Source organism: Symphalangus syndactylus, chromosome 1 (assembly GCF_028878055.3).
Source record: "Symphalangus syndactylus isolate Jambi chromosome 1, NHGRI_mSymSyn1-v2.1_pri, whole genome shotgun sequence".
Lineage (NCBI taxonomy): Eukaryota > Metazoa > Chordata > Mammalia > Primates > Hylobatidae > Symphalangus > Symphalangus syndactylus.
Window position 1 is genome coordinate 119835716 of NC_072423.2, and position 72089 is coordinate 119907804.

The 72089-nt window shown below is 41.3% G+C and overlaps 1 long non-coding RNA gene across 1 annotated transcript; it reads left to right on the top strand.

Annotated features, from left to right (window-relative positions):
• Positions 1-18666: 18666 nt before the first annotated feature.
• Positions 18667-38279, top strand: LOC129491054 (uncharacterized). Its single transcript, XR_008660445.2, has 4 exons — positions 18667-18825; positions 20999-21126; positions 21814-21934; positions 38032-38279. It is a non-coding gene; the product is annotated as an uncharacterized lncRNA (long non-coding RNA).
• The last annotated feature ends 33810 nt before the right edge of the window (positions 38280-72089 follow it).

The following is a 72089-nucleotide window of genomic DNA, read 5'->3' on the forward strand; positions in this document are numbered from 1 at the left end:
TGGTGCTCTCCTTCCACGCTGCCTTCCATGTTTTTTTTTTTTATTTTTATTTATTTTTAGTTTTAGTTTTTGAGATGGAGTCTCACTCTGCCACCCAGGCTGGAGTGCAGTGGCGTGATCTCGGCTCACTGCAACCTCCACCTCCTGGGTTGAAGCAACTCTCGTGCCTCAGCCTCCCGAGCAGCTGGGACTACAGGCACGTGCCACCACGCCCAGCTGATTTTTGTATTTTTAGTAGAGATGGGGTTTCGCCATGTTGGCCAGGGAACTCCTGACCTCAGGTGATCCACCCACCTCGGCTTCCTAAAGTGCTGGGATTACAGGCGTAAGCCACCGCGCCTGGCCTCCATGTTGTTTTTCACTCATCTTTAAGCTCTCATGGGCCTCCTGGGTCAATGATGTTGTGAGCAAAATGGCTGCTGCAGACCAGCCCTCTTACCTCATCCTCCAGGAGAACTGAGAGCAACTCTGTTGCCAGCGCCTCTCACAACTCCTAAGACTCTCTCTTATTGGCTCACATTGGGTCATGTGCCCATCTCTGAACCAATCACTGCAATCAGAGAGATGGGCTATGGAGGCAGAGAAGGGAACAAGAGACAGCGGAACCAACTTGAGGGTAGGGGGCGGGAGGAGGGAGAGGATGGGAAAACTACCTATCAGGTTCTATGCTTATTATCTGGGTGGTAAAATAATGTGTACACCAAACCTCTGTGACACACAATTTACCTATATAACAAACCTGCACATGTACCCTTGAACCTAAAATAATAGTTAAAAAAAAAAAAGACTTGAAAGAGGGGTAAATTCTCTAAAGGAAAATGAGAACACCGTTGACAAGAGAAGGTGGGAATAAACTCTGGTCAGGAACCCACAAATGCCCCCTACCATTCTTTGCTTTTTGACAGCCACCATGCTGATTACTGAGGATGGCAAGTTGACTGAAAGTCAACCCCTACCTAAAGAAGCCAATAGCTACACATGAACAGAAAAACAAATACTGCACGTTCTCATTTATAAGTGGGAGCTAAACATTGAGTATACATGGACACAGAGAAGGGAACAGGAGACAACGGAACCAACTTGAGGGTAGGGGGTGGGAGGAGGGAGAGGATGGGAAAACTACTATCAGATTCTATGCTTATTACCTGGGTGGTAAAATAATTGTGTACACCAAACCTCTGTGACACACAATTTACCTATATAACAAACATGCACATGTACCCTTGAACCTAAAATAAAAGTTTTAAAAAAAGAAGCCAATAGCTTGGTGGGAGCACTCATTATTACTGTACAAGGTTCATATCAGTGCTACCACATTCTGGAGTAGAGAAAATACATCCTCTTTTTATTGAGGGATCTTCCAAGCATCTGAAGACAACTTGCCCACCTCTTTAAAATCTCCCCTAAGTTAAACATCCCTGGCGTATCCAGTTTTAAGCCCTCTGACTTGGCTGCAAGACTCAGACTATGACAGCCCCTTCCTGGGAATAATATGAACACAATTCACAGAATTGAACCTGATCTCCAGAAACAATGGGACTGCCTTAGGCTGGGATCCCCAGCAATAGAATCCGTGAGGAGGATTGATACTGAAAGGGTGAAAACTAAAAGCATTCCCCTCAAAAAGTGGCATAAGATAAGGATGGTCACTCTCACTACTCCTATTCAACATAATACTGGAAGCCCCTGCCAGAGCAATCAGGAAAGAGAAAGGAAGAAAAGGCTTCCAAGTAGGAAAAGAAGAAGTCAAACTATTTCTCTTCACTGGTGATATGATTCTTTACCTAGAAAACCCTAAAGACTCTGCCAAAAGGCTCCTGGAACTGATAAATGAATTTAGTAAAGTTTCAGGATGCAAAATCAATGTACAAAAACTAGTAACATTTCTATATACCAATAACATGCAAAGTGAGAGCCAAAGCCAGAACACAATCCTGTTTACAATAGCCACAAAAAAAGTTACCTAGGAATACATCTAATTAAGAAAGTGAAAGATCTCTACAAAGAAAACTATGAAACACTGCTGAAAGAAGTCATAGATGACACAAACAAATGGAAAAACATTCCATGTTCCTGGATTAGAAGAATTATTATTGCTAAAATGGCCATACTGCCCAAAGCAATCTACAGATTCAGTGCTATTCCTATCAAGATACTGACATCATTCATCACAGAACTAGAAAAAAAAATCCTAAAATTCATATGGAATAATAAAAAAAAAAAGAGACCAAAGAGCCAAAGCAAACCTAAGCAAAAAGAACAAAGCCAGAGGCATCACATTACCTGGCTTCAAACTATACTGTAAGGCCACGGTAACCAACACAGCATTGTACTGGTACAAAAACAGACACATAGACCAGTGGAACAGAATAGAGAACTCAAAAATAAAGCCACACACCTACAGTCAACTGATCTTCAACAAAGCCAACAAAAATAAGCAATGGGGAAAGAACTCCCTACTCAATAAATAGTGCTGTGATAGCTCTCTAGCCACATGCAAAAGAATAAAACTGGGCACCTACCTTTCACTATATACCAAAATTAACTCAAGATGAACTAAATATTTAAATGTAAGACCTCAAACTATAATAATCCTAGAGGAAAACCTAGGAAACACCATTTTTGACACCAGCCTTGGGAAAGTATTTATGACTAAGTCCTCAAAACAATTGCAACAAAAACAAAATTGGCGAATGAGACATAAATAAAGAGCTTCTGCATAGCAAAAGAAACTATCCACAGAGTAAACAGAAACCACAAAGTGGGAGAAAATATTCACAAACTATGCATCCAACAAAGGGCTAATATCCAGAATCTATAAGGAACTTAAAACAATTGACAACAAAAACAAATAACTCCATTAAAAAATGAGCAAAAGACATAGACACTTCACAAAAGAAGACATATAAATGGCTAACAAACATATGAAAAAATGCTCAACATTACTAATCATCAGAAAGATGCAAATCATAACCACAATGAAATATCATCTCACACCAGTCAGAATGGCTATTATTAAAAAGTCAAAAACAATGAATACTGGCGAGGGTGTGGAGAAAAGAGTATGCTTAAACACTGTTGGTGGGAATATAAATTAGTTCAGCCACTGTGCAAAGCAGTTTGAAGATTTCTCAAAGAACACAAATCAGAGCTACCATTCACTTCAGCAATCCCATTAGTGGGTATTTATCCAAAAGAAGATGAATTTTTCTATTAAGAAGCCACATGCATTTGCATGTTCATCACAGGACTGTTCACAATAGCAAAGACATGGAATCAACCCAGGTGCCCATCAATGGTGGATTGGATAAAGAAAATGTGGTACATACATACCATGGTATACTATGCAGCCATATAAAGGAACAAAATCATGTCTTTTGCAGCAGCATGGATGCAGCTGGAGGCCATTATTCTAAGTGAATTAATGCAGGAACAGAAAACCAAATACCACATGTTCTGACTTTTAAGTAGGAGCTAAACAATGGGTACTCGTGGACATACAGATAGGAAAAATAAACACTGAGGACTACTAGAGGGAGGAGGGAAGGAAGCAAGGGTTGAAAAACTATTGGGTAGAGGGAGGAGGGAAGGAGGCAACAGTTGAAAAACTATTGGGTACTATACTTAATACCTGGGTGATGAGATCAGTTGTACCCCAAACTTCAGCATCATGCAATATACCCAGGTAACAAACCTGCCTGCCCACGTACCCCCGAATCTAAAATAAAAGTTAAAATTATAAAAATAAATAAATAAATAAATATTGTAAAAAACAAACCAAAAAAACACAATGATATATTTAGGTTTATTTATTTTGTGTGTCAAAATAAATTCTTGTTTTACTCAGAAAAAATAAAGGATTTATCTGGGAGGTGATCTCAGGAGATACCAGTACGGTAGGTAGGGTAGAAAAACTGATTCAGAGTGGTTAATGAGCAGGTTATCACCATGGGCAACTGGGGCTCACCCCACCCAGGGAATTCTGGGAGACCATGAAGAGCATGCCACAGAGCAGCCCCAATCAAGGAGAATGAGGCTGGGTAGTTAGTTCCCAACTGCCATCTGTCTATTGGTCGAAGCTGCTCCAAGGGTGGTGTTGTGATTTGAGTATGGTTTGTCTGGTTCTGCCAAGTCTCATGTTAAAATTTGATCCCCAGCGTAGGAGGTGGAGACTGGTGGGAAGTGTTTGGGTCGTGGAAGTAGATCCCTCATGAATGACTTGGGGCCATTCTCTCATTCTCTCAGGAGTGAGAGCTGGTTGTTAAAGAGCCTCCTCCCTCCTCTCTCTTCCTCCCTCCCTCCTCCACCTCCTTCTCCTCCACCTCCTCCTCCTCCTCTCTCCTCCTCCTCCTCTCTCCTCCTCCTCCTCCTTTTTCTTCTTCTTTTCTTCTTCTTCCTCTCTCTCTCTCTCTCTCTCTTCCTCTCTCAGCATGTGATCTCCGCACATGATGGCTCCCCTTCGCCTTCAACTATGAGTGGAAACAGCCTGAAGCCCTCACCAGAAGTAGATGCCGGCACCATGCTTCTTGTACAGCCTGCGGAACCGTGAGCTGAATGAACTTTTTTTCTTTATAAATTACCCAGGCATAGGTATTCCTTTATAGCAACACAAATGGACTAAGCGGGTGTTAACTTCCTGGCACCCTGGCCTGCCCCAAGCACAGGCCAAACACAGCCCTGAGGCCAGTGAAGCCACAGTTAGACAGGTGGGGACGCTGTGGTCTGAAGGACAAAGACCCCAGTCAATCAATCAATAGTTTGTGCCAGGCACAGTGGCTCACACCTATAATCCCAGCACTTTGAAAGCCTGAGGCAAGAGGATCACTTGAGTCCTTCTTCATTAAGAAGTAGTTGGCCTTAAGGGGACCGGAGAGGGAACATGGAAAGTCATTAACAGCACTTGTGACAGGGACTACTACTCCCCTCGAGCTGAACACTCACTCCACTTCTACATGAACAATGTTAGCACCCAGACATCTTATAAGCTAAGACTGAATCTGTGGTTTCAGAAAATAAACAACCCAAGGCTGGATCCCACAGAGTGTTTGGTGCCCACCGGCACTTCCCACCACTCCATCCTGTACCTGTGCCCTCGGGTTTTGAATTAAATGTTGTGTCATGCATTTCTCCCTGGAAATTTTCACTGTTATCGTTTCAGCCCAAGACTCCAGCCTTTTGAAATCACCTGATCTCTTGACTGGATTATCCATTGCACTAACTCTGTCTCCCTGCTTCAATCATGACCAAGTCTTAAATGTTGCCTTTTGTCTTTTTGTTTTCTTCAACTTTTTGTGATACAAGTTATACCTATTCATAGTGAAAATTCATTAGAAAAATTAGACCAGTAAGATGAAGGGGAAAAAATTGCCTACTCTCCCATCACCCAGGGGTAGCTGCTGTTGTAGTTTGTTTTCTTATAAAATTTTATGAATGCATGAAAATATTTTTTTCTATAAAAATGGGATCATATGATATATTATTGTTTTGTAACTTGCTTTTTAATCCTTGAAAATGTATATTGTGTGTTCACAAATAATTTTACACTCCTCCCTTCAGAAGGCGAAATTTAATTCTCTTTCCCTCAAATATGGACTGGGCTTAGTGACTTAGTTCTCACATATAAAAAAGAAAAAAATAATAGTTTTATAGTGGAAAAATCTGGCAAACACCACCTTAACCAAGTGATCAGATTAAAATCACCACTGATAAGTCATGTTGATATCATGTGCTCCCTGTTGCGATGCAGTGAGAAGGGCACTTCGCCTCAGTGGCAATATTCTTCTCCAATACCCGTAACTCTATCTAATCTTGAAAAACATCAGACAAACCCCAGTTGAGGGACAGCCTCCAAAACATCTGGTAAGTCTTCTTCAAAAGTGACAAGATCATGTAAACAAGAAAAGACAGAAATGGCCACAGATTGGAGAATACTAAGGAGACATGACAACTAAATGCAATGTGATATCCCAGACTGGATCCTGGAACAGAAAAAGAGCCTTATGGAAGACTGGTAAAATTTGAATGAAGTTGATAGTTTAATAAATAAAATTATATGGTTACTAATATCTTAGCTTTGATAAATCATGGTTATGCAAGATGTTAATATTCAGGGAAGCTTGCATGAGAGGTATACCAGAACTCTCCGTGCCATCTTTGCAACTGTACTATAAATCTAAACGGATTTCAAAATAAAACCATTATTATTAATAAATACATGTGTGCTAAACATTTTTCCAGTTCAATCGAGATCCACAATAACATTTTTGATGGCTGCCTAGCATTTTATTATACAGAGATAAAAAATTTTACTTAATCAATATCTAATGTTCCCCCTCAACGTTTCTATTTTGACAAACTGGAATGATAATTCTCTTAAATTTCCTTTGTGCACTGCCTTTAGGATAAATTTCAAAAGGTAGAATTTCTGGGTGCAATCTCTTTTCTAGTGTCTGGGAATACCTGCACCATTACTACCTAAAAAGCTTATCTAAGGTGCAGTTGCCTAGCTCACACCCTGGATGTGCTGAACTCAGATATCTAGGAGTATAGGCCTAGGAATCTGCATTGTCACAAGCAGGGGCAAAGATTGTCATAGGTAGTATTGTTTGAGAAATATCGCTTTGGTCTTTGATAAACTAAAAAGGGTTGCATATGCCATGGTTGGCCCATGCCCTCCACAAGGCCTGCGTTGACACCCCATATGCCAACTGGACTTTTGTAGGTGGGGAATCTGTGGTCTGAAGGATGAGGAGCCCAGTTAATCAATCAATAGTTAGTTTGGGCCAGGCACTGTGGCTCACACCTATAATCCCCGCACTTTGAGAGGCTGAGGTGAGAGGATCGCTTGAGCCCAGGAATTGAAGACCAGCCTAGGCAACAAAGTGAGACCCTCATCTCCTCATCTCTACAAAAAAAAAAAAAAAAAAAAAAAATTATCCAAGTGTGGTGGTGCACGCCTGTAGTCCCAACTAATTGGGGTGCTAAGGTGGTAGGATCACTTGAGCCCGGGAGGTTGAGGCTGCAGTAAGCCGTGTTCAGGTCACTGCACTCCAGCCTGAGTGACAGAGCAAGACCCTGTCTCAAAAGAAAAGAAAAGAAAAAAGTTACTTTGGGGCTGTAGGCTCTGCAGAGTGTGCTGAGGGAAACATAGGCTGTGGCCATGGCAGTGGAGCTTTGCTCTTTTAAAATCCAAGAGCACAGCTAAGTGGGAGAAGGTAGGTAGCTGAACTGCCCATCACCTCAGACTTCCTTCCGCTCAACAAACCCAGGAGCTGCCGGTGGATATCACCTCCCTTGCTTGGGCTTGAAAAAAGGGGAGAGTGATGCTTCAATTTGTCAGAAAAGTGGTCTTTCCAGCTTTCTGGGTGACCAACTCATGCTGACTTGCCTGGGACTTTTCCCATTTTCACTGAGAGTCCTGCATCCCGGCCAACCCTTTAGTCCCAGACAAACCTGGGCGTTTAGTTACCCTAAGTGGCCCAGAGAGAACCCTGGGCCCCAAATCAGAAATCTGTCCCTACTCAATGATGAGGATAGAACAAATCCCAGAGCTCTGAGGTTTGAAGGGTTAACCAAGGGGAGAAATCCAAGATGCTCCTGAGCCCTCAATCTGCCTGTTTCCACAGCACATCACTGTCTGCTTCCAACACCCTCTACATGCCATGTCGTCTGTGTGGGCAGCTGTCTCACCCCTGTAGTCTCCTTCTAGGCATCAGCCAACATTTACTCAAATATTAAAATTCAGTTCCAGTATCACCTCCTCCAGGTATCCTTCCTGTCTCTCCACAGGCTGGGTTAGATGACAATGCCCCTGTGCTCCCTTTTTCAGGGAGCACTCAATCTCTCTCCAATAGAGAATCACAAACACCAAATTCCTATTCTCCCACTTAACAGCTATGTGACATTGAGCAAGTGACTTAACCTCTCTGAGCCTTAATAATAGTACCTACCTCCTAAAGGGAGCATGGGATTAGATTCAGTGAGATAATGTATGTGTATAGTTAACTCCGGTCAGAGGAGATCCAGGTGTTGTGAGGCCTGAGGCTTACACAACTCAGGACCTCTCTTTAACTCATAAAACCCATAAAATTACCAATACAAAATTAGGTAAGAAAATGAATACTTAGGATAAGAAATGGCAACGAATTATAAATTTTTAAAAGCTGACTGATATGGTTTGGCTGTCCCCACCCAAATCTCATCTTGAATTGTAGTTCCCATAATCCACACCTGTAATGGGAGGGACCCAGTAGGAGGTAATTGAATCATGGAGCGGTTACCCCCATGCTGCTATTCTCGTGATAGCGAGTGATTTCTCACAAGATCTGATGGTTTTGTAAGGGGCTTTTCCCCCTTTTGCTTTGCACTTCTCTGTCCTGCTGTCCCATGAAGACGGACATATTTGCTTCCCCTTCTGCCATGATTGTAATTTTCCTGAGGCCTCCCCAGCCATAATGACTGTGAGTCAATTAACCTTTTTTCCTTTATAAATTACACAGTCTCAGGTATGTCTTTATTAGCAGCATGAGAATGGACTAATACACATCCAAGAAATTATGGAATCAAAAAAAGCATGTCATTTTTATTAAATAACTGTCCCCTCTAAAAATATCTTTTCCCCTGAATTTTTTTGGCTGCTTCTCTTTGATTACTTCCTGACATGGAACCAAGTTTATGATGTTATTTCTCTCTAAAGCCAACAGTTGGATAATTCAGACTTTCCTCTACCATGGTTCATCAATTATTTTTCATTGTTAATAGCTCTTTAAAGTTTCTTGTAGCTTCACAACTCATCGCTGGTAAGGTCATGTACATTTTTAGGACTATGGTCAAATTTAGGAATCTTTTCTGTAGCCGACAGGTTTCAGGGTTTTGTGTTTTCTTATGCAGTGACCCATCTTTAAGTATGCTTTGGGTTGAAGATGCTTATTAACCAGTTTGCTATTCACATAATCATCATGGTGGCGCACTAGGAGGCCAATGCCGTAACATCTGACAAGAGAAAACGTTCATTATGTTGAGGCATTGAGTTAAACAGAATCCTTCACTTACAATTCCATGTGTCTAGTAACTGGAGGAAATTTCCTCAGAATATATTTCAAATCTTGTTTTACCTCCTTCCATCATGCAGTTCCATTGTGAGTGCTGCGGCTTGTGTTTCACATCGTGTGACAACCTGTGGCCCTGCACCTCCCAGACACAGTGCCAGGTGAGTCAGCTGTGTGGGTGGCAATCAAATTCTTGAAAGTCATTCTTACACTGGGACATCCAGCATAACTTAGCTAAGCCCCCAAGTGACAGTGGACCACATCCCTCCACATCCAATAGCATGAGTGACCAGTTCATCGCCACCTTGGACAGATCCCTGAACTGCCTGTGACTACTGCAACTGCATCCCACCCTAAGGGCAGTGTGACAGAGCAGGCATCAGAGTGGAGAGACATGGTGGTTTTCATGGGTTGTTATTAAAATATCTTGCTTTTGCAAATTTACAAACACATGGCACCCTGGGTTCCAGGGCCTTGGAAGAAGCCTGTGTAAGGGAAGGGACCTCAAACCTACATTTAGTTAGCTTCGCAAAGATCAGTCCTGCTTCCAGCAGCAGGTGACAGAATATCCAGCTCAAAGGGGCTCCCAAAACAAGAAATCTTACTGACACACATAACTGAAATCAGAAATGAGCAGTCTGAGGAATTCATCCCGTAGTTTCTCATTTTCACCAGAGACCCAGGCTCTCTCTGCATTTCTTCTCTGTCTTCTGCAGAGCCAGCTTCGTCTTGCACCTGGATCTCCTCCAGTGCTTGAGATGGCTGTCAGGAGCCACCTGTCTTTCTGCTTCCTTCAAGAACTACTACAGACCCTTCAACCACCCTCTACTTGAGTCTCATTGACTTAAAATGGGTCACTCACTGGTCTTAAACTGATCATAGGCCAGGCCATAGGGATTACTTCCAGCCCATCAAGTCCATGCCTGGAGCTGAGATCAAGGCTCCAATCCTCACTGCTACTCCTCCATGGGGATGGAGGAGCCAACCTGTTAGAGTCTCACAAAGGTCAGAGGTCCTCCACAGTCAGTAGCCTACAGGGAACACAGAGTCATTTTCAACACTGTTTCTGTGGAAAGATGCCTTCAGAGCTCCAAACAATCCATTCACCCTTTTGTTTATTAAATAAGCTTGTACAGACGCCTACTGGGGCCAGGCCCTGTGCTATAAACTGGGAAATCAAGATGGGACTCAGACATAGCCCTCATCCTTCAGTAAACGGTCTAGTTCAGGAGCAATGAGAGCGTATCACTGCAATAGAGAATGAGAAGCTCAGCCTAAGCACAAAAGAAGGTCCAGGAAAAACCCTGAAGAGAAACACCACTAGATCATCTTTGAGGGGAAAGGGTGAGGGAGAGGATGGGACAGGCAGAATGATCCAACTGTGCAAAGGTCTAGGGTATAGACAAGGGCGTGTGTGGCTCCAGATGGCTGGAGGCTGGGGAGAACTTGGTGTCTGCTGGCTAAGAACTGCCTCCCACCTTCTGGTTGGAAGTGAGCACATCATGCAGGTCTTTGTGCTGGGCTTTGGGCCTGGGCTTCATCCTAAAGGTGATGAGTGGCCAATGAAGATTATTCAGTCAGAGAGCAACACAGTTAAATTCAGATTTAAAAGCCTGCTTTTTAAAGTAGGTATGGAGGAGTGATGGGAGGAACACCATTTAGGAGCTGAGCAGAAATTATTTCAAATTCTGCTTAGTTGGCTGGAGTGGTATTCCCTCTGAAACAGACACCTCCCAATTCCCCAACACACACACATGCGCACATGTATACACACACATGCGCACATACACACACACACACACACACACACACACACAGAGCTTCTACCAACCACTTCTGAGAGAACCCTAAACACCACCAAAAGTAGCTTCTCTCCCGGTGTTGGCCATTGTCAGCCATCTCACAGCTCCTAGGGTGTATGTATATTAGTGTGTATGTGTGTGTATTGGGGGTTGGTAGGGGCTGATCAGGAACCAGCTTTTACCTCTCACTACTTGATGCTCAACTCTCTGCAAAGAGACCTGGAATCATGTATGAAACAGAAACTGAGCCCTTAGTATCCCTTTGAAACTCCCTCTGTCTCTTGAAAACCCTAAAATGGGGAAAGATAAGGATGGGACAAGGAGAGAGTACCAGCTTTGCACTCAGTCACTATATGATCTTGAGATAGATATTTTATGTTCCCAAGTTTCTGTTTCCTCATGTGTAAAATGGGAAAGAGTATTCTCAGTTTCACCTACTTCCTGGGAGACTAAAATGGAACTAAGAGAATAAATTGCTGGAATGGAAGAGCTAAATGTTTCCTTTTAGGAATATCTGTATGGAACAGGCATATAACAATATTAATAACATTTAATTTATTGTTATGTATGTGAATAAGCTTTACTGAGTACTGTCTTTGAGCCAGGCAACTTCATTACCCCTTTTAATTCTCAAATGACAGATAAGGAAGGGGGTGGCAGAGAGGGGTTAACCAATGTCCTCACAGTCACAGGCCTGGTTAGGGGCAAAGCCGAGATTCTAACTCAGTGCTGTCTGGCTCCAGTGGTGCTCTATTGTTACCACTCCAGACTGTCAGCTGAGAACAACTTAGAAGTTTTATGACTTGCACTCCAAACAAAATTTAAACCAGAATGGCATATACCATTTCCACACTCTTGGAAAAGACAAGAGGTCCCCATATATCAGGTACGTATTTGGAGAAAACCAAGACTTAACAGGATCTAACTTCGGAAGAGTAAGAGTAACTTCCAGGGGGCAGAGCAAGATGGCAGAATAGAAGGCTCCACCCATTGTCCTCCAAGCAAGAACACAATTTTAAAAACTATTTATACGCACACAAAAAAAACCTTGATAAGAGCCAAAAATCAGGTGAGCACTAAAAACAGTCTTTTTCCTGTCTCTGAAGGGTAAGTCCCAGGCCAGGCAGCATTCACCACTAACTGACCAAAGAACCCTTGGACCCTGAGGGAACATTGGTGGTAGCTTGGCAATACTCTCTGTGGGCCTGTGGTGGTGGTGGCCACAGGGTGAGGCTCCTTTGACTGTGGAAAGGGGAGGGAAGAGTGGGAAGGACTGTGTCTTGTAGTTTGAGTGACAGCTCAGCCATAGTACAATAAAACACCACGTAGACTTCTGTGGTTTTTGACTCTAGTTCCTGGCTCGAGCATGGTACCTCCATACCTGCCCAGGGACTAGACAGACTCACCACCATAAGGAAAAGACACAGGCTTGACTGGCTTTGCCATCTGCTGATTGTAGAGCCCTAAGGCCTTGAATGAACATAAGCGGTACTCAGGGAGTGGTTACAGCAAGCCTTGGGTGAGATCCAGCACTATGCTGGCTTCAGATCTGTCCAAACACAGTACTAGTGGTGGTGGCCACAGGGATTCTTGTGTCACTCTACACCCAGCTCCAGGTGGGTCAGAACAGAGAAAGACACTCCGTTTGTTTGGGAGAAAGTAAGGGAAGAGAACAAGAGTCTCTGCCTGGCGATCCAGAGAATTCTGGATCTTCTCCAAGACTACCAAGGCAGTAAATCTATGAGTCTGCAAGGACCACAACATTAGTGGGCTTTAGATAGACCCCTCACAACACCCAAGTCCTTTTGAATATATGGAATGCCTTCCTTTCCAAGAAGGATAAGTACAAACAAGTTCAGATTGTGAAGACTATAATAAATACCTAACTCCTCAATGCCCAGACACAGACAAACATCTACAAGTATCAAGACAATCCAGGAAAGCAGGACCTCACCTAAAGAACTAAATAAGGCATCAGGGACCAATCCTGGAGAAACAGAGATAAGTGACCTCTCAGAGAATGCAAAATAGCTATTTTGAGAAAACTCAAATTCAAGATAACACAGGAAAGGAATTCAGAATTCTATCAGGCAAATAACAAAGAGATTGAAATAATTACAAATAATTAAGCAGAAATTAAGCACACCCCACTTTCAGCATTGGACAGATCTTCCAGACAGAAACTCAACAAAGAAACGTCAGACTTAATCTGCACTGTAGATCAAATGGACTTAATAGATATTTACAGAACATTTCATCCAACAGCTGCAGAATACACATTCTTTTCCTCAGTACATCGATCATTCTCAAGTATAGACCATACATTCGGTTACAAAACAAGTCTTAAAACATTCAAAATGTGGTGGCTCATGCCTGTAATCCCAGCACTTTGGGAGGCCAAGGCAGGTGGATCACCTGAGGTCAGGAGTTTGAGACCAGCCTGGTCAACATGGCAAAACCCCATCTCTACTAAAAATACAAAAAATAGCTGGGTATGGTGGCACACCATTGCAATCCAGCCTCGGTGACAGAGTGAGACTCCATCTCAAAAAAAAATTTAAATAATATCAAGCATCTTCTCTGACCATAATGGAATAAAACTACAACTCAATAATGAGGAATTCTGGAAACTGTACAAACACATGGAAATTAAACAATATGCTCCTGAATGACCAGTGGGTCAGTGAAGAAATTAAGAAGCAAATTTAAAGATTTCTTGAAACAAATAATAATGGAAACACAACATATCAAAACCTATGGGATACAGCAAAAGCAGTACTAAGAGGCAACTTTATAGCTACAAGTGCTTATATAAAAAAAAAAAGAGGAAAAATGTCAAATAAACCACCTAACAATGCATGTTAAAGAACTAGAATAGCAAGAGCAAACAAACACAAAAATAGTAGAGGAAAAGAAATAATACAGATCAGAACAGAAATAAATGAAATTGAAAAGAAGAAAACAATACAAAACATCAATGAAACAAAAAAAATTTTTTTTTTTAAAGTTAAACAAAATTGACAAACCTTTAACCAGGCTAAGAAAAAAAGAGAGAAGACCCAAATAAGCAAAATCAGAGGTGAGAAAAAGACATTACAACTGACACTGCAGAAAGTCAAAGGATCATTAATGGCTACCATGAGCAACTATATGCCAATAAATTGGAAAATCTAGAAGAAATGGACAAATTACTAGATACATACAACCTACCAATATTGAACCATGAAGAAATTCAAAAGCTAAACAGACCAATAACAAATAATGAGATAGAAGTCATAATAAAAAGTCTCCAAGCAAAGAAAAGCCCTGAACTGATGTCTTCACTGCTGAATTCTACCAAACATTTAAAGAAGAACTAATACCAATCCTACTCAAACTATTCTGGAAAATATAGGAGGAGGAAATACTTCCAAACTCATTCTACAAGGCCAGTATGACCTTGATGCTAAAACCAGAGAAAGACACATAAAAACAACAACTACGGGCCAATATCTCTGATAAATATTGTTGCAGAAATCCTCGACAAAATACTAGCAAACCAAATTCGACAATACATTAAAAATATTATTCACTATGATCAAATGAGATTTATCCCTGGGATGCAAGGATAGTTCAACATATGCAAATCAATCAATGTGATACATCATATCAACAGAATGAAGGACAAAAACCCTATGATCATTTCAATGGATACTGTAAAAGCATTTGATAAAGTTCAACATCCCTTCATGATAAAAACCCCCCTGAAACTGGGTATAGAAGAAGCATACCTCAACATAGTAAAAGCCATATATGAAAGACCCGCAGCTAGTATCATATTGAATGGGGGAAAAACTGAAAGCCTTTCCTCTAAGATCTGGAACATGACAAGGATACCCACTCTCGCCACTATTATTCAACATAGTACTAAAATTTCTAGCTAGAGCAATCAGACAAGAGAAAGAAATAAAGGGAAAGGAAGAAGTTAAATTATCCTTGTTTGCAGATGATGTAATTTTATATTTGGAAAAACCCAAAGACTCCACCAAAAAACTATTAGAACAGATAAACAAATCAAGTAAGGTTGCAGAATACAAAATCAAAAACCAAAAATTAGTGGCATTTCTATATGCCAACCGTGAACAATCTGAAAAAGAAATCAAGAAAGTAATCCCACATACAATAGCTACAAATAAAATTAAATACCTAGCAATTAACCAAAGAAGTAAATATTACTATAAAACACTGATGAAATAAATTGAAGAGGACACCAAAAAAATGAAAAGATATTCCATGTTCATAGATTGGAAGAATCAATATTGTTAAAATGTCCATACTACCCAAAGCAATTGACAGATTCAGTGCAATCCTTATAAAAAACAAAAACCAAAACCAATGACATTCTTCACAGAAATAGAAAAAACAATCCAAACATTTCTATGGAATTACAAATGACCCAAAATAGCCAAAGCTGTTCTAAGCAAAAAAACAAAACTGGAGGAATCACATTACCTGACTTCAAAGTATATGACAGAGGTATAGTAACCAAAACAGCATGGTACAGATACATAGACCAATGGAACAGGATAGAGAACCCAGAATCTAATCCACACACCTACAGTGAACTCATTTCCAACAAAGATGCCAAGAATTTACAGTGGGGCAAAGACAGTCTCTTTAATAAATTGTGCTGGGAAAACCAGATATCCACATGCAGAAGAATGAATCTAGACGCCTGTCTCTTGCCATATACAAAAATCAAATCAAAATGGAATAAAGACTTAAATCTAAGACCTCAAACTATCACACTTCTGCAAGAAAACATTGGGGAGACTCTCCAGGACATTGATCTGGGCAAAAAATTTCTTGAGTGATACCCCACAAGCACAAGCAACCAAAGCAAAAATGGACAAATGGAATCACCTCAAGTTAGAAACCTGCCGAGCAAAGGGAACAATCAACAAAGCGAAGAGACGACCCACAAAATGGGAGAAAATATTTGCAAAATATCCATCTGACAAGGGGATAATAACCAGAATATATAAGGAGCTTAAACAACTCTAGTAAAAAATCTAACTTTTTAGATTTAATTGGATTTTTAATCCAATTTTTAAAATGGGCAAAGGATCTGAATAGACATTTCTTAAAGTAAGACATACAAATGCTAAACAGGCATATAAAAATGTGCTCAACATCATTGATCATCAAAGAAATGCAAATCCAAACTACAATGAGATATCAGTGACAGTGTGTCAGAACTTTTGGGATTAAGTTCTTATCTTCATTGTCATGAGAGGTATGTGTGAGCTGTCATTCTGGGGCCCTGGCAGTGGATCTTTTAGGAAAGCCAGGTTCCCATATCTCTAGCTTTCTGAACCAGCCTATAAACCTGGTCTTCAGCAATCTCTGTGTCACTCTCTGGGGAAATTGGAGGAAGGGGGCTCACTGCTTTCTAGTCAGGGCCTGTATTGGAGAGAAAAGAATCGAGTCAGCTCTGTAACTCTGGGTTTGAAAAGATACAAATCACAGTGGAAATTCTGGACAGGCATAGTCCTGTTGGAGCAGTATGTATGTGTTACTTCTTCCAGCACTCCTCCTTAGTTACCAGAAATGTGCTCTTATGCCCTAATGAGAACCCCAAGGGTTTATAATTTTCCCCTGGCCTAGCTGGAACTGACTCTGAAGACAGAAGAGGTTGAAAATGTGTCTTAAGCTTCAGGCAATTATAGCAACCTTGCAGAACCCCTGACACCAAGGGGATTTATATTGGATTTTCTCTGATATTAACATGATCGAGTACAGTTGAGCACAGGTCTAAGGGGCACCTGGTTCTCCAGGAAAGTATCTTCTGGTTTGGGACTTAAAGAAGACAATATGATGCTTGGGGTCCAGACTTTGCCAGAAAAATATAATCAGGACATGAAAGAGCCCAAGAATTAGAGCCTCATGCTCCTGTATTTAACACCTGTGCTGAAGGGAGGCTTTGGAGAGACAGAGATCACACACACAACTTCATTCACAGAATGTCCTGAAGGAGAGAGCAGACCTTTTCCACTCAAGCCAGTAGTATATCATGGGGGCAGAAAGAAAGGCTGGAGGCCCTCTGGGGGGTCTACAACAGCAGTGGATCTCAAAGTGTGGCCCTAGGATCAGCTGCATTGGCATTTCCTGGGAAGTCGTTAGAAATGCAAATTTCTGGTCTCCAACCCAGAGCTGCTGAACAAGAGACTCTAGGGCTGGAGCCCAGCAATCCGTGCTATTACTAAGTTCTGAAGGAGACTGTGATACCTACTTACATTTGAGAACCACTGTTCTACAACAAACAAGGGAAACTGGATCCAGCCTTCAGATGCACTTTTATTGACCAGTGTAGTGTTTTGAACATAACTAGTCCAACGTTTCAAAATGGGTGCTTTTTTTTTTTTTTCATGAAAATCCACATTTCTGGCTTTTCTTGGGGAAAAAAAATAGAAAAATCTAGACACAGGGGACTCACACACCTATTTGGAAATAATTGTCTGGAGCTGAGAAGAGGCTGCCATTCTGAGAAGGATCACAAGCCCTCCTGGGAGCAGCGGCCCCTCATTACCTATCTCACTGGCCAGCTTTGCTTCTTTCCACCTGGAGGCATCTGAGCCATTGGCCTGTGACCTATATAATGTCTGGCGTCATCTCAAGCTGAAGTTCATTCAACACACATTAGCTGAACGCTGAGACTTTCTGCTGCCCTCATAACCTTCTCTCCCTGACTCTTATAATTCTCTTCCCACTCCATCCTCAACTCCTTCTGCTTTTTGCTAAGATAGAGAAAAAGGAATAGACTTAGTGTTCCCAGACTTAGCACAATATCCAGAGCACAGCCATGGGAGTCAGTTAATATCAGCGAGAAAGAGGTTTATTTGTTTAACCTTCACTCCCCTTTGGTCTTACTCTTGAGAAAGTGTTCTCATTATTGCATTCAGAAAGGAAGGGACAGTGCCCTTCTGTTAGGCTTAGAAGGCTTTTATCTATGGTTTGGGGCTCACAGAGGTGGACAAGCTCATCTTTCAGCAGCAGGTGGCCCCTCAGACTGGGATTGCCTGGGACATTTGATACTCATCGACTATCTTCTCTGTGCCAGACACTGGGCTGGGCTCCCAGGAAATGTACAGGAGATGGGATCCTTTGTCTTTTTCTTTTGGAGAGGGTTGGCAGATCAGCAGATGAAGGCCAGCCTTGCACTATCAACCCCAAACATGTAGTCCTAAATGCTCCCTTGCTGGTGGCAGACACTCTACCCTTTATAAAGTAATTCCTTTGGCTCCTTGCTGTGTCTGTTTTCACAAAGGTAAATATTTCTACATGGGGTGCATTAGGTCAATTGGTGATCCAGCAAGGTGTAGGTTCTGGGGAAAGAATAAAAATAAAAACTGGAGTGTGAGGGGCGTGAGTGGAGTACATGTGTGGGAGGGAGGGTTGGCCCTGACCTGAGTGACCAAGGTACCCTCAACTGAAGACAAACTTCCTCATTTATGAATGTACATCTCTAAGGCAGCTTGCGAGCCATGCACTCACTGGGCCTGACTCTCCACGGGGATCCAGTGGTGACTGAGTAGGAATGGGGCAGAGCAGAAACAGTGCAGGATTTTTCTGATGGGTGTCTTGTGTCCTCTGACTACTTACTTGGGCCTGTTCACTCAAGGAAGCAGAGGAGAAAGAGGTGAGGTAGGGCCTGGGGCCTGGTGGAGCTGTGGGGATGGGGATTGTGACAGAAGGCTGACATAAGAGTGAGGTCAGGGAGGGGAAAGATGGAGAAGGGGTCTGGACGAGGGACCAGGGACAAGACAGAGCCACTGAATGATGAGCTCCACGATGGTGCTCCCTCCAGCTTGACTGGCCTCTCGTGGCTATGGGCAGCCATTGAATGGCACCTGCCATCAGCAGCCACATTCTTCAAAAGGGATGGGAGGTGGAGAGCAGGGAGGAGGCATAGGAATCAGGAAAAGTAGTCATTAAATGTAAGTTTCACCTCAACCCTGCAAAGCTTGAGATTATATTCCCATGTGGTTCAGGTATTGGTTGAGGTCAGTTTATCCTTTGCAACCAAGCAGAGATGGCTCTATCTCTGTTGCCAGCCTACTCCTCTCACCATGCTGTCTGTGATGCCCCGGTGCTGGGGTGCTTGTGGCCATTTCTCAACTCCCATTTTCACTTCCACTTACCTCCTAGGGCCACTTTCCTCCCGCTGCTCTGTGCTGACTCTCCTCCTTGTCCCATGCCCAACCTCCCTCCTATTTTGCCCTAAACCACTTTTTTGTGTGTGTGAGTAATGGACTTTTTCACATGTTTGGGAGCTGCAGATAGTTTTTATTACAAACAATGCAAAACAATACTAGCTATTCTTGATGTTAAAAGTTTTCTGTTTACCAGACCAGCGCCCATACCTCGTCTTCCCATCTCAGTTTCTCGTCTCTACCTGCCCGCCTGATTCTCTCCCAGGCCCAACATTGCTGATACTTTTTTCATGCAGAGCATGTTAGGGACCACCTCATTTCATGGTCTTCTTACAGACCATTCTCTGGGAGTCTCACCCTCCTTACCCAAAGTGGCCCATCACTTTGTAGTTTCCTGAATAAATGTGAGAGATGCTGTTGCCAGCCAAAATGCTACAACTATTTTACAGGTAAGGACCCTGAGGCTCTAACAAATTAAGCAACCTGGCTGGACACAGTTTCTGGGCTACTTGGGGGAGAATTCTGAAGGGGATCCCTGCCCACCAGGAGGCTGGAGATATGGATGGGCTGGCTGTGGTGTGGCGGGGTCTTGCCCTGCTGTTCTCCCCCTCAGGACATGAGGCTCATCTCCTCCCATTGCTTGCTCTTTCCAAGCAAGGTCATGCAGAGAGGCTCTGATGCACTCGGCTTCCTATTAATTTGCTCTTTGGGGAGAATAACCATGGGTGTTGGGTAGGGCCAAAGTGCTGTGCTGTCAGCAAGTTCCATCTCTGCAGCGATAGCCAGCCCAGCACACTTTTCTCAGTTTAACACACTGACGGGTACATTGCACCTCATAGCTCAGAATCAATAAAGTCAAGGCAATTTCCTTAACATGCCATCAATAAGAGATTATGGAAGGGGGAGGGTTTTCTTTAGAAGCTAATGCCTTACTAAAGTTCAAATGAGGCAATATATAGTAAAATAAATTCAATCTCTGTTTTCACTCCTTGCAATTTTAGTGGAGACTAAATGAAATGGAACTGTGTTGATCCTAACCCGTTCAATATATCTTCACTTCCTAAGAACCAAGGTCATTTTTACCTTCACGGGAAGGGAGACAAAATATAAAATACTCACCCATACTGAACAGAAATGCATTTGCAGGTTTTTGAAAGCCAGGTAGATGACTGATATATTATGTAATTCATTTCATGGCACAGCCGAATGTGTTTTATAGATAGTGTTTAACCTTGCCAATTCTGCTCAGAGATAATCCCCCTTCTGAGGATAAAAATCATATATTTAACATAAAGGGAAAGGTTGGGAGGAGAAACGCAGCATAATGTATCCTATACAACAGATAACCAGAAGTTGCTTACACAGAAAGAGGATCAGAGCAGGTTCATTGCTGCTTTGCCTTATTAGCTAATCATCATGTTATGCTAATCAGGAGTGAGGTGATAACCTCTTGAGTGGCACTGTGGCAGTGTGCTGCTGAATGACAAAATGCACCCAACGCTGTGTGGCAGGCTGGCATGTGGACAATACACATACCACAGCGGGACAGACCCTGGATTGAATTCCTGCTCTATGCAGTGTGCCATCTGTGGCCTGGGGTAATTTACTTAACCCCTCTTAGCCTCAGCTTCCTTGTTTGTGAAATGGGAGTAACAACACTCATTCCAGTAGACAACATTGGTTTTTTACCTATCATCCCTTTCCCTTCTTCCTCCTTTCCAACAGATTGACGATTTCATTCAGCTTTTCCCAACTTTTACTTCCAAAGAGAAATCTTGATTCATCTCTAGCAGTATATGAAAGTCCGTGGCATCTGTTAATGGTTCAGAGAAGGGCATGTGCTCCCAGTTGGTCCAATTAGACTGGAAGAGAGGTGTTTTTACTTTCTCCTGGGGGGATATGAGCAAGGAAACACATTGTCCCAGTGGCCACTGGTCACTGTCTTGCATCCACACAGGAAACTAGATGACGTGAAGGCTGAGAAATCAAGTGAGAGCAGCAAACACTGAGATGGAAAGGCCCTAAGTCCTTAATAACCTCGCTGACTGTGCTGGTCTTGGAAACAACTGTTTTCTGGACTCTCAGGTATAGATAAATATTATTTATCTTAAAATCAATCATAAATTTATTTTATTTTACTATTTTATTTTTATTTATTTTTTTTTTCGTCTTCTCAGAGCAAGAAAGGAATTATCAAGCCATTTCCAACTGGGGTTTTTTGTTACTAGTAGTCCAATATGTTCTAACTGATAAACTACCTCAAAGGACTGTTGCAAAGATTAAGGGGGAAAGGTCTGTATATAGGGCTGTCCAATTGACACATCTGTGATAATAAAAATGTTCTGTGTCTACACTGTACAATTCAGCAGCCACAAGCCACACATGACTGTTGAGCACTTAAAATGTGGCTAGAGTAACTGAAGAACTGAATTTTAAATTTATTTAATTTTCATTAATTAAAATTAGAAATTTAAATAGCTCCATGTGGTTACTGGCTACTGTGTGGTCCAGCACAGATCTGTAGAATCATCTGGTACAGTATCTGAAACCTAGTAGGAGTCAATGAATGTTGGCTTCTCTTTCTGTGTCCCCTGTAACCCCTGCACACCTCTCTGAAAACTTACTTGGTCACAAATGTCTCAACAGGTAGCAACGAGAGCAGGAGGCATTAATTTTGGAAGTGAGGGGAGCCAAGCATTTGAAAGAGAACTAGATTTGAGCGTCAGGCCTGTATATATGTTTCCAATAACAGCGTTTGAACTTTGTTCCTAGTCTAGTTATCCAGTGAAGCCAGGACTCTGTGTTGTTGGAGTCCCAAGGAAAAGCCACTTCTTGCCATTGTGTATTCTTTGCCAGTGTTATCCTTTGGGCTGCATAAGAAGCTGGTGTGCGGGTAAGTGCTGACTTAGGACTTAGCAGAACACTTCTAGACAATTTAACAAGCCAGTGAGTATGATAAAGGTCTCCTAAGAGCCTCAGCCTTCTGAGGGCTCATATCTATGAAGCAGCTGAGGCTTGGGTGGTATGTTCTGTGCTGTGACCATTTTAGCAACCATCATGGCAGATAATGGCACCTCATAGAATGGCCTTCAGAAGGAATTCAGGACTTGGGATCCTTCACTGGGTGACTGGGACCAATGTTTGTTTCCTGCAGGTCACGTTCATTGTCATTTGCTAATTCACTTCCTGTCCTCATCTTTATTCCTCTACCAACCCCATCTTCCCCTCTATGTCCAACTTGGTACCACTTGGCAGCTGTTTCATTGACAAAGGGAAATATCAGGGTCCTCATAACCCAGCCAGTGAAATATCAATGTTTAACATGGTTGGGGAAAAGAAAGAATTTACTACATCTCCCAATCCTATCAGGACTGAAAGTATGGTGTGCCCAGAGGCTGACTCAGTGCCACAGGCTCTGAAGGAACGTGTGGTGTTGTTGGCTCCCCAGTACCTAGGCATGTTGGATTCAGGGTTGTCTGCATTTGGGGGGTATTTATTCTTTTAAACAACATTTTCATTGAGATGTAACAAAATAAAGTGCACAAATCTTAAGTGTACATCTTGACGACTCTTTTTGACCATGATACATGCACCTTGTAACTCCCTCCCAGAATAAGAAATCCCAGCCCGTATCTTCCCTCAAAAGCAATCACTTTTCTTATTTCTGTCCCTATTGATTGGTTTTGCCTGTTCAAGAAATTTGCATTATTAAATCATGCAGTTTCTCTGCTCAAAATTTTGTCTGTGAGGTGAATCCAGATAGTTGCATGTAGCAAAGTGTGTTCTTTTCCATTCCCATGTTGTACTCTACCGTATTGAATATACCAAACTTTATTTATCCATTCCACTGTCTCTGGACATTTGGGCTGTTTCCAGTTTTTGGTTATTATGAATAAGCCACTACATACATGTTTGTACATGTGTTTGGCAGACATATGCATGTACTTTAATTGGGTTTATATCCATTAGTGGAATTACTGGGTTATAGGTTTTGTATGTTCAGCTTTAGTAGATACTGTCAATGTTTCCCAAAGTGATTGCACTGATTTACACCCCATAAACAATATATGTAAGTTACAGTTTCTCCACATCCTCACCCAAACTTAGTTATGTCAGTCCTTTTAGTTTTAGTTATTCTTGTGTGTTTGGCAATTCTGGTGGAAATATATTACCAGATTTTGAAGCTCAAAGACAGAGGTTGGAAAAATATGGCCTGCAGGACAAATCCAGCTCACTATTTTTGTACACACAGTTTTATTGGAACATAACCATGCTCATTGATTTATAAATTGTCTATGACTGCTTTTGCACTTAAACAGTCAAGCTGAATATTGCAACAGAGACCATATGGCCCACAGTCCTTAAAATAGCTGGCCATTTATAAAGTTTGCTGACCCCTGCTTAAAGTAAGTAGTTCATGAAAAAGGCGGTTTCAGTAATCATTGTAGACATCTTGTTGCTGTTTTCGTGGCTGTATGGGGCAGGAAATAAGGTCCAACTGCCCAGCTGTTATGCCTTGGTACTATGATGCTAGAATGTTTTACAGAATTCAGAGATATTTATCCCTGCAGCCCTCAAGGCAGCAGAACAGAGCTTGGGGCAGTCGGAGTTCCTGGGATGATCTTTGATTTTGAGCAGCCTCAGTAGTTTGTCCCAGTGTGTTGTGTAAACACAATTTTCTATGTGTACCATGACTTTTAAAAGTTTGGGAGACCCTAAGACAGTCCACATCAGCGGTCTTCATTTTCAGAAGCCTGCCAACTGGCTTCTACTTGTTTCTGCTCACTGAAATAACAAATCCTGGTTTTTAAAACATTTTCCTCAAGTCTTCATTTTTTCTTAATCTCTTTGTGGTATTGGATACTGTTTGCTATCCCTTCTGCAAAACACTTGTTCGTCTTGCCTATATATTAATTATAACACTGGTTAACATTCATTTAGTCCCTACTATGGGACATAAGATTGACATACAGCATCTTAGCTGTTTATGACAACAACCAGACATAGTAGGCATTGTCACCCAGACTTAGAGTTGAGGAAATGGTTCCAGCAAGTCTCAGTTCCCAGCTGGTAAGTGGAAAAGCAGGGATTCAAGCCTGGGTCCATGGGATTTGACTGTCAATACTCCCTAGAAGGTCAGTTGTTACCTTTCACTGCATGATCCTGTTGCTGTTCCTCTAATTTTAAAGATATTCTTTTGTTTTTGGCTTTTGTTCCTTCAGCTGTCCCCTAACTCTTGTTTCCCCCAAGGCTCAGACCTTAATCTCCTCTTTTTACTCTACACTCTTTCCTTTAAGGTCTGACTTACGGTTTTAACTTTAACTTTGATCCTGAATGTGAATTAATATGGATTTTTCTGAGGGTGCTATGAAGACTTTACATATGGTTTCTCATTAAGTCCTCAACATAACCCTGAAGGTCAATGCTGCACTCGCTTCACAGAGGAGAATTGAAACTGAGAGGGGATTATTGACCTGGCTGAGGGGCATTCAGTTGGAGGATGATGAGAGACAGGACACCTCAAACCCAACTCTGTGATGACCCCAAAGCCCATGAGTATGTAGGACACCCCCCACCTCACCTGCATTTCAGAGAGATCTTTGAATTTGAGATTCAGGACAAAAGCCTTCAAATTCATTCATTCTGCGAAGAAGCACTGAGCCCTTGATATGTACAAAAAAACGCATCAGAGGAGGCACAAAAAAAGGGTGCAAGAGAAGCAGGAGAGGAAGGTTGAGTGTCAGTCAGGTCATTTCCCTGCTTCCTCCTTCTGGATCTAGTTTTCTCATCTGTGAACGAAGGGCTGCACTTGTGAACAAAGGGTTGCACCAGATCGGTGTTTCTCAGAGGAAGGTATTACTAGAAGGCCACGTACATTAAAATCCCAAAGGTACTTATTAAAAATTCAAATTCTCAGCCTTACTTCTTACAAGTTCCATACTTCCTACAGGATATGTCTGTTTATATATTTCATCAAGAACTTGAATACAACATGTCTAAAAGCAAACTCACCTTTCTACTTTCCTACTTCATGCAAGTTCTGCCTTATAGATTCTCTGTTTCCCACTGTTCTCTTGGCACCTATGTTGATGGCTACAAGTCACCCCGGTTTTTAGATTCCCCAATCTGTATCTACATGCTGCCACCCAACCCCACTAGATTTTGATATCTCCTTTTTATATATTCATGCTTCAGGTCTTGGTAATGCTTTTTCTATTTCCTGACACCATGCACAACCATGTAGATCACAGCCCCTTTATCTGAGTCTCCAGCAATCCTTGCCTGTCCATTTCTTCTGAAATTTAGTGAAGTGTCACCTGCTTTCACCTATCTGATTTTGTAGCCACCGGGGCTTGTACATGTCCCATCAGGTCAGTGTAGACCATTCATTATCATCTCTTATGGTGGCTCTCAAACTTGCCTGAGCCTTGGAATAAAGTGCAGTCTTTCCCCCAAGCAGGTTTCTGACCAACATCTGGTTCAGTGAATCTGAAGTAAGCTCAAGTATTTGCATTTTATTTTATTTTTTATTTTTTATAAACACAGGATAAACTCTGCAAGGAATTTGCATTTTAACAAGTACCCTTGGGATTCTAGTGCAGGTGTCCCTCTACCTCACTTTGAGAAACACTGATCTGATATACCTGTGCGTTCTCAGGTGCAACTTTTCCTTCACAAAGGAGAGCCCAGAGACCCAAAGGAGGTGGGGAAGAGAACTGATTGGCACTCAACCCTCATCTCCTGCTTCTTTTGCATCCTTTTTTGTGCCTCCTCTGATGCTTTCTTTGTACATATCAAGGGCTCAGTGCTTCTTGGTAAAATGAATGAATGTGAAGGCCTTTCTCCTAATATCTCAAAATTCTCTGGTTGTGAAGTTAAGAGATGCCTACGAAAACTGCATGAGGTCTGTCCTCTGGTAGGATATCTTGGGTAAAAAATGGTGGGACTGAGGGACATTCTACAAAACACCTGACCAGCACTCCTCAAAATTCTCAAGGTCATTCCAGACAAGCAAAGTCTGAGAAACTGTTACAGCCAAGGGGTACATAAGGAGACACAACAACTAAATGTAATGTGATATTCTGGATGGGATCCTGGGACAGAAAAAGGACATTAGGTAAAAACCTTAAAAAAAAAGTCCTTTAATTAATTTTTTAAAAAGAAGGGGTAGAGAAGGAATCTAAACTACTCATGCTGTCTTCCCTTTAGCACATGGGGAGGTAGATTCAGTCATGACCTCAGTCAGGGTCAACATCTTAGCCTGTTCACAAAGTCGACACTAGTTGTGTTTGCAAAGACTGACACTAGCTCAACTATTGCTTTGTTCCCTCCCCTTGTTTATTTTCTGAAGGCTTAGATGGCACAAGTGGGTCATTGAGAGAAAGACCTTGACTTTGAGAGCTGGTGGAAAGACAATGCAGTAATTTCAACAGCACTGGGTGCCAAACCTAGCCCTGACATCCATCATCTGTGTGACCATAGGTGTGTTACTTAACCTTCTCATAAGTTGAATGGAGGTGACAGTACCACTCTTGCAAACTATTGCATTTGGTGAATGTAGACCGACAGGGCATAGTAGAAAATAGCTGGAAGATGGTATTTTACTTAACGTATTTTTTGGTCAGGGATTGGGAGTTTCAGATTGGCTAAAGATAGTAATTCTGGGACCTCTCAGAACTTCTGCCTCCTACTTGTTTTCCAAGTTGGCCTCTGTTCCATCCCTGCAGTGCTGGTGGTGAACTTCCTCTCAGAAGTCCCCCAGTTCCCCTGTCATGCTTGGCTGGGCAACCTCAGCCATCACTCAGACTTCTGGTTCCTTATAAATGGAACATTTATCTGCGTTGGTCCCAGATGTCATTTTTATTGGTGTCTAAAAATAAAAATAATAGTAATTTCCAAAATGTCAGTAGCCTCAACCGAGCCAGCTGGAGTTCTTCCTCTGGGCATGCTGTGAGAAGCCATTCACACCGCGTCCAGATTGCAGACTTCTGACCTACCATCAGCCTGTTGGAGTGAGTGTGATGCCCGGGAAGAAAGTGCAGGCCAGCAGTACAGGAAGGAAGCTTTCAGTCTGTGCCCAGATTGCTAGGGCTCTTCCCCATCTAGCTTGCTCCCTCTTTAAGGTCATGGACAGGAGCAGGGAAGGAGGGTAGAAGGAGGAGAAGGAAGGTAGAAGGAGGGGAAGGAGGGGAGAAGGAGGGGAAGGAGGGGAGGAGGCAAAAGGCAAGAGGCAAGGGAGGTGGGGAGGGAGAGAGAGAGACAGAATTAGAAAGAAGACCCTGACAGCTTAAAGGTGAAAGAGGTAGTGCTGGCAGATAAGTAACAAACATGGCTACCTCCTGCATGAGATGCCCATGCAGCTGATTAGATTTAGAACCGTTCTCTGATGCACTCCGTGCCACGTGAGGGGAAGATTTACAAGTGCAATTCTCAGAGATGCTGTTCTGGGGAGTTATGGCATCTCTGCACAGTGCAGCCAGGGAGGCCAGGAAGGTCTCATGCAATTTAAAACACTCCATAGATCTTTCTGAACAGAAAGATCTTTCTCCTTCTTGATGCATCTCTGCGGTCGTTGGCCAACAGAGGCAGGGAGTGGGTTGAGGACTGGCCGACCCCTGCCAGGTGCAACACTTCTAGAGGGTCTCAGGCTCCACTCTGGGGGGCCCCTAACTTAAGCAGAGATGCTGGGATCCTCCTTGAGTAAACTCAGTCTTGGTCCAAGGGGCCTGGATTCCCAAGGGCTGGTGTACGTTTTAAATGTTTTTAGTTACTTAAGTAATGCTTGAAAGCATTCTCCTTGTAAAAAGAACATTAAAGCAGTACAGAGAATCTTAATGCATCATTCCTAAACTTTCCCCCACCTCAAGAAATAACTACGGTTATCATTTAGTCAGGCTTTTCTCAGAACTTTTTAATGCATACCTATCCATATATATGAATGCGGGGGTTATAGCTCAGGGGTAGAGCATTTGACCGCATATATGTGAATACATAGAAAAAATATGCTTGTGTGTGAGGTTTATTTCCTTCCTTCCTTTCTTCCTCCATTCTTGTATTTTTCTTTTTCTTTGCCTTTAAAAAATACTTATTCATATAGGTGTTTGTTTATTTACATAATGGTATCTTAGTGTATGCAGGGTCCCATAACTTGCTATTTTCATTAATCAATGGAAGTGCCAGTTCAGGCATCCTCTGGGAAGTGGACACTGAGAGGAGTTAGGAGTATAAGGGGTTAATTGGGGAGGATGCCTGTGAAAGATAAAGGTAGAGGGAGCGAGGGAGCAGGGCTGAGCAAGGAGAGCAGTCTGTGATGCGGGTCTGACAGTCTCACCTGCCCAATGGGAGCTCAGAGTTGACATTGCCCTTTGGAGGATTGCCTCATTGGGCAGAAATGGCCAAGCTTTAGTTCCCCAGCCATGCTCCGTCACCTGCTGGGAGACTCCCTGGAAAGCATGGCCTCAACTCAAATGCTGCAGTGACTCCTAAAAGCTCCGCAGCTGGAGACTGTTAGCTCACTGCACTCCTTGCAGCTGAGTGGCAGTTGCTTTCTTGAAGGGAAGTCTGAGTGGCACAGCTCCATGGCTGGCTCTTGGATCTTGGACTCTTCATGTGAGGTACGTGTGTCTTTGTTGGAGCACGTTCCCTGAGTGGGTTTATTACAATTGACCTAGCCATTCCCCTCCTGATGGACACTTAGCTTGTTTCCTTCTTTGCTATAATGAACCATTTGGTAATCACCAAACTTGAAGAGGACTCTGTGCCTTCCTTCCACAGCAGGAGCAGATAAGGGCTCCTTTGGGGTAAATACGGGGAGAAGGAATTTCTGGCTCTAAGGATGCCCATTATGAATCATAGACTCCAGGCAAATTGCGTTCTTGAGGGGCTGTATACAATGACCTTTCTCCCTACGGCAGGGGTCCCCAACTCCTGGGTCACAGACCAGTACCAATCTGTGGCCTGTTAGGATCTGGGCTGCACAGTCAGAGGTGAGCACGGGCAAGTGAGAATTACTGCCTGAGCACTACCTCCTGTCAGATCAGTGGCAGTATGAGATTCTCATAGGAGTGTGAACCCTATTGTGAACTGTGTAGGCGAGGGATCTAGCTTGCACACTCCTTATGAGAATCTAATGCCTGATGATCTGTGGTAGAACAGTTTCATCCCAAAACCATCCCCCTTCCCAATCCGTGGAAAAATTGTCTTCCACGAAACCAGTCCCTGGTGCCAAAAAGGTTGGGGGCCGCTGCTCTATGGGATGGGAAGCCTGCATTTCTCACCCCCACAAGAGGCCTGAGTTTGATGAGGGATTTCTGCCTTTGAGGTTGGCCATCCTGTACTGGGCCTCTGACCCTGTTTGTCCAGGCTTTGGCTCCTGACACCTGCTGCTGCTTCCTCAAAAGATTCCTTTACCTAAACCTTTGTCCTGTGTTTGCCTGGCTGGCCCTTGGCCAGCTGAAGTGGCAAATGTAGGGTTTATAATTGTGAACTCTAGAAACGACTAATAACATTTAATCCCAGCTCCTGCTGTTACTAACTATGATGCTGGATGAGTTACTTAACCTCTCTTTGTACCTCAGTTTCCCCATATGTACAATGAGGATAATAATAGTACCTACCTCACAGGATAGAGTTAGTACATGTGGCATGCTCAGCACCCTGCCTGGGACATAGGAAAGTCAATGCAATAAATATTAGCTATTGCTGTTATCTGACCATCAGGCTTGGACCTTGGCACCCTGCCAATTATAAAGCCAGTTTTTTCCAGTGCTGATTCTTATTTCCCAATGTACTGCCCTTGTGAATAGTCTCCCCAAGTGGCTCGGCACGGTAGCTCACACCTGTAATCCCAGCACTTTGGGAGGCCAAGGAGTGTGAATCATTTGAGGTTAGGAGTTCGAGACCAGCCTGGCCAACATGGTGAAACCCCATCTCTACTAAAAACACAAAAATTAGCAGGGTGTGGTGGTGTGCGCCTGTAATCCCAGCTACTCAGGAGGCTGAGGCAGGAGAATCGCTTGAGGCTGGGAGGTGGAGGTGCAGTGAGCCAAGATTGCACCACTGCACTCAAGTCTGAGTGACAGAATGAGACTTTGTCTCAAAAAAAAAAAAAAAAAAAAAAAAAGAACAGGCTCCCGAAGTTCTAGACTGGCTTCAGTTTTGGTCTAGGAAACATGATCACCCCATTCTTTCATCTGGGTTGGGATATGCTACTGTCTCTGTATCAGCTTTCCTGCTCAGACCCTGCATACCTTTCAGCCTCCTAGATGCAACCCCTGCACTATCTGGTAGTGTGGCATAGTTGGATAAACACATGACTTTCAGCTCTTTTTTTCAAATCTTAGTTTGACTATTTTGATTCCAAAATACAGCAAAACTCCAGTTGCTCAAATATTGACTCTAAAACATGTGAAACTTAGTTCCCTCATCTGTAAAATGGGGTCGGTAATATGACCTACCTTATAGGGCTATTGTGAGGATTAAAGAAAATAACACATACAAATAAATTAATGCTTGCTCATCAAATGGTATTAACACTATTATCTCCCCCAAAACAGACTATTCTTCAATGCTGTTCACTTGCACCTCTGAGTTAACTGAGGACTTAGCGCTTCCATTCTTACTATAATCAGATGTGACTTGTATTTAGTTAAGTGTATAATAACAGGGCCTGGTATAAAGAGATAGGTAAATTCTGAATAGGACAAAGATGGTAAAAGCAAAGGAATCAGAGTGTCAACAGCAGAGTTAGTTTTCCTCTCTGCTCAAGCAAAACATCTTCATTGTGATGTCAATATAAGTACATGCTGCAAGGTCAGTGCGGTGCAGAGAAATGTGAAAGTGTCCCTGTCTAAAGAGGACAAGGGACTACCCAGCTACCACTCACCATTATCTTCAAGATCTTGGGCCCAGCATTGTGAAGGTCAATTTTCAGAAAAAGAGAGAGAGAGAAAAACAAAAACGGAAGTTAGGATTTTTATGAGAAACTTCTCAATTTTATGACATTGACAACTAATTCAAGTGAACCCAGCCAGCCAGTTGGTGCTTCTGCTTTAGGGCATTTCTTCACAGTGTGACCATAACTTCCCATGTCACTTGAAAGCTGATGGAGTTTTTCTCTCTAAAGCACATGGTAGCTTCACAGGTTGGTAACGTTTAAGTGGCAATTATGGGACACTTTGGAATTTCAGTGGCCAGCATTAAACACTTCCTTCTTTGGGTTTCCTGGTTTTATTTCTCCTGGGGTCCTGTTCCACTTCTGTTAATTAGGTCCTTCCTTCCCCACTTTCCACAAGGGCAAGTGATCAAGTGCGCTGCCTGGCTCATAATATTCATTGAATAATTGCAAAGTTAGGAATCCAGGAACTTCTTTCCCCCAGAAACTCTTTTAGTTTGTATCTTTTTTCCTGGAGTGAAATTAAAGCAATGTTCTTGCAACCTGTTTAACCGGATGGAGAGCAAGGCTTCTCTGGAACCACAAATCTCCCTTTGGTCCGCCTCTTTGTATCTAGGGGGTTGCGTTTTTCATTTCCAAGGGCTTTATTTACAAGTTGCCAAAGCTCCCTTCTTTCTGGCTCTGTCCCTTGTCTATGTCTGAGCACCAGCTCGTTGTGACACACTGAAAAGTGAAATATATTCTCTGCATATTTATGTTTAGGGCCTCCCACAGAATTCTGTGAGTGTAGCCAGAGGAAGGACTCGGGGTCTCCAGCCTGGTGCAGGACCTGGGGGCGGGGGGTGGTGTTCCTAAAGGGCTGGGATTGTTGCTGTCCCAGGATAGGGTAGATGACTCCTCCCAAGGGCCACCACATTGATTTACCATCTTGATTTACTCTGCCCACCCTACATGTGGAGGAGATACAGAGCTATTTTGCAGGATGTTTTTCCTGCAATAGCTTCTTTTCAGCAGGGGAAGCCTTCCTTTAAACGACGTTGTACATAAAAGGCAATAAGTAAAAGAACGGAAAGAGAAGCTGCTCTCATTGGAGATCCTGGCATGCTCAGCCCCTCCTCCGCTCTCCTCCTAATTGGCTCCTTAGATGCTCCTCGGCAGACTCTGAGGTTCTGCAAAGGAAATTGGTGTTCAAGTCCGAGTGCTTCTGTAGATCATTCCTTCCCCTTTGCAGGGAGGGATTTGTAACTGAAGTGAACATTGTGCCCTGCCCAGGTTTATTCAGGTCCCTTTATCTGATCTGTGTGTCTCTCCCTGGCTTTGGTGAATTGTTGCTTCCAGTAGTGGAGCACTGCCCTCCAACTCCTGGAGTCTGTCTGCTTAGGAGGCGCTGGGAGTGCCAGGGAGTTTACATCCCAAGGGTAACTGCTGACCAATGCCCAACTGGAGAAGGCTTATGAGAGCCAGCTCCCTTCCCTAAAGCTGGGTGGGGAGGAGCAACATGAGATGGAACTTACATGCCAGGGCTTCCCCGAGGGATCAGGCTGAAGCTACCCTCTGAAGGATTTTGCCTGAAGCCACCAGTCTTGTTTGCCTTTCTCTCCGTCTTTGTCCTGCTTCCTTCTTTCCCATACTAATCTTTCCTGTGAGCATATCCTTAATATATTACCTGTATCCAGAAGCCGGGCGCGTTGGCTCATGCCTGTAATCCCAGCACTTTGGGAGGCCAAGGCAGGTGGATCATGAGGTCAGGAGTTCGAGACCACCCTGGCCAACATGGTGAAACCCCATCTCTATTAAAAATACAAAAAAAAGTTAGCTGGACTAGGTAGTGCGGGCCTGTAATCCCAGCTACTCAGGAGGCTGAGGCAGGAGAATTGCTTGAACCAGGGAGTCGGCGGTTGCAGTGAGCTGAGGTCGCGCCACTGCACTCCAGCCTGGGGATAGAGCGAGACTCTGTCTCAAAACAAAAACAAAAACAAAAACAAAACAAAACAAAAACCCCGCATCCAAATCCTCATCTCAGGTTCCCCCCAATTCTGACTATCTCTCTCATGCTGTGTACTTTCCCAGGGCGATTCTTCCTTCCATTGGCTAGTCTTCAGCCAACGAAAGGTACAAAGGGGCCTTTGCAGGTAGGCTCCTTCACAGGTACAAAGGGGCCTCTCCACCAGTGGCCTTTCAGGATCAGGGCAACTGTCCAGTTGGGCCTGCAGCCATTTCTCTCTGCTGTGTGTTGATTTATTGCAGGGAAGCCCAGCTCACTGGCCAATGTTCAAGTTATCAGGGACTTTGTTACCTTGGAAACACAGGGCTAGGAGGCTGAGGAGCCATGCATGCCTAAGTCAGAGAGCTGGTGCCTGGGGCATCTTTTGAGGTGAGGACAGCTTCTTTGGGGCATCTGACAGGACAGAACCCACTTCATAGCCTGCTTCTTCTTTTCGGATAATCACTGATCCTCACTCAAAATCTGATGCTCATTAGAAGTTTGAAGATGTGTCTTTCAGGCTTTTGATTAATAGTTTCCTTTATTAATCCAATTTAAGGACAGGGCATTTTCCCCATCTCTAAGATACCAAAGAGCACAGCAAAACACAGCCTTTCCTTAAGGCGCTACATCTATCTGGCTTTTATGTGGTTAAGGTCTCATGTGCATTTCTCCTGGGCCAGGCAGTGAGGGAAATGAGGGAGACTGACATGACCTTTGGGTGCCAAAAGCCTTTCTTGACCTCTGCAAGGCTGGGTTAGGACTCTTACTAAGCATCCCCACAGACCCCTACTGCATCGTTTCATATACCATTTTCTAATTGCTGATTTGCTTGTCTAGTTGGTGAGGTTGAAGGAAAACCTCTAGGTCTGAAGGATTTAAAGTCACTGAACAATAATATTTAAAAGCAAATCATGATGCCTTAATCAAGTGGTAAATTGTACTTGCTGGCTTTGCCCACTTGGCAACAAAAGAACAGTCTGGGGTGAACATGAGAATGTAATTTGGACATGGCAGAAAATAGGTCACTCTTCATATTCATAGACTGTGGTTTTTTTTTGTTTTTTTGTTTTTGTTTTTGTTTTTGTTTTGAGACGGAGTCTCGCTCTGTCCCCCAGGCTGGAGTGCAGTCGTGTGATCTCAGCTCACTACAAGCTCCACCTCCTGAGTTCACACCATTCTCCTGCCTCAGCCTCCCGAGTAGCTGGGACTACAGGTGCCCGCCACCACGCCTGGCTAATTTTTTGTATTTTTAGTAGAGACGGGGTTTCACCGTGTTAGCCAGGATGGTCTCGATCTCCTGACCTCGTGATCCGCCCGCCTCGGCCTCCCAAAGTGCTGGGATTACAGGCGTGGGCCACCGTGCCTGGCCCACTGTGTTTTTTAAATTGAAAAAAGTCAGGGCACAAGATCTCACACATGCTTATGGGAACTATGAGAGAAAACAGTTGTAAATGCAGAATGGGTTGCCCTTGTCATTAAGCCAGCCATGCCTAAGTTTCTAGCCCCATAGCTCTCCTACTGCAACCCTGGTCCTACCTTCACATTCATCAAAGGTGATGGAGACTGGATCACTCCCTTCTTCTCCATCCCATTCCTGCCTGCATCCTAGGCAGCCTTGGGTGATCCTGCTAACACCCTACAGCTCCTTGATCTGCTCAGTTCTCATGGCCTTCCCCCTCCACTCTTCCATGCCTGTGGCACCTGCTGGACATTGTCATCCCCAGAGCTGCTATTGACTCTACCTGCTCCTCTGAGCTCAGCCTCTTGACCATCTTTGGCTTCTCAGTCTCTGATTTCTTCCACATTTACTCTTTGACTTCACTATGCTTTCATTTGCATGTGTCCTCTCTATCTGGGGGATTCATCAGCTGGTCCCCGCCTGGCTTTACTTTCATGCTTATCTTGGGAGGCATCACATCATCCCTGGTTTGGCCAGCACCCTCATCTCCCTGCCCCTTAGCCTGCAACACCACTCTGCAGACCTCATCCCCGCTCTCCACTCTTCTCTAGTCTTCCCAGTGCTTCTAGGGGCAATCACAACAGTCCCATCCGTACCTTCGATACTGCCCAGCACGCATATAATGTGCCCAGTTTCTTCTGCCCTGTCATCGCAGCTGTTCCAAGCTCATTCTCAGGTCTCACAGAGAATAACGTGCTGCATTACAGAAGAAAAGAAGTTTCTGGCATGAATTCTTCCACTTTTACCCCTATTTACTGCAAACTCTATTGCACCTTGTCTCCTCCTCTTCCCTCCTGTGCTGTTGCTGCTTGTCTCCTGTCTAGGGAAATCAGGTCTAAGGCTAGATATCACTTCTTCCAGAAAATCTTTCCTGTGCACCCTCACCTCTGCTGGCCAAGGCTAGGTTAGGGTCTCCTGCTGGGTTTCTACTGAACCCTGATTTTCAGTCCATCCCACCACTTTGTAATGGTTGATTTACTATACATCTCTTTTGCTGGGCTGTGTGAACTCTTTGAGGGCAGAAGCAGTGTTTTTCTTGTTTTCTTTTATATATCCAGCACCTGGTAAAGTACCTGGTAAAGTAACTGCTTGATACATGTTGTTGAATGAATGAATCTCATTTTCTTTATACATAGTTTATTCGCCTGCATTCAGGATCCCTTCCCTTCCTGCCTCTTTGTGCTGTCAATTGTGCCTTTTCTGGGCTGTGTCCTCAACCTGCCTTCTGGTGGTGTTTTGTGTACAACTGTTATTATTGTTATTATTAATGATATTATAGCCACTGTTTATTGGACACTTACCATGTTCAGGCACCCTGCTAAACACCTTACATGCATGCTGCAGTTTAACCCTTACAATCATCCTATGAGGGTAGTATTATTATTCCTACTTTCCCAATAACACTTAAGCAGAATTAAATCTCCTTTAAAGCAAAGTCCTTCCTAGACTCTGTATGCGCCTCCACCTAATGTCATATATCTTCATTACGTTTACACCACGTTTCTAAAGTGTCATCTCTACCAGCTGTCTCCCCATTCTGACCCCTCTCTTACTCCTAGCTCCCTGGAACAGAGCCCTGTCTGACTATGAAAGCTCCCACTGACGTCACCAGTGACCTCCATGTGGCTAACACAGTGAATGCTTTCAGGCTTATCTTCCCAGTTTTGCAGCAGCAGATGACACTGACTGGCCACTCCCCTCTGTGGTTCTGTTTCCTTCTCAGCTCCCATTTCCTCTGGCCCCATTAAGTGTTTTGTTCCCAGGGGCTCAGTTCTTGGCTCTTTTATTTCTTGCTCCATACCCTGTCTCTAAGTATTCTTTGTTTCAGCTTAACTAAAAATCCTGCTGGCATCCCAGGCTGCTCCCCTATGCCCTAGAACCATAGGACCAAGGCTTCTGTTCCACCTTGATAACCCTTCCACAGAGGCCAAACTCAGTGTGCCAATCAGATCTTATCCTTTACTGCCTCCATCCCAACATGTCTCAACACCTACTCCTCCTCTTGTATTCCTTAACTTAGCCAAGGATACTATCACCTGCACAGTGGCCCAAGTAAAAATGTCATCAAAATTTTTGGTGACATTTTTTCTTCCAGCTTATATCTAACCAGCCACCAAATCCCATTTATTATTGCTAGGCTTCTCTCATGTCTGTTCTTTTCCCTCTCTATCTTCATTGGAATTGAACCGTGTTTTGACTGGTTAATTACAGTGGTGCCTTGAATGCCTCTCTTTTCACCCAATGCGTAGTATTTTTTAAATAAAAAGATAATGACATCTACTCTGCTTTATTTCTTCAATGGCTCCCGATGCTTAGCATGACTGTGAAGACCTTTTTTTTTTTTTTGAGACAGGGTCTCATTCTGTCATTCCAGGCTGGAGTGCAGTGGCGTGATCTCAGCTCACTGCAGCCTCTGCCTCCCAGGTTCAAGCTATTCTCCAACCTCACCCTCTTGAGTAGCTGGGATTACAGGTACCCACCACCATGCCTGGCTAATTTTTGCATCCTTAGTAGACATGGGGTTTCCAGGCTGGTCTCGAACTCCTGACATCAGGTGATCCACCTGCCATCGTCTCCCAAAGTGCTGGGATTACAGGTGTGAGCCACTGTGCCTGGACAAAGATCCTCCTTGATCTGAGCAGTGATGACTTTTGTAGCCTCATTTCCTGCCTCCACCCCCAGTCTGTGTCCATCTCCCCACCTGACATTATGCATGAGTAACATTGACACATATGCCCTCCTGAGAATCAGTCAAGCTTTTCCTCCCCTCTGAATCTTTACCTCTGTTTTCTCTCTCCTACTTGATGACTGGTCCAACCCTTCCTTGTTCCTATTTTGTGCATACTTCATTATAGATGTTACCTTTTTGCATTACAAATACTGGAATATCTCTTTGTAGCTCCTAATTAGACCATGAGCATCCAGAGCACATGAATTCTTAGGGTCAGAGGCAGATCATATAGGCAACTCTCTGGGCTTAAAACCGGAGATGCCAGCAAAGGGCATTCTTGGCACCATCTTTACCTCCCGACTTTCTGAGGAGGAGCTCAGGAACTGTGGGAAATCAGGCAGATGGTGTTTGGGGAGAAAAAAGAGCTGCCATGATATATCCAATGGGCAGATTTGTATTTTGCCCCATCAGATATCTTAAAACCTGCAGGTTTTAAAATTTAGTCAAGAAGTTAAGACCAGCAACCCAGAAGGTGCCCTTGAATGTTAATATCCAGCCTTTGTGGGCAGCGTCTATTTGCAAATCTCAGGTTTTTAACTCGATTTCTTCCATCTCCTTCAAAGAACCCTTGATCCTGAATTCTCCCAAGGAATAAAATCCTGATCACGGCGCTCATGAATAACTAAGAATGGGCTGTTATTACCTGAGCTTGAATAAAGGGTATTTTTTTTATTCCTCCAAGCTGTTCCTAGCCTCCCAGAGGTATATAATCCATACTGGAGTCTGGGTACAGAGGGGTTGAAGTAAATGATCTTTGATGAGCTAAAACATTGGAATTCATGGAACTTGGAATAATCTCTGACAACTACAAGCTTGTCCTGAGACATTTAGTAGGAAGGTAAATGATAGGGTGGGGTTTCATCTTTGTCTTAACTTGAATATTTAATGCCTAGAAATGGCCTTTTAACCTTCTTGTACAGGTGCCACCACCATGTGAACATGACCGGGCTAGCCTGCTGGAGAATGAAAGACATGTGTCCTGACCACCCTGTCACCTAGCTAATAGCAAGCTCTTCCCAGAAAAAAGAGCGACCTGAATGACTTGCATTGTCTGCAGGCTCATGAGAGAGCTCAGCTGACACCAGAATAGTCACTCAACTGAGTTCAGCCTAACTGGTGACCCTCAGAATAGTGAGCTAAATAAATGGTAGTTGTTTTAAGCTGCTAAGTTTTGGGATAGCCTGCTTCAAAGCAAAAATGAGCTACTGGTATCTGTGAGGCTCATTTTCATGCCATAGCACCACTGACTGACAAGGAGTGGAGCTCCTTGGAAATGGTCAATAAAAGCACAAAGCATTAGGGAATGGAGCCAAGTCTCAGGCTCATAGGTCACTTAACTAGAGAGAATCAGGGACGGAATGGAGGAGTGGGCTGATGCTGCCAATGAATTCAGAGCTGAGTCCAGCAGTCAGGGTTGTTGGTTATGCCTGCAAAGCCCCAGACCCACCTCCTTTCCCTTAGGGGCAGGTCGGGTGGCTCCTTTAGTTCTAGTCTCTGCAAAACAACAGTGTTTTGTGTTTCAGTCAGAAGGGAACTTAACATTTTACAAGACAGCCACCAGTCTTACCACAGGAGTTCTTAATTTGCGGAGTTTAAGGGGCCAAGTGGGAACAATGGCAGAAAGAAGAAAAGTGTCTTTGGAGTGAACCTACTCGGAGATGCCAATGCCTTCTCGCTTGAAGGGCAGAACATGAAAAGTAGTAATTTGCTCTGGCCCAGCCAGGGGATAGAATGTTAAATGTAAACAGCTGTTTGCTTTGTAATGGTCTGGTCTGGAAGGCTCCATGACAGGGGCGAGTCATAGAATTTTAGATCTGGAACGAGTATTAAAGGTTGTCTTGTGGGAAATCTCTGTCTTCCACTTGAATGCTTCATTTTATTTTTATAGTTACTTACACAAGCAATACCTTGTATACATTCAACCCGCCCTCCAACTGTGTGGGTTATGCATCCTGTATTCAACCAACTGCAGATAAAAAATATTTGAAAAAAGAAACCAATAAAAAAACATAAAAAATAGTACAAATAGGAAATACACTAGAACAACTATTTAGATAGCACTTACATTGTATTAGGTATTATAAGTAGAGATCATTTTAAATACACAGGAGGATGTACATAGGTTATATGCAAATAGTTCCCCATTTTCTATCAGGGACTTGAGCATCCTGACAATACTGAGGGATGACTGTATTCTCAATGTGCAGCATTTCCCCTTCGTGCCATGGTATCTAAGCCCACCCCTGAAGAAGAAGCGAGTGAGCATCCTCACAGCCCATTTCTACAAAAATGGATATATATTCACAGATCTACTTTTCTATTGCAACATTATAGGATTGTATAAAACTGCTGTTTTTAAATTTGATTTATTTTTTTACCAACTGATATGTTTTGAAGATCTTTCTGTGTATATACATAGAGGTTGAATTCTGTATATATACATACAGGTTGAATACAAAGGCTGCATAGTATTCTTTCATATTATTAATAATATTATTATTAATTATCCACACTCTATTAAATACTCCATTTTTGATGGGGAATGTAGATTGCTTCCACTTCTTTGGCTATTGTAAATCTCAAAGCAAGAGGCAAGGACTAACGACTCATGCCTGTAATCCCAGCAATTTGGGACACTGAGGCAGGAGGATCACTTGAGGCCAAGAGTTCAAGACCAGACTGGGCAACAAAGCAAGACCCCATTTCTACAAAACAATAAGATTAAATAATAAAATAAAAATTAAAAATAATAAAAATTAGCCAGTCATGGTGGTGCTCATCTGTAGTTCCAGCTACTCGGGACCAGGAGGATTGCTTGAGCCCAGGAGTTTGAGGCTGCTGTGAGCTATAAACACGCCTGCACTCCAGCCTGGATGACAGAACAAGACCCTGTCTCTAAAAAATCCAAAAAATTAAAATAAAGCCAGAAACATTTTTGTGCATAACTCTTTGAGCATTTCTTTCTTTTTTTTTTTTTGAGATGGAGTCTCACTCTGTCACCAGGCTGGAGTGCAGTGGCGCAATCTCAGCTCACTGCAACCTCCACATCCTGGATTCAAGCGATTCTCCTGCCTCAGCCTCCCGAGTAGCTGGTTCTACAGGCGTGCACCATCATGCCCAGCTAATTTTTGTATTTTTAGTAGAGACATGGTTTCACCACGTTGGCCATGATGGTCTCGATCTCTTGACCTCATGATCTGCCCGCCTCGGTCTCCCAAAGTGCTGGGATTATAGGCATGAGCCACCCACCGCTCCTGGCCCCTCTTTGAGCATTTCTGTAGGATTCCTAGAAACAGAATAGATAGAACAGATGGCATATATATTTCTAAAGTTTGGCATAATTTGTTTTTAAATAATCTCAACTTGGTGCCTGCTCTAGGGAAGTTATTTAGCTACCTTTTCTTTTTCTTCAGTCAATATCTATCTATTCAGGTTTTGCTTCTTGTTGAATTAATTTTTAAAATGTATTTTTCCCCAGGAAATCATCCATTACACACAGATTTTCAAATTTGCTGTTATTATGTTTTTATACATGTAGTGTCTTAATTTATAAAAATCTCCTCTTGGACTCATCCTCCATTTTTGTCATTTGTATTGTTCATGTCTTCTAAATTTGTTTCCTTGATTAGATTTGCCAGAGGTTTACCTGTTTGTTGGTCTGTTAAATGAACAAGTTTATTGATTATTCTTTTGTTTTCTAGCCTATTAATTTCTGCTTTTATCAGTATTAAATTTCTCTACTCCTTTGGAACTAGTCTGTAGAGCTTTTATATAATTTTCTGGGTATTAGGCTCAGTTCATTTATTTTTAAGAGTTTTAGTTTTCTAACATATGCATTTAAAGCTGTAACTTTTCCTTTGAGAGCTGCTTTTGATGTGTGGTATTCTCATGTTTGTTCACTTTTAAATAGTAATAATTTCCATGTTAATTCTTCCTCTTATCCAAAAATTGTATTTAAAACTGTTTAAATATTCCTAAGCAAATAGATTTTTTGGCTATCCTTTAAATGTTGATTTCTAATTTTATAGCATTGTGGTCAGAGAATATGGCCTATATAATTTCTGCTTTGGGGAATTTTTTTTGTTGAGATTTTACTTGTGTGTTTGTGTATGTATAAGGGGTTTAATGCATGGTAACTTTTGTGGAAATTTTATGTGGGTTTGATAAAACTTCCTTGTTCTCTTTCTTTTCTCATAAAGTTTTTTACTACAGCATTCACATTCTCCATGTTGGCCAGGTGCAGTGGCTCACGCCTGTAATCCCAGCACTTTGGGAAGCCGAGGCAGGCAGATCACTTGAGGTCAGGAGTTTGAGGTCAGAAGTTTGAGACCAGCTTGGCCAATACGGCGAAATCCCATCTCTACTGAAAATACAAAAATTAGTCGGGTATGGTGGCACACGCCTGTAGTCCTAGCTACTCAGGAGGCTGAGGCAGGAGAATTGCTTGAACCCAGGAGGCAGAGGTTGCAGTGAGCCGAGATTGTGCTACTGCACTCCAACCTGGGCAACAGAGTGAGTCTCTATCTCAGAAAAAGAACAAACAAAAAACAAACAAACAAAAACCCCGAAATTCTCCATGTCTTTGAGGTTTTGCTTAATTTATGAGAGAGATAAACAAATATTCCTCTCTGATGGTAAACTTGTAGATTCCCCCCCTAGAATTTCTATCATTTTTGCTTTGTATATTGTAAGTGTAAAGGTTTATATCTGATGTATCTTTTGGTAGTTGGGCTTTTTATCAATATGAAATACTTCTCTTTTAATGTCTTTTACCTTGACGTTAATTTTATGATATTAACACGTTTTATTTTTGTTTACAATTTTCTTGACTTATCTTTTCTATTTCTTTATTTTAAACACTCCCACTTAAGAGAAGCCATATAAACTAGTGAGTAGGATTCAACGCCCATCTTTGTCATTACCTGGTTCAGAAGCCTTTAGCAATTTACTTGAACCCTTTGTGCCTTAGTTCCTCCTCTATAAAATGAGAATAATAATAGTTCTACCTCATAAATTTGTGTGGATTAAACATAGAGAACAATGTAAATGCTTAGTAAATATTAGAAATTATTATTTTATGTGTGTCATCTTAAACAACATAGCTGGATGTTTAAAACCCAATCTGAGAATCTCCTTTTTTTAAGTGATGAATTTAACATATTTATATTTTTTAAATGTTTTAAACAGTTTTAAAATTTACCTGCTTTAAGTGTACAATTAAGTGATGTTTAGTAAATGCACAGAGTTGTACAATTGTTTCTTCCTTTCAATTTTAGAACATTTTTATCATTACAAAAATATATCTTGTACCCATTTGCAGTTACTTTCCATTCCCACTCTCAGGCCTAGATGACTACTAACCTACTTTCTGTCTCTATAAACTTTCCTTTTCTGGACATTTTACAAAAATGAATCATATAATATGAGGCATCTTGCCGGGACAACTAGGGAAGACTGTGTTATTAAAAAAAAAAAAAAAAAGCATCCAGATTGGGAAAAAAAAGAAACAAAACTATCTCTATTTGCAGATGACATGATCTTGTATATAAAATTTTAAGAAATCCACTAAAAAGCTATTAGAACTAATAGTTCTTTTTTAAAAAATCTGTCATGATGCTTATTTTTTTAACTTTTAGGTTTGGGGGTACATGTGCAGGTTTATTATATAGGTAAACTCATATCACAGGGGTTGGTTGTACATATTATTTCATCACACAGGTATTAAGCCTGGTACCCAATAGTTATTTTTTCTGCTCCTCTCCCTCCTCCCACCCTCTACCCTCAAGTGGGCCCCAGTGTCTGTTGTTCTTTTCTTTGTAGAACTAATAGTTGTGACAGTTTTTTAGAGCAAGGTTGCAGGGTACAAAATCAATATACAAAAATCAGTTGTATTTTTATATACTTGCAGTTAATCTAAAAATAAACATTTAAAAATTTCATTCACAAAAAGAATACAAAACTTAATAAATTTAACAAAAGAAGTACAAACATACTCTGAAAACTATGAAACATTGTTGAAAACATTACAATTATATGCCCTTTATTATTGAATTGTAAATGTTCTTTATATATTCTTGATATAAGTATCTTATCAGGTATATGATTTGCAAATATTTTCTCATGATCTGTGGCTTGTCTTTTCATTTTCTTTATGGTGTCTTTGAAGTAAAACGTTTTTCATTTTGGAGAAGTCAAATTTATCACTTTTTTATGGATAGTTCTTTTGATATCATATTTAAGAAATATCTGTCTAATGCTAAATTATAAAGATTTTTCTCATGATTTAAAAGTGCTATGACTTTAGTCCTTATATGTAGATCTATGATCCATTTTGTGTTAATTTTTGTTTTATGGTGTAGGATAACAGCGTAAAATCATCTTTCTGCATGTGGATATCCAGTTGTTTGAGTGCCATATGTTAAAAACCTATTCATTACCTATTGACTTGCCTTGACACATTTCTTGATCATAAGTATAAAGGTTTATTTTTGTATGCTCAATTCTGTATGTCTGTCCTTTTACCTGTACCATACTGTCTTGGTTATCGTAGATTTTTAGTGAGTTTTGAAATTGGAGCTTGTAAGCCCTCTTATTTTGTTCTGCTTTTTAAAGATCCTTTTGGTTATGCTGAATCATTTGTATTGCCATAAAGATTTTAGGATCAGCTTGAAAATTTCTGCAAAAAAAAGCATAATTCAGCTGAAATTTTGATAGAAATTGTGTTAAATCTATAGATTCAGTGAAGGATTGATGTTAATTTTTAAAATATTTTGGTAGAATTAATCAGTGAATTGGCCAGGCACAGTGGCTCATGCCTGAAATCCCAACACTTTGGGAGGCAGAGACAGGAGGAACACTTGAGCCCAGGAGTTCAAGACCAACCTGGGCAACATAGCAAAACCTCATCTCTACTTAAAAAATTAAAAAATTAACCGGGCATGATGGCACACACCTGTAGTCCCAGCTACCGGGAAGGCTGAGGTGGGAGGATTGCTTGAGCTCAGGAGTTCGAGTTTGCAGTGAGCAATGATTATGCCCCTGCCCTCCAGCCTGGACAACAGAGAGAAACCCGGTCTCAAAAAAAAAAAAAAAAAAAAAAAAAAAAGTAGTGACGCCATCTGTACTTTTATTTATGGGGAAAATTAAAATCTATTTAAACTTTCTATTTCTTCTTGAGTCATGTTAATATGAGGCAGTACTTCTCCATTTGTTATATGCTTTTTGGTCCATCTCCAGAATCTTTAAATGATTATTTATTACAACTTTTTCCAGTTTTACTGTTTATTTTTAATGAAAGGATTTTCCAAGCTTTTCCCTCAGCCCTTTCGGAAGTCCTCTCCTCCTGTCCCCATCATTTACATTCATTACAATTGCTTATACAAACACAGACTTATTCCTGACATCTAACTTTAGTTTCCTATGTACCATGTTTTCTTTCCCCATTCTGCCTTTTAGTGAATTAATTGCAACTTCTTTTATACTTTTCCTTCTTAATGATTTGAGCATTTATATACTGTTACTGGTTACCCTTAATTTTTGAACAAATACATTAAATATTTTTTGATCAATGTCTAAAGTCGATCAGGGTTTATGTCCTCTCTCCAAATAAGAATGAAACATTTGCATATTTTTATTCCCATAGCCTCTCTACCATCTTCCTCTTCACTTCTCTGAAATCTTTTCTCATGTTGAGATTATTTGGCATTTTTATCTTTAATTTTAATTCTTTTTATGAGTGTGCCTTTTTAGATCGCTGTGGATTTTGTTTATTTCTTTGTCACCATTCTTTCCTCACTGCACCTCAGACACTCACTCATTTCTAGTCTAGACTTTATCCTTCATAAGAAGCAAATCATGACCTAACTCTTTACTTTAAATATTCCACTATCTGATTACCATTGCCTTTTACTTCTATCTCACTGCTCTGGTTCTCTTATGGTAGAAAATACCTAAATTTACTGAAACTTCTAAGTCTTTGATTTTTACCTTTACCATCATCCTTCACTATTTCCCTATCTCCCCTCCTTAGGTTACATGGACAGCACGGTATAATCATCCCCTTGGACACACCCTTTGCTCTTGTGTCCCTCCATTATTACCCCTGGAAACATGAACTGGTTAAACCCAGTTTTCTTCTTATTCTGTTTGTAGCCAAGAAGCTAAATATTACTGGAGAAAATTATGTTAACTTCAAATTTACGACCTCAGATCTCAAATGGACACTCAATCCCTGCGGATACTCCTGCTACTCTTCCCCAATAAACGTATTTTTCTATTCTCCCAAACAGCTGTGTTACTTCTTTTCTTAAGCCTCCAACAGCCTCTCACCTCTCAATGGCCTCAATTTCGACTTCATAGAGAAAAATGATTTTATTAGATGAGAATTATCTTATCTTTCTACCTTCTGGTCTATGTCTTAGTTGATTTTGTGCTGCTATAACAGAATACTTAAGCTGGGTAATATTTTTAAAGAACAGAAATTTATTTCCTCTAGTTCTGGAGGTTGAGAAGTCCAAGATCAAGATGCCAGCAGGTTTGGTGTCTGGTGAGGGTCCAGTCTTTGCTTCCAATATAGCACCTTGAATGCTGCATTCATTAGAGGGAAGGAACCCTGGATCCTCTCATAGCAGATGTCAGAAGGGCAAAAAGGGGTAAGACTCCCTCCATCAAGTCTGTTTAGAAGGGCACCTAATCCACTTCATGAGGGAGGAGCCCTCATGACTCAATCACCTCCTAGAGGCCATACCTCTCAATGCTGTTGCATTGGGGATTAAGTTTCTACTTGAATTTCTGGGGACATTTTCAGACCATGGCAGTCTGCTACTCTGCCTGAATTTGTACCCCACTGTTACAACGGAAAACTTGTGTTATCTCTTTTCTAAGCTTTGCATTCTACCCTGGATCCTATCTGCCTTTTGCTGAAGGATTTCCCTACTGTAAGTGTCCACTTTCTCTCCTACACGAAAACTTTTTCCTTTCAACTAGGTTATTCTCATACGTACAAACCTTAATCTTCTATCTTACATAAAACCCTCTTGACCTGGCACTGGCTTCCAGCTATCTACCTCCTCCCCTCATTTCTCTGTTCCCAGTCACAACAAGACTCATGGAAATATTTGAATACAAACAAACTTTCCAAATTCCTTGCCTCCCGTTTTCACCTCAGTCACTCCATCCACACTTTCATTCTCATCAATCCACACCAAGAAGGCTTTTACTAAGACCTATGTCTTCCCAAAACTGACAGAGAGTCAATTTTCTGTCCTCCTTTGACGTCTGAGTGGCATTTGATCCAATTGACCACTCCTCCTTTGAAACTCTGCTTCACCTGATTCTGAGATAACGCACTCTTCTTGTTTTTTGTTTTTTGGTTTTTTTTTCTACCTCACCCCATTTCTTAGTCTACTTTGCTGGCTGCTGCTTCTGTTCCAGATCTCTAAATATTAGAATGCCCAAAGTTCTTTCCTTGGCCCTCTTCTCTATCCGGATTCTATTGTTGATCTCCTATAATCTCATGTATAATGAAATGTATGTGTTGATGACTCTTAGGTTTTAATCAGCCAATTGGTTCTTTACTCTGGGTTTTAGACTCATATATTCAACCACCAACTCAACATCTTCACTTGCTTGTCTGTTAGACATCCCATACTTTGTATGTCCAAAGAGAGCTAGTGTTTACTATACCCTCCCATTCTAGCCCCAACTGTCCCCTCTAAGTCATCCCCATAGTATCACATCTCAGCACCATTCCTGTATTTATGGTGCCAGAAACTTAGTTCCAACTCTTCTATTTTCCTCACACTTCAATCCATTGGCAGGTCTCTTTGGCTTTACCTCAAATCCATATATTAAATCTGTCTACTTTCTTCACTACTTTCACTTTAGTCCAATTTACTTTCATTTCTGCCCAACACAACATTAATAGACTCCTTAGTGGTCTTACCACCTCCATTTTTGTCTCTCTAACAGTCAGCATAAAATTCATACTGTGAAATATTTCTGAGTCACAGAAAAGTACAAAGAATAGCATAGCAAACTTCTATGTAGCCATCATTCAACATAAGGAATAAAATATTATTGACACAATTGAAGGCTCTTTGAGAACCTGATTCTCTCTTTCTTACTCACCTTTAATTTGGTGGACACATATCTTTATACTTTAAATACACACACATATGTGTATGTGTATAACCATTCCGTGTCATTTGACAGACTTACCTTCTGATACAACAACCTACCATGCTCCCTGCCTGTCCTTGACAATCAACACTGGACCATTTTAGAAGACACAGAAGGTTTGAAAGAGGTGATTTTAAATATATTTCATCATAAATAAGAATCCTGAGAGCAACTTCCTACATCCTTATTCTACCTCTCTACTCCAATGCAAATGGAGATTTGGGATATGTATGTATATTTATGTGTGTGTATATATCTACATATATACACACACATACCCCTAATCAATATGTAGTTTTGTTTCCCATGTTTTAAAACTGTATATAGACACCACGTGTCCAGAAAAGATTTAAAATAAATACATATTTTTTAAATAGTGATCTGACTTGGAAGACCTTCAAATTGCCGAGCTTAAGCTCCTGTGCTGTTCTTTTCCTCACCCCTTGGCTTGACTTTTTTTTTCTTAGAGATGTCTGTGGCATAGCTGAATGGCTGCAATTCCCTCTCTCCTCTTACCTCAGGATGTCTGGATCCAAATCTGTGCTCCTCATCAATTGGCAGAGGGCCTTTTGGCTCTCATTGTGTGCATATACCCACTCTTTGGCTACTTCTGACTTTTCCCTTTGTTCCCACTTCTCACTTATGTTATTTGAAATTATGTATTTCTGTAAGTTGCTGCAAACTTTTTCTTATTATTGGGCAAGGCAGAGATAGATAAATAAATGAGTAAACCTGACACCTCCCAGAGGAAAGAGAAGAGTTCGAGACAGATCCCTGGCATGGATACAACAGTAAGCCCGCTTTTTTGCCTTAGGATTCTGTGCTATAACTGACCAGGTCACCTTGTACTGTCAGAGGCTAATCTGATGTTTTAATAACACTTCAGGATTAACTGCATTATTCAAAACCATGCTGTAAAGGAACATGAACCATAAACCAGCTGCTCAAACACCTTATCACACAATGTCATTGAAGACATTCCAAGTCTCCATTTGCATTAGAGTAGAAAGGTAGAATAAGGATGTAGGAAGTTGCTCTCAGGATTCCTATTTATAATGTAATATATTTAAAATCGCCTCTCTCAAACCTTCTGTTTCTTCAAAAATGGTCCCAGTGTTGATGTTCAAGGACAGGCAGGTAGCATGGTAGGTTTTTGCATCCGAAGGTAAGTCTGGGATGACAGGGAATATAGCAATTGTCTTTGGACATGACAAGTCATCATGGGAGAGGAGAATCATCTGCATTTTATTTATCAAGGTAATCACCAAGTCCTTTCCAGGGTTCAAGGGGAAGGGGCATATACTCTACCACTTCATAAAGAGTGGCAAGGTTCTGAAAGAGCATTTGAGACTGGAAATACTGCTGTGGCCATTTTTGGAAAACACAATTTGTTAAAAGAGCAAAACAAGACATAACTATAGTTACAATAGAGATGTAGGAAACCTAAGAAAATACTAAAATACAGTGTCATTAAATTTGAAAACTTAGATGAGGTAGATAATTTTCTAGAATATAATTTACTGAAATTAAAATAGAAAACATGGAGTAAACCAGTAACCATTATATAAATTGAATCTGAAATCAAATCTAGATTTTTTCCTGTGTGGCCCCATGGGGCAGAACCAGACCAGAGGGTTTAGTTCAGTCTCAGAAAGGAACTTCTCATGGTCAAAGCTGGCCAAAGCTGGAAGGCTTGTGCTGGATTGGATGCCTTGCTGATTCTATTCAGCACTTGTCCTTCAGTATGCACTGCCCACTGTATGCCCTTGCACTCTCTGCCTGAGGGTTTTCTGTGGCTTCAGAGGTATGCACTGCCTATGCACAGAAGTGGCCAGAACTGCTAGGGAGTCAGTGCTCCCAGGAGCAGTTCACAACCAAAATGCTGAGGAGTTGGTGGATAAATGCTCTGTCTTCCTTGTGCATCAGGTGGGGTATGATCTGAGGCATGCTGTTTGCACTCTTCTAGAGTGTCTTATTGAGCCTTAGAGATCACAGTAGGAACACACTCTTCAACCACCCTGTGGTAGCTGCCTTCCCTTCCCTGCCTCATTTCCCCACTCTATCACTCTGAATATTGAGTCTACTTCCAAAGTAAACCAGCGGAACTAGAATTCTTGTCTCAGAGTCGGTTTCTGGGGGAAACTCTTGTGAACATGTTATTAGTTACAGCTTGCTTTTACCTCTTCGGGGAGATTGGTACCTGGTTATAGGAAGGCTGTCAACTGTTCATCTTTGGAGAGAGGAAGTTTGATAAAATTAATTAAACAAATATTTATAATATGCTTACATCAAGACCCTGAGATGGTTACTAGTGGACTCTCCTCTCCAGAAATAAATTGTTCACCAAGCATCACACTCAATAAATTGCAATGGAATGTCATCAGTGCTATAACTGAAGAAGGATCACAGGGTGATGGTATCACTGAGAAGGGAAGGAATAAATCTGATTAGCAGAATAAGGAAGGGTTCAAGGAAAAGTGACATTTGAGCTGGGTCTAGGAGACATCAAAGTTCAACAGACAAGGAGGCAAAGAGAACAGAAAAAAAAAAAATCTTCACCAGGAGGGAAGGATTATCGAATTTATCTTCTGTCAGATTGATCATACATGTTCAGAAATAATTTAAATAAACAAGTAAAAATAAGAGAAATGGTAAAAAAAAAATACAAATAAGCATGTAAGTAAATAATTTTTAAAAATATCAAATCAAATAGTGCTAATAACTAAAGGTGTAGAGAGGTTAACGGCATTTAACAACACATGTATTGACAATTCAAACAAAAATCTTGCAAAATTATAACGTACAATTTGTTGCCATTTCATGTCTTGAGACAAATGAAAAATGAGAATGGTGATTGAGGTCAGCTATGTACTTGAGTTGGCAAAAATAAAGTCCCCATCAGCTGTGAAATAAAGACATAACCCATCACTAAAATGTTTACAGATATTCTTATTACACACTAATTATTGAAGATGGAAAATTCTGAAAGTGCTTAAGAACTCCATGAAGACATAACAATGTGGATATTTGGGGCAGGGGCATGTGACTTCTCAAGTGCTGTCTCATTGCCCTCATTTATTCTGTTTGGATTTTCTGATGTGACAGTCGAGAGGGGGTAATAAAAGGGGCTGTGTGCTGAGAAAATCTGAGAATTCTTGAGTGCTCCCTTGGGCTGCTTAAGTGAATCAATGAAAAAAAAAAAAAAAAGATGTATCTCTTCTGATATCTGAAGTGTTAACCAGGGCAGTGTGCCTAAGAAGTAAACAGAAGTGAGTAAACACAGACATCTAAGATGCTGGGTGAGTTACTGCTGATGTAGTTCATTCTAATTTTCATACTTATTGTTAAATGCATACCTTATCTTTCAGTAGTCTGGAATTCTGGCAGTCCTATTTGAAAGGCAATATTTTATAACAAGCGTTAATACTCGTGAATTTGAATTCCATATTGTGACCTACCTTTCACCCTTTGCTCACAGCTTTCCCCATTGGTTAGTGATGGATGGGGGAGTGGATGAAACACTGGAGCATCTCTCCTCAGTGGCATATTGTGCATCTTTTCCTGTCTGCCCTAGGTCACCCTGGGGCACCTGCTCAGCCATTCTGATGCTCAGAAGCCAGGAAGTATGAGGGAGTTAGCACCCCATGGGGAAACCCTTGATAACAGGGACAGAAACTAGCATTCTCTCCTTCTCTACTACACTTTTCCCAGGGCCCCTTTCCTATTCTTTGGGATAATTTTCTAAAATGTGCAACTAGCATGTAAGCCCTGGCCCCAGACTCTGCTTTTGGGGGTAAACTAGGCTAAGATATACACCAATTAGTTATATTCTGGACAAGTTATTTTTGCTCACCGAGCTTCTGTTTCCTCTCCAATTAAATGAAGGAATCAGGCTTGTTCATTCCTCCCAGCTTTAAGAGTCTATTAGATAAAAGAAAACTGTCAAGAATACCTGAAAATCCCATCTTCCTCAATAATTTTAAAAATCAACACTTGTGATTTAACTACAAGTCAGATGAGGTTTTTAGGGTTTTAAACACTTCTGTTTTTCCTTGTGTGGGTGCTACAGTTCTCTGAGTTACAGCTTTTGTTATCTCTTCAGCTCTTCAGACCTCATCCTAAAGTAGTGAAAAAAAGAGGTATCTATCAGGGACCATAGCAATGCTGATTGTTGTAGGTCTATGCCCTTACTACTTTTCTGCCCTTCACAATTACTGCTCCACTGGAAAACTTTGGAATGGGGTTTGGTCTCTGTAAATGACGGCAGCATTGCCGAGTCTGATAGCCATGACAGGCCAGGAAAGAGGTGATATGCTGTCAACAAACACTAGTTTTGATCACATGGAGCAATGAAGGAATGAAGACAAACCAGAAATTCTCCACTCACAAATTTCAGATAAGTGTTCAGAACTAGGAACATTGGACTGGACACGTTTTAGGAAGCAGCAGATTCCCACTCAGTTACAAACTTTAAGGCAATTTACGATTGAGACTAAATATTTAGTACTAAGAGTGATGTCAGTAAGATGGCAGAATAGGACTTTCCACTGCATGTCCCCTTGCAGAAACATCAATTTGAACAACTATCCATGCACAAAAATATCTTCACAAGAGCTAAAGAATCCAGGTGAGAGATTCTAGCACCTGGATGCAGTGCAGAAATAACAAAAGACACATTGAAGAGGATAGGAAGGACAGTTTTACATTACCTGTGTTACATTTCCCCCAAGCCTGGGCAGCATAGCAGGGAGAGAGATATCATCTGTATGGAGGAAGGAGAGTGAAGTGAGCATCCAACTTTGCTGTGGACCTTGGCCTCAGGCCCACCCCAGTGAAACACAGTGTCAGGTCAGCACTCATAACCCCAGACTAACCCAGCGCCAGGCTGGCCTTTATACCCTCAGGCTCCAGTTCTGCCTCAGTGGCTGTGATGGTTAATACTGAATGTCAACTTGATTGGATTGAAGGATGCAAAGTATTGATCTTGGGTGTGTCTGTGAGGGTGTTGCCAAAGGAGATTAACATTTGAGTAAGTGGGCTGGGAAAGGCAGACCCACCCTTAATCTGGGTGGGCACAATCTAATCAGCCAGCATATAAAGCAGGTAGAAAAAATATGAAAAGGATAGACTGGCTTAAGCTCCCAGCCTACATCTTTCTCCTGTGCTGGATGCTTCTTGCCCTCAAACATCAGACTCCAAGTTCTTCAGCTTTGGGACTTGGACTGGCTTCCTTGCTCCTCAGTTTGGAGATGGCCTATTGTGGGACCTTGTGATTGTGTGAGTTAATACTCCTTAATAAACTCCCATATATATGTCTGTCGATCTATCTATCTATCTATCTATCTATCTATCTATCTATCTATCTATTATCTATCTATCTATCTATCTATCATCTATCTATCATCATCTACCTATCTATCACTCCTACTAGTTCTGTCCCTCTAGAGAACCCGGACTAAATATAGTGGCCCAGGCTCCAGGCTGCCCCTGCAGCTATAGGCTTCATGCTCCCCTCCACAGTCCCAGGCTCCAGGCCAGCTCCAGTGCCAGACTTGTACCCAAAGACCCCAGTTCCAGGCCAGGCCCCATAGCACCAGGCTTCAAACTCACCCTAGTGCCAGTCCAGCTCCTGGCACTCCAACCTCCAGGCCTTCCTCAGCTCCAGTCTAGGCTCCAAAGCCCCAGGCTCCAGGCTGGCACCTGCGGCCTAATGCTCCAGTGGACTCAGCATCCAGTCCTGTCCTGGTAGACACTGGCACTAGGCTGGCCCCTGCACACCTAGGCTCCAGAACCACCCTCATGGACCCAAGCACCAGACTGGCTACCGTGTACTTAGTATCCAGGCTAGCACTTGCAGACCCTGCCTCTAGGATAGCCCCCAGAGGCTCAGGGTCAAGACCAGCTCCAGTACCAGGCCATCCTTTGTGGATTCACCTAGGCTTCAGACCACCCCCATGGACTTAGGCTCTAGGCATAGTCCCTGAAACCCAAGCACCAAACCCACCCACCTGCTGACCAAGGCACCAGGCCAGCCTGCCTGATGACTCCAACAGCAAGCCCACTTGCAGGCCTCACTAGATGGCCCACTCAGAGTTTCTGGATGAGCCGACTGGTGAAAGGTTTTGCCTGCTGAAGCCAGTCTGTAAAGATTAGAATAGATGTCCACTTCTTCATATGTGCACATACCAACATATAGCCACAAGGATCATGAATAATCAGGGAAACACGATACTACCAAAGGAACAAAATATAGTACAAGTAACAAACCCTAGAGAAATATAGGTGTATGAACTGCGTGACAAAAATTCAAAATAATCATCTTGAAGAAGCTCATTGAGCTACAAGAGAACACAGATAATACAATTAAACCAAAATTAAGAAAACAGTACACTAACAAAATTAGAGGTTCAACAAGGAGATATAAACCATTAAAAACCAAACAGAAATTCTGGAGATAAAGATCACAATGACTAATTGAAAAATTCCATAGAGAGCTTCACCAGCAGACTTAATCAAGCAGAAGAAAGAATCAGTGAGCTTAAAAACATGTCATTTGAAATTACCCATCAGAGGAACAAAAAAAAACAAAGAATAAAAAAGAGTGAAGAAGGCCTATGAGACTTAAGAAACACCAAGTGAACCAATATACTCACTCATTCATTATGTGAATTTCAGAAGGAGCAGAGAAAGAGAAAGAGGACAAAAGCTTATTTAAAGAAATAATGACAGAAAATCTCCAAAATCTGGAGAGAGAAATAAACATGCAGATCCTTGAATCCCAAAGAACCCCAAATATATTAAATGTAAAGAGATATTAACTGAGACACATTGTAATCAAATTCTTAAAAGTTAAAGACAAAGAGAAAAATTTGAAAGCAGCAAGGGAAAAGCAACTCAGCACATACAAGGGAACCCCCATAATACTTAAGCATATTCCTCAGCAGAAACCTTGCAGGTCAAGAGAAAGTGGGATGATGTGGGTGATATATTTAAAGTGCTGAAAGAACAAAACTGCCAATCAAGAACCCTATACCCCTCAAGTCTGTCCTCCAGAAAGGAAGGAGAGATAAGAACTTTCCCAAACAAAGCAGGAGTTCATCACCACTAGACCTGTATTACAAGAAATGCTAAAGGGAATTCTTCAAGTTAGAATAAAAGGACACTAATTAAAAACAAGGAAACATATGAAAACATAAAACTCACCATGAATGAAAGAATACAGTGAAATTCACAATACTGCAATAATGTAATGGTGGTACATAAATCGCTTTAACTCTAGTATAAAAGTTAAAAGACAAAGGTATTAAAAATAGCTATAGCTACAACAATTTGTTAATGGATACGTATTACATACAAGATGTAAATTGTGGGGAGGCTCAGGTGGGCGGGTCACAAGGTCAGGAGATCGAGACCATCCCAGCTAAAACAGTGAAACCCCGTTTCTACTAAAAATACAAAAAAATTAGCCAGGCATGGTGGCAGGCCCCTATAGTCCCAGCTACTCGGGAGGCTGAGGCAAGAGAATGGTGTGAACAGGGGAGGTGGAGCTTGCAGTGAGTTGAGATCGCGCCACTGCACTCCAGCCTGGGCAACAGAGTGAGACTCCGTCTCAAAAAAGAAAAAAATTAAATTAAATTAAATTTAAAAATTAAATAAATAAATAAAAAGATGTAAATTGTGACATCAATAACATACAATGTGGTAAAAGATAAACTGAAGTGTAGAGTTTTTGTATATGGAGAAAGTGAAGTTATTTATCAGCTTAAGTTAGACTGTTACAAGATGTTTTATGCAAGCCCCATGGCAGTACAAAGAAAAAAGAAAATATATACAAGATACAAAGAAAGGAATGAAAGCATACCACTACAAAAACAAAACAATGAACAAACAAAAACCAAGAAATGAATCTACACTAAATCACAAAGGAAGACAGTGAAAAGGAAGAATGGAACAACAACAACAAAACCCTACAAAACTACCATTGATAAAATGGCAGTAGTAAATCCTTACCTATCAACAATTACATTAAATGTAAATAGATCAAATTCTCTAATTAAAAGACAGAATGGCTAAATGAATTTTAAAAACAAGATTCAACTGTATGCTGCCACCAAGGACTCACTTTAATTTTAGTGACACACATAGGCTGAAAGTGAAGGGATGGGAAAAGATGTTTCATGCAAATGGTAACCAAAAGAGAGAAGGATTGAGTATACTTATATCAGAAAAAATAGACTTTAATTCAAAAATTATCACAGGAGACAAGGTCATTACATAATGGTAAATAAGTCAATTCATCAAGAGAAATAACCATTGTAAATATATATGTGCCCCAAATCAAAACATCTAAATAGATAAAGCAAATATTAACAGAAATGAAGCAATAGAGTAATAGTAGGGGAATCTCAATACTCAATTTTTAATAATGGGTAGATAATCAGGACAGAAAATCAATAAGAAAACAGAGGATTTGAACAATATTATAGACTAAATGGATCTAACAGACATGTACAGAACATTTCATCCAATAGCAGTAGAATACACATGCTTTGCAAGCACACATGGAATATTATTCAGGATAGATCATATGCTAGGCCACGAAGCAAGTGTTAGCAAATTCAAAAGACTGAAATCAAATCAAGCATCTTTTCTGACCACAATGGTATAAAACTAGATAAAAAATACAGGGGGAAATTGGGAAAGTCACAAATGTGTGAAATTTAAACAGTACACTTTTAAATAACCAATGGGTCAGAGAAGAAATCAGAAGGGAATTAGAAATATCAAGACAAATGGAAGTGAAAACAGCATATCAAAACGTATGAAGTATAGGAAAAGCAGTTCTAAGAGGGATGTTTATAGCAATAAATGCCTACATTAAGGAAGAAGAAAGATCTCAAACAACCTAACCTTACACCTTAAGGAACTAGAAGAAGAAGAAGAAACTAAGCCTGAAGTCAGCAGAAAGAAGAAAATATAAAGATCAGAGCAGAAATAAATGAAATAGAAAATTATAAAAACAATTTTAAGAAATCAATAAACCTAAGAGTTAGTTTTCTGAAAAGATAAACAAAATTGATAAACCTCTAGCTAGACTAAGAAAAAAGCAGAGAAGACTCAAATAAGTAAAATTAGAAATGAAAAAGGAGACATTATGCCAGATACCTCAGAAATGAGAAGGATTATAAAATACCGTTACAAGTAATTATATACCAACAAATTGGATTGTCTAGGAGAAATGAATAAATTCCAAGAAATACACAACATACCAAGACTGAAGCACAAATAAACAGAAAATCTGAACAGAACAATAATGAATAAAGAGATTGAATCAATTATTAAAAACCTTTCAACAGAAAATTTCAGGACATGATGACTTCACTGGTAAATTCTGTCAAGCATTTAAAGAAAAATTAATGCTAAATTCTTCCGAAACTCTTCCAAAAAATTGAAGAGGAGGGAATACTTCTAAACTCATTTTATGAAGCCAGCTTTACCCTGATACCAAAGCCAGACAAGAATGCTACAACAAGAGAAAATTACAGGCCAATAGCCCTGCTGAACACAGATGCCAAAATCTTCAACAAAATACTAGCAAAACAAATTCAACAGCACATGAAAAGGATCATACGCAATGATCAAATAAGATTTATCCCTGTAATGCAAAGATGTCTCCACACATGCACATCGATCAATGTGATACACCACATTAACGGAATGAAGGATAAAAAAAATCATATAATCATGTCAATAGGTGCAGAAAAAGCATTTGACATTCTTTCATGACAAAAACTCTGAACAAATTGGGCATAGAAAGAATGCATCTCAACATAATAAAGACCATATGAGAGGAGTCAAAAAGTCTGTGGAAAAATTGAAATAAAATGTAAAAATAAAATATTTCAACTTTATTTCTCACCATAAGTTCCATCAAGGTCAAGAAACTTTTATAAGTGATAGTACCAGCTATTTAGTTCATCTCTAAAAAACTGAGTGTCCTGGGAATTTAACCATGCCAATGCAGCCTTTTTTACATTATTAACAGAAGAAAAATGGGTGACCCTTACAGATTTTGAGGAAATAAAAAGACTTTCTAAATAGGAAATAAAAATATTTTCTTACTTTTAGGGAATAAAAATATTTGTTAGGAAACAAAAAGAAGTCCGAAGGAAACAAATCAGGATTTTAAGGTGGAATGCCTAATGATTTCTCAACAAAACTTTTGGAAAACTACTCTTACTTGATGAGAGAAATGAGCAGAAACATTGTTGTGGTGAAGAAGGACTCCCTGGTGAAATTTTCCTGAGCATTTTTCTGCTAAAGCTTCGGCTAACTTTCTCAAAACACTCTCATAATAAGCAGATGTTATTGTTCTTCGGCCCTCCAGAAAATCAGCAAGCAAAATGCCTTGAGCATTTTAAAAAACTGTTGCTGTGACCTTTGCTCTTGACTGGTCTGCTTTGCTTTTGACTGGATCACTTCCACCTCTTGGTAGCTGTTGCCTTGAGTGCTCTTTGTCTTCAGGATCATACTGGTAAAGCCATATTTCATCTCCTGTTACAATTCTTTGAAGAAATGCTTTAGGATCTTGATCCCACTTATTTAAAATTTCTATTGATTTTGGCACCCATCGAGTGGAGAGTTTGCTCAACTTTAATTTTTCCGTCAGAATTGTATAAGCTGAACCAGTTGAGATGTCTATGGTGTTGGCTATTGCTTGCACTGTTAATTATGAGTCCTCTTCAGTTAGGGCACAAATAAGACTAATTTTTCCCTTGCAAATTGACGTGAGTGGTCTGTTTGGGGCTTCATCTTCAACATTGCTTTGTCCCTTCATAAAATAAACTATCCATTTTTAAACTGCTGATTTCTTTGGTGGGGATTGTCCCCATATAGTTTTCATAAAGCATAAGTGATTTCACCATTCTTCCACCCAAGCTTCATCATAAGTTTGATGTTTGTTCTTGTTTCAGTTTTAGCGGAATTCATGTTCCTCTAATAGGGGCTCCTTTCAAAGTAATGTCTTATTCTTCTTAGTACCTCAAACTAGATCCTGTTCAGACATATTATAATAAGTTAGTACAAGTTTGTTTTGGTGTGAAAAAGATTTGAAACCCATGCACAGTGTTTTCATAATATGCATTTTCCGTGAACTTTTTGAAAATCCCATGGTTAACATCATACTCAATGGTGAAAAGTTGAAAGCTTTTTCTTTACAATTGGGAACACAAGGATGCCCATTCTCATTCTTTCTAATTAATACAGTATTGAAATTTCAAGCCAAAGCAATTGGCAAGAAAAGAAATAAAATTGGAAAGGAAGAAATAAGACAGTCTCTGTGGGTGGCACAGTCATTTAGAAAACCCTAAAAACTCCACCAAAAAAATATTAGAACTAATAAACTGAGTAAAGTTGTAGGATATAAAAGTGACTTACAAAAATTAACAGTGTTTCTGTACATTAACAATAAACTATTTTTAAAAAATCAAGAAAAATCTCATTTACAATAGCATAAAAACACTTAAGAATAAATTTAACCAAGGAGGTGAAAGACATGTACACTGAAACTATAAAATGTTGACAAAAAAAAGCTAAAGAAGACACAAATAAATGGAAAACTATCCCATGTTCGTGTACTGGAAGTATTAATATTGTTAAAATGTTCATATTACCAAAAGTGACCTGCAAATTCAATGCAATTCTTATTAAAATTCCAATGACATTTCAGAAATAGAAAAATCAATCCCAAAATTCAGATGGAACAAAAAAAATACCCTGAATAGCCAGAACAATTTTGAGTGAAAAGAACAAATCTGGAGACATCACACTGCCTGATTTCAAAATTACTGCAAAGGTATGCTAATCAAAACAAAATGATATTGTCCTAAAAACAGAGATATAGACCAGTGGAACAGAGTAGAGAGCCCAGAAATAAATCCACACATTTAACATTAACTGATCTTTGATACATGTACCAAGAACTCAATGGAGAAAGAACAGTCTCTTCAATGAACGGTGCTGGGAAAACTGGACATCCACATAATTGGACCCTTTGTACACCATGTACAAAAATCAACTCAAAAGCAAATAGAGACTTAAATGTGAAATCTGAAACTATGAAACTACTGAAGTAAAATATAGGAGAAAAGCTTCCCGAAATTGGTCCAGGCAATGAGTTTTTGAATATGACCCCAAAAGCACAGGAAACAAAAGCGAAAATACACAAATGGGATTGTAACCAACTAAAAAGCTTCTGCACAGCAAAGGAAGCAATCAACAGAATGAAAATACAACTTATGGAATGAGAGAAAATATTTGCAAAATATGTATCTAATAAGGGGTTAATGTCTAAAATGTATAAGAAATTCAGAATTCAATAGCAAGAAAATAAATAACCCAACTAAAGCATGGGTAGAGCACCTGAATAGACATTTCTCAAAAGAAGACATACAAATTGCCAACAGTTTATTGTCTTCGCAATTGGCTTGTGGCTACCTGAAAATATCTTAATTACTTATTGACTTGTTTGTTTTCTCCCCCTGCCCACTAGAATGTGGGCTCTGGGAGAGTAGGGACCTGTGTGTTTTGTTGACCACGGTGTCCTCAACAGTATAGACAGGGCTGAAGACTTAGTGCTCAACAAATATGGATTAAATTTGTTCACCAAAGTCCTCCAGAAAGGGGGTATTACCCATATCCATAAGGGGTATACGTCAAAAGGAACCAAAAGTTAAAAATCTGGCTGATTTTGGAGATAAAGGGGCGTTCTTGTCCTCAGTAACTCATTTTGACACAGGTTCTTGTGCAGCGAGAAGCCGTGGAAAACAAGATGCCAAGCTCTTAGCTCATACTATTCAAAACAGAGCATACCCTAGTACTAGGGATTTGGAAAAAAACTTGTGCCCACGGGCTGCCCTGAGGTGAACCAGCTGGCAGGATATGTGCTGTTATGCACACCCTGAAGATGCTTAGGGTTCTCCCTGTCCCATTCCCAGATGCTGTCCAACACAGCACCTGGGAAGTTAGGAAGAGAATGACAGTCAGCAGACCATGGAATTGGTCCCCAGAGGTTGAGCAAGGAAGTGACCAGTGGCTGGTCCCACCACCTATTCTTGGGGTTGGGCTGGGCTGAGCTGGTGTTGGGTTCAGTTGTGAACCAGAATTTGTTGCAGCAGGAGCTGGGGAGCTCAGCTTTTAATTTGAATCAGTGAGAGGGTTGGAGTGATTGATGTCGAGGAAGTAGAGCTTGGAGAGTGGGGCAGACACCCAGGTGTGCTGGTCCTTTCATCTTCACATCAAATGCTACCTGGTGAGTTACAGGGCACAGGCTGGGGGTGTGGGGCCCGAGGGGTAGGCAGCTGCTGCTCAAAAGCAGAGACAGGCCACGTGGCTGAAGACAGATCCTGGCTTCCTGTCAGACAGCTGCCTACAAATAATAACCTGCAATTTCCTGGGAGGGGCAGACAGGTAAAAGTCTCTCAGAAGATGAAAGAGCTACTACTGATAATATAGGTAATGGAAATTTAACAAATTAACTCATTTCTTACTTATTCATTCATTTGTTAATTTAACAAGCATCGGCAGCCTTGCTCCTAAAAGCACAGTCCATGCACCAGCAGCAATGAGCATCACCTGGGAGAGCTTGTCAGAAATTCAGGATCTCAGACCCCACCCCAGTCCTGCAGAACTACAGTCTTCATTTAAACAAAACTCCCAGGGAGTTCTTAGCCACCCAAAAGTCAGAAGGCCTGATCTACAGGATAACTGCTGCACCCACAACTGGGTAGGGCCCTACAGGGATGCTGGAAGGGTGCATCTGGCAAACATCACTCCCCCACTGGGAGGCACTTTGAGAAGAAGGGCCAGGTGCAACTTCCTGCAGGTGTTACTTTGAGAAGACACACTTCACACCTGGTTTATTTCTTTCCAAAGTTCATGTAACATCTGCCTACTTCAACGAGATAGGAACACAAATGACAATAACACACAGCAGTGATGATACAGCAGGGGAGGTATGAGGGCCTTTTCTTGATGGTTGCCAGTGGCCCCAGTCCCTTCTCTTGTGGCCTCTCTCCATCCTACTAAAATTCCCAGTGTTCTTTCATCAAAGAAAACCTATTCTTTCTGGAACGAATCTACCAAGAATCACTTACACCTCTGTGTGAATTCTGTCAATGAATATTTGCCTTTCTATACTTTTGATACCTGTTCCAGCTGTGCCAGAGTTTACAAACTCATGGGGGAGGAATTTGTGGGCAGAAAAGTTACACTGTTCAGGCAAGCCTTGCCAGCTTAGAATGCAGGTCCTGAAAACAATGCTCTCAACACAGAAATCTAGAAGGCACTTTACCATTTATAAAATTATTTCCTTAGGCACCAACATTATAGATGAAAAGACTAAAGTTCAGAGAGGCTGTGACTTGCCCAAAGTCACGCAACTAGTAAGTGATTAAACTGAGATTTCAGCCTCGTCTTCAACTATAATGTTTTTGTTCTTTATACTGTTTAGGCACTTTTATATCAGGAGAATTCTTGTCTATCCAAGAAGACCAAGTCCCTCTTCTCTATTTTTCATTACTTCATGCAAAAAATATTTTGGTCGGCACCTTTTCGTGTTGAGAGTTGAGAAAAGAGGACAAGTAAAGGGAAAATATTTCTCTCTCTTCACCCATCCAATTGCTATTTTCAACCTCAAGAACCTTACAGACCAATAAAGGAGAAAAGACATACTGAGAACACTGTATCATATTCCTGTTCCTCTGGTAGGGACTAAACTTGGCTTCAACATCCAATTTTTTGGCCCCATAAAGTCTGACGTCCTCCCAGTGACAAACACTAATTTTCAGTTACCCTCTCTTGGGGCTCTTTACTGCCAACTCCTGAATCAAGTATGCTAACAACATCTCATTCTGCGTCAGTGGACACATGGAACTAAGCCACTTTACCACAGTCCAGAAAAAATCCACTTGTGCCAAGCATTTTGTGAATTTAGATAATGTGTTGAAAGTTGAGAGTCACGGAGTGGCAATCGCATTGTGGGTGTGTGGTTGTTCTTCCTTTCCTCCGTCTATCCTGCTCACCCACTCTTCCCGACTCTGGGAAGCCACATTTCTTCCTCCTTGGGGGCAAGTCATTCAGCCATCTCCTAATCCTCAAGTTGTACAACCCAAATGTATCATAGCGCTCAGAAGGAAAAAAGGACTTTCCCTCTGCCACGAGAACTTTAGATTGCAGCTGATATTTTATTTTTAAATAAATGATTTTATTAACAGGTAATGTGCACACATTAGAAGCACATCATTTGATAATTTTCCACAAAGTGAACACACCTGTGTAACCATTAGGCAGACCTAGAAACAAGACAAGAGCAGCATCCAGAGCCTCCTGTCTGAGACAGGTGGTAATTTTAATAGAAAATTCTTGCTATTATACACATGAGAGGAACATGGAAAGTGCCAAGAGAGGTGAACAATATCTTGCCAGAAAATGGAGGAGACTTTGACCTGGGTAAAGGGAGCAAAGAGGGCTCCAGACTCGAACACTGCAAGATGGATGGCATTTGGTCCAACAGAGAAGGGCTGGGTGCATGAGTGGGATGTGCCTAGTGGCAGAAGTGGCTTGACTGTACAAAAGGGCATGGAGGGTTTCCACTATCAGTGAGGAGCCCAGTTTGGTCCGTGTCTGGAGGTGGGGAAGGGTGGGGTAGAGTGTTGGAGAAGCTAAGGCTGGAACCACGTTGTGAAGGATCTGGAATGGCAGTGGCAGTGTTGTCCAGTGGTTTTTGCACAATTTTAGATATATCTACTAAGACTCAGTGTTGCAACTGACAAAAAAACTACCAGGTTTGTTTAAGGAAGAAAAATGCTGTATTGCCTCAGACATTACTTGATCCAGGGTTCAAATGATGACTGAGACTACTTTTCCCTGCCTCTTTTTGTTATTTTAACTGTGTCCTTGGTGTTGCCACCTTTTAATGTGGGTTTCCCCAAAGCAGACCCTGAGGCAAGAATTTGACTGTGATTTGGAAGACGCAGGAGGTACCAGTGAGATTGTGGGGAAATGAGACAGGGAAGGGGAGATAGCCAAAAAGTGGTGCAGTATCCAGCCAGCTCTCCCTGTGGGTACCTGGAGCTTAATCCCACAGTGCAGCTCTGGGAAACCTGGTGGATTGCATGCCTTGGTGTTACCCACCTGAGGGGCGAGGCAGCCGGGGCAACAATTCCCATCAGTCGATGGTAGAGGGCCTCCCTGAGGGAGTATTAATTCCCCGGCGCTTCCAGCTGCTGGGCACTCAGGCAGTGCAGCCTTCGGAGAGTTCTGAGAAAGCCCATGGGCAAAGAGATGCAGTTGGAAGCGGCTGGCATCCTGAAGCGGAGAGAACCCGTAACAGCTGCCTGACAGCTTCAGCCTCTTCTTCACTCTTAGTAGGCTCTGTCTTTACACACACGCACACACACAAACACACACACACACACACACACACACACACACGGCAGCCCCATGTCTTGGGGATGGAAGTAAGAGATTTTCTTTCCCAGTAACTGAACAAAAAAACTGATTCTGGCTTTCATTTTATCCGAATTGGGTCACTTAAATGACTCCCTGAGGTCAGCGGGAGGTGATACTCCTAGGAAAGGATCCTCATGCCATTAACTGACTCGGCAGAGGAGGGAGGAGAATGAGTCCACGGGGCAAAACAAGGAGTCCGGCTGGGGTGTCATGGGGGTGTCCCGTAGACAACTGGTGTGTGATACTGAAGCCTGAAGCCTGAGAAAGAGCTTGGACTGAAAACATTTGTGTGTGTGTGTGTGTGTGTGTGTGTGTGTGTGTGTGTGTGTCTTCATTTGGGTTTCTGCAAGGTAGACCCTGAGACGAGGACTTGGGTGCGGGTTGTTTATTTGGGAGGTGATCCCAGAAAGCAGCCATGAGGGAGTGGGAAAGTCAGGGCAGGAGGAGAAGCCCGTTCAAGGGGCGTTAACGAGCACAGTGCTCTGCAGGCAAGTGGGCTCCCTCCCGCTGGGGCCCTCTGGGAACCAGGGTAGAACATACCTCAGAATTTCTCACCAAGGTGTAGCAAACTGGAGTTTCCTTCACTATCTCCCATCCCTCATTGTCTGAGAAAATTTCTGAGGCATCTACTCTCCCATCTTTCAGACCTAAGCTGTATGTGGGCCCGGTGTGGGCCTGTGGCCAGAGAACGCCCCCAGGTCGAGAGGTACGGAGGCCGGGACGGAGGGCCTCAGCAGGTGGGCATCCACCGGCTGCAGGAATCCTCCAGCGTGCAGCGAGGGGATGTGGCTGGGACACCGGCCTCATCTGCTGCTGTGTCCTTCCTGTGCTTGGTGGAACCCCCCGGTGGGCGGGGAGGGCAGAATCCCCCCACCCCTCACTCCTGGTGCCCACCCCTTTTCATCTTTGCATTCACCATTCTCTGCTCCCAGGTAGCCCAGAGCCCCTGTCTTCTCTAACATGACTGTCTGTTCCTCCACATTGGCCCTGGCTGTGCGTGTTCTAGTTAGTAAATGCAGCTCTTTGATAAACTCCCACATTACAAAGAACCCAGGGATAAAGCCTTGGGATTGGGGTGTGTGTCAAATGTTACTCCAAGAATGTCCCTGGGAATGGAAATAGCAGTTATGTGGGCAGGAAAATGATTATGTGATCTGGCCTGTGTCTTTCGGTTTAATTAAATCAGTGATACTCAAGTGGCCTAGAGGGTGTTTTAGAAGGTTCTGGGGAGCCTTTTTCAAACCAGACGCTTCCTCTAATGGGTCCCACTGCAGAGGTGGGGGTGGGGGGGGTGGGGACATGGCCTCCTCTCTGCCTCCCTGGTGGAGAATCCCTGTGTGTAATTTGGGAAGTTACTGATGGGTGAACTTTGGAATGTAGACAATGTGAAGGCAGCGGGAAGGCTGAGAATTACTGGTTTGAAATATAATCCTGGATCCACAAGTGTGGCAGAGTGGGAGAAACTTGTGGAGAGAAGACATATGTTTGAATTCAGAGCTGACTAGCCACTGAGCTTCTCTGGGCCTCCGTGTCATTATCTGTAAAATGGGAATGTTAATGCAGATGGCATGGGGTTGTTGTGGGAATTCGGTTTCTGGCATATTTGATTGCACTTTTTTTTTTTTTTTTTTTTTTTTGCTGTTAACTCTGAGTGATCTTTAATGCAGAGCCCCTAATCCAGTGTGACTATGGGATAGCAATCTCCTGGTCCCTCCCTTCCAGCCACATTGCTGACCTCCTGCTAGGCTGGTCAGTGTCTGCCTCACAGCACAGCTGGAGGCCCCTTTGTTGTTATCAAAAGGGCCCCTGATGTTGGGGGGTAGTTAGGGGCGTTCCTCATCACCTCTTGGTCACAGGCCTTGCAGAGCCACCTCACTCTTTTTGGGGGAAAACCTTAGGAGGGCAGGAGGTGCCCCAGAGGCTGTTTCAGATGTCCCAAAGGCTAGAATGTGGATAAGGCCTGCTTGTGGGTGTTTGTCAGAAAAGATGTAGCTGAGGCTGGACGTAGAGAACGAGCATTCTTCCTTGCAGAGAGAGGGGGAGTGAGAGCCCTGAACAGATCACCTCCTCAGAGATGCCTTTCTGACTCTCCCACCACTCACCTAGGACAACACCTCCCTCGCTTTGAGCTCTACAGAGCACACTCTCACCAAAGAACTGCCAGTCTCTTCCGTTACATGCTTTCTCCCCTTCTTATATGCCTTTAATTAATACTGAAATCATTACCCTCAAACATTCAATATAATCTATATTTTTAAAAATACAATAAACAAAGAAAATAGCACACACATAAAATAGCACACATGAGAAAATGCCTTTTACATTCCAAAAAAGACGCTGATTACTGTGGATTCTCCAAGAAGCCTGGGTAAGTTAACAATTATTCCTAAATCTAAATGCAAACACAAACGTCAGAGTGAAAAGCCACTTGCTATCATTTGGAGGAGAGGAAGTGGGTGGAAATTCCCAGGAATTCCCTTGGTGAATCCTGCAGAGGCATTGCCTCAGGGAGACTGACCCCAAATATAGCAGGTGCAGCTGGCCCCAGGCTGGAATGCACTCCTCGGCTGTTCTTCACCCTGAGCCAGCAGGGACTCTGCCTGATACTGCACTCTCTCTTTTCTGCCTCCTGGATCAGGGTGACATGCTTTGAGCCTTTTTTTTTCTTTAAAGCTCTATGTGACAAAATAAAAAGGAAATCGCTGAGCCCTCTTTCCTCTCCTATTTGCTTTACCTAGTGAGAGCTAAGGACACATTTTTGGCTCTTTTTTGGTAGATTGCTCCATGTACACATGAATTCACTAAGAATCGAACAGAAAGCTCCTCTGATGAGAACCTGCTCAATTAAAGTCACCCTAGTGCAGGACCTTTAAGACTGCCTGTTGCAGAAGAACTCTGCTGAGATGAAGATGCAAAGTAACTATCTAGTACATTCCACTGCTGAAACAATGGTACAACCCTGGGCATAATCCATTCTGAAATAAGGTGCAACAGAAATGAAGAAAAAAAGTACGTAATGTTAGCTACATATTAGTACATATCATTCTGTGTATTTGCTGGTTCTACATCCATGGATCAAAATCTGTAGATACTAAGAACCGACTGTATCTATTTTCCAACCATGGTTGGTGGAACCCACAGACTGGGTTGCAGGGGTCTGACTGTACTGTGCCATTTTATGTAAAGGACTTGAGCATCAGAGGATTCGGTGTCTGCAGGGGTCCTAGAACCAATCTTCCACAGTTAGGGAGGGCCAAATGTATATTTAGCATTTACATGTGCATGTATTTTCAGAATGGTTTGCAAGTACTCTGAATTCGGGAACTCAATATGTGTGATGCACACCCATATTCAAATTTTTCTGTAATAGGATTTGCTGAAAGGGGGAAAAAAGATTGGATTATTCACAAAAAGCTGTTAGAAAGAAAGAAATGATATTGTACCCCAACACCTCACCATACACAGAAATATATTCTAAGTGGATTAAGAAGTTAAATCTAAAAACAAGAGTACAGTCATGCACTGAAAATGATGTTGCAGATAACAGTGGTGATTATAATGGAGATTATAATGAAGGTGAAAAATTCCTCTCACTGAGTGACGTGTGGCCATCATCAAGTTGTAGCACAACATTACTCACATGTTTGCGGTGATGCTGGTATAAACAAACCCGTGTTGCCAGTTGTATAAAGGCATAGCACATACAACAACGTACACTATGTAACACTTGATAATAAACAACTATGTTACTGATTTTTGTATTTACTATACTATACTTTTTATCATTAGTTTAGCGTGTACTCCTTCTCCTTATTAAAAAAAAAAAAGTTAACTGTGAGACAGCCTCAGGCGGGTCCTCCAGGAGGTATTCCAGAAGAAGACATTCTTATCATCAGAGCTGACAGCTCCATGCATGTTATTGCCCTGAAGACCTACCAGTGGAACAAGATGTGGAGGTGGAAGACAGTGATGTTGATTATCCTGACCCTGTGTAGGCATGGGCTAATGTGTGTGTTCGCGTCTTAGTTTTTACCAAGAAAAGTTTAAAAAGTAAAAAAAAAAAAAAAATTATAGAATAAGGATATAAAGAAAGAAAATAGTTCCGTATAGCTAGCTGTACAATATATTTGTGTTTTAAGCTAAATATTGTTTAAAAAGGGTCAAAAAGTTAAAAAAAAATTCAAAAGCTTATAAAATGAAAGGTTATAGTAAGCTAAGGTTAATTTGTTATTGAAGAAATAATTTAATGCAGCCTAAACGTGCAGTGTTTATAAAGTTTGCAGTGGCATGATTTCTCGGCCTTCCCATTCACTCACCACTCACTCACTGACTCACCCAGAGTAATTTCTAGCCCTATAAGCTTCATTCATGGTAAGTGCCCAATATAGGTGCACTGTTTTTAAATCTTTCGCATCATATTTTGACTGTACTTTTTCTATGTTTAGATGTGTTTAGATACACAAATCCTTACCATTGTGTTACAATTGCCTAGTATTCAGTACAATAACATGCTGTATAGGTTTGTAGCCTAGGAGCGATAGGCTAGACCATAAAGCCTAAGTATGTAGTAGGCTGCGCCATCTAGGTTTGTGTAAATACACTCCATGATGGTTGCACAAAAATAAAATTGCCTAATGGCCCATTTCTTAGACTGTATCCCCGTTGTTAAGGGACTCATGACTGTATAAAGGTATTAGAATAAAATACAAGATAGTTTCTTTTAAAAAATTTTGGATGAAGGAGCTTAGCAACATTGCAAGAGACAAGGTCAACATACAAAAATTAACCATATTTTTACACACTAGCAATGAAAAACTGAAAAATTGAAATTTTAAAGAGTACCATTTTTAATAGCATCAAAATGTGGATACTTAGGTACAAATTTTACAAAATATATTCAGGTATGCTGAAAACTACAAAAAAACTGATGATAGAAATTAAAGAAGGCTCCTAAATAGAAATGTACTGTGTTGATGAATTAGAAGACTCAGCATAGTTTAGATATCAGTTATCTTCAAGCTGATCTGTATATTCAGTGCCATTCAAATCAAAACCCCAGCAGGCTTTTTGTAGACATTGACAAACTATTCTAAAATGTATATAGAAATGCGGAGGAACTAGGAGAGCCAAAACAATTTTGAAAAAGAACAGGGTTAGAGGACCACACTATTGGGTTTCAAGGCTTATTATAAAGCTACGGTGATAAACAGTGTGATATTTGTCAAAAGTAACCATGAAGATCAATAAAACAGAATATAAAGTCCAAAAATGGACCTGCAGATATATGCTTGATTGATTTTCAACAAAATTGCAAAGGAAATTTAATAGAATAGGGATTGCCTTTTCAGCAAATGATGTGGGAACAACTGGACATCCACATGCAAACAAACAAAAATCCCTGATCCATATCTCACACCATAAACAAAAACCAACTCAAAATTGATCATAGATCTAAATGTAAACCCCAAAACTATAAAGCTCTAGAGGAAAATAGAGGATAAAATCTTTGTGAATGTGGGTTAGGCAAAGATTTCTTAAATATACCACCAAAAGCAAGATTCATAAAAGAAGAATAATAAGTTAGACTTTATTAAAATTAAGAACTTCTGCTCTTTGGAAACATTGTTTAAGGTAATTGGAAGACAAGCTGTAGACTGGTAAAGAATATTTGCAAATCACATAGCTGATAGAGTTACTGTATATATTCAGAACTCTTAAAATTCAACAATAAGATAACAAAGAACCCAATTAAAAATGAACAAAGAAGTGAACAGACACTTTACCGACAAGATATATAGATAGCAAGTAAGCATATATCATTAGGAAAATGCAAATTAAAATCATTAGATATCCCTACACGACAATTAGAATGGCAAAATAAAAAGAGAGTAGAGAGAAAGAAAGAACTTAAAAAAAGGAAGGAAGGAGAGAAGGAAAGAGTGAAGAAAGGAAGGAAGGGGGGGGAGGAAGGAAGAAAAAACATCATTAATAACAAGGAAAAAGAAACATTAATAACAATGTGGAGAAACTGAAGCTCATATTTTGCTTGTGCAAATGCAAAACGCTGTAGCCATTTTGGAAAGCATTTTGACGGTTTCTTACAAAGTTTAATAAAGTTTTCATATGACCCAGCAATATCACTCATAGGTATTTACCCAAGTGAAATGAAAACTATGTTGACACAAAAACCTGTACATGAATGTGTACTTATAATCATCAAAAACTGGAAAGAACACACAAATTCTTCAATGAGTAAATGAATAAACACGCTGTAATACTTCCAACTCAGTAAATAAAAAAGAATGAAGTATTGATTCACATAACATGAATGTATTTCAAATGCTTTATGCTACATTACAGAAGACATACTTGAAAGGTCATATATTCTATAATTCAATTTATATGACCATTTAGAAAAGGCAAAACTGTATAATAGAAAACATATCAACGGTTGCCAGGGGCCATATGTGTGGGAATATGGTGACATATGTGTATACTACAAGGTGACATATGTGTATTTTTATTTTTGTGGAACTGTTTTTTTTTTTTAATCTTAATTGTGGTGGTGGTTACATAACTCTATGCATCTGTTAAATCTCACAGAACTGTTCAATAAAATATCTAAATTTTACTACATGTAAATTTAACCTAAAAGTGAAACAATAAGGTAAGACTACAGCATAAAAAGTTTACAGCAATAGGAAATATCAATATCCTACAAAGCAGCATTAAAGGAAATTCAAATACACTGTAGGCCAAAAATCAGTTGGTGAATATTTCTTGGAAGGCAGTTTGGCAGTACATCTTAAAATTTTAAAAAACGTGTACTTTTCACAATAGGCACTTCCACTTCTGGGAATGTATCCTACAGACATGCTTGCACATGTGCACACTGGTGCAGTCAGACCTGCAGGGAATGTGGTCCACCTGGTCTTCTCAGCTTGGGAACAGCCAGGAAATGGCATCTTTACCATGGGTATTGGTGAGACAGACACTACGAGTTCCCCACTCGTATCCTCTCGGGCCTTACTGTTGTAGTGCATACCAGCCTGTCTTCCAGTTGCCTAAGGTTTTTCTCTGGCATGAACTAAGACCCCCTACCCCAATAGCCCTTGAATAATTAATGACTGATGGGAGCTGATGTGTAAATACTCCTGAGGGCAGAGGGCCAACTCTGAGGCGTGCTTTCCATATTGCTTCCAAGAGTCTCTCATTGAGATTAAACTTCAGGTGCCAATGATGGTGACTGGCTTGATAACAAATCTGTTGCTTCTTTCCCCTCCGTGCTTGATTCTCTACTCCTGGGATCATGTCTCACAGAAGGTAATTGTGGTTGAATCCTTGTCTTAGGTTCTGCTTCTTTGGAAACCCAACTAAAACAATTGGGTTCCCCTAGAAGAAACAGTGGTGAGCACTACCCTTAAGTGGCTTCCTCATTGGTGAGCATCAGTGATGGGCCAGAGAAGAGGAAAGACAGCTGCTTATGAGCATATGAGGGACCCTTGCAGTTAGGAGGAACAGGGGATGGTTTTGCATGAGGTATGGGCTTGTGCTGCTGAAATGGAAATGACGGCTGTCATTAGGACCCCTCTAGCCCCCATTTTGCTTACATTGCTGGTCAGCAGGACTTAAACATATGCCATATCAGAGTTTCTCACAGTCCCTGATTTAAATAAGACCAAGACAGCTGAACGTGTGGTATTACTGAAGGTGCATTTTTCCCAAGCATCATCAGTCACTGCTCAGAGATTTAAATTTCACAAATGGAATCTGCAGCTTGTGAAATACTGCTGTTTAAGTTGGATATTAATAATTTGTGCTCCTTCTACTACCAAAAAAGAGTTTTGAAAAATTGCTGCTTAGGTTGTGAATTTTATAACATCCTGGGCCAATTCATCTTCTAAGGTTACCTGGTCAAAGCACCTGCTATTCACAGCACCAAAGATTAGATTTTCATAATCCACAGTGGGCTGACTCAAAAGAGAAGCCATGAATTTCAAGCCTATCCAAGACTGCTTAATTTAGGTCTTGTTCTTTCACAAACAGCAACCTTTGCTGAATTACTTCAGTGACAACTGGACTCCTTATGAAGACCATCCTGTCTGGAAGATGATACAAGGTCAATGATATCATTGAAGACACTTCTGAGTCTCTGCAAATATACTGTGTTCTTACCACTGGCAATATCAGAGTGGAAGGCCTATTCGAGGTCAACTAGTTCATGCTGGGTCAGATGTTGCTAAGCCACCTGCCATACTGGTCCTGCATTTCACTGGGCTAGTTTCTCTGC